Genomic DNA, 62,771 nt, shown 5'->3' on the forward strand with positions numbered 1-62,771 from the left:
TGCTTCCTGCTCTTCATTTGCTAAAGTTATTTCCAACACTCAATTCCATTTTGAAATGGAGACTAGAGAGGTTTCCTACTCTACTGCTCTCTCTGTCATAGAAGGTAAGGGTGACCCCCTGCACGTTCTACTTCATGGAATCCCTCTCCCCCTTTTAATCTAAATGAACCTCCAATGGATGCCTGACCTATTCATTTTGTAATTGCTGGTTTATTATTTGCTTGATGCCTGTGGATGACCTGTCCCCTTACCCCTATTGTGTCTTTTTATCTCCCCCCTATTCTTTTTTCTTTATCCCCATAATTTTACTTTTGCAAATATTCAATAAACATCTAATGATTAAAAGAAACAAAGCCTGTACAGATCATAGTGATCTGTGCAGTGCATTAAATCCACCACAGATTGACGGCAGATTTCCATATGACTTGCTATGAAATAAGGGGTTGAAATCCGAGGGGTATCTATGGCGGATGACAACTGACAGTCAAAAACAATGCATAATAAATACTGGTTCTTTAGACTGCAAACTGACGTTCATCCCCGGCGGTTTCAATTCAACTGCAAATATGACGTTTACTAAATTTACTCCTATATTTACTATCCCTTACCCTAGAACTTTGTAATTCATTAGAATATATTGCACCACATCCTATCTGTGTTTCTAATCTCGCTTATACTTTCAATTATTGGCTCTTACATTTCCTACTGAAATTACATTGCTCTTTCCTACTAACTTCCTTCATTAGAAATTCCCACCAAGACTCATACTAATATTACTTTAGAGCAGCTCCTGCACATTTTGAACTGTAAATGGCAAGAACTTGTGCACATTTTAGGAAGGAATTGCAGAGGTATTTCAGAAAGATGTTGTGGTGTTTAGTGAACTTATGAAATGTAGTAAGTATAGCGTAATGTGTTTATGAAACAACTACAGAATACAATGTTAAAAAACTATATTCGGCCAAAAGGCCTTGACATATAAAAAAATAGATTAAGCGAAGCCACTATTTTTATAACTCTTAGGAAAATGGGCACGCTGAATAGGGAACCTAAACTTTACTTGGCAGCGATACATGTTTACCTCAACCTCTAATCTGTATTTACCATTTAAAATTTGGCCATTTACCATTACAGCTGCTGAGGTTTCTCTAATGTTCTAGCTTTTTTTTTTCTCTTGAAATGTCAATAAAATAAGTTTCTGTGGGAGAAATCTCAGCTGCTGGTCATGGGTGAAACTAATGGATGGTCCAGGGGTGCACTGGACAACCCATTAGCTTGACTGCCAGAAGTTTAAACCAATTACCTTCCGCGGCCAGTCGGGTAAGGATCAGGAGGACTAACACTACTTGTAAGAACTTCCCGAACTCCAACTCCCCTGATGCCTCTGATCAATTCAACGGCCTTTCATGGTGTACTCACACGTTGTGACAATGTCACACCACGTGCGCTGTCTCGGAGTTCCTGAATGTGAAGGAGCGCAGAGGAGAGGACTGGGAGTTGCACTGCAGGAGGAGAAGCCGAGGAGCAAGCAGCAGGAAGTGTACTGGGCTGGTGACTGGGGAGACAGAGGATGCGAGACACAGGGAGAGTCTTGCTGATTGACACAGGGGGAGTCTTGCTGATTGACACATGGGGGTGGGAGGCCAGCTGACGGGTGCAGGCCAGCTGATTGACACATGGGGGGAGGCCGTCAGGTTGACACAGGGAGGGTGGCTGATTTACACATGGGGAGGCCAGCTGATTGACACACGGGGAGGCCGGCTGATTGACACACGAGGCCGGGCTGATGGGGACAGGGGGAGCCCCGCAGGGTGATACACAGGGGCGGCCTGCAGGGTGATACACAGGGGCGGCCTGCAGGGTGACACACGGGGGGGGGGGAGGCCGGCTGATTGACACACGGGGAGGCTGGCTGATTGGCACACAGGAGGAGGCTGGCTGATTGGCACACAGGGGAGGCTATGGGAAACAGGTGTTAAGGGGGAGGCTGAGGGACAGGGGAGGGATTGAGGCTGGGAGACACAGGAGGCTGGAAAGGCAGAAGGCTGGAGTGATGGTGCAGGAAGAAGCTGGAGAGACGGGGCATCAGGCTGTAAAGAGAGACACAAGGGGCAGGAGGCTGGAGGGGATACAGGAGGGAGTAGGTGACATGGGGCACGAGTCTGGTTGAACCTCTGTTGTATGATGATGACATTGGTTATATTCCTGCACAAACAGGCATCTTATGGACAATGTGATCTCCTACATGAATACCAATTGAAGACACAGTCTGCCCAGGGAGGATCAGTTTCTTCAGAGGTTCCATGTTGCAGAGAAACCACCGTATAGGTAAAGTGTATTTGGAAAGGAATGTAGAGGAATGCTCACATAGTGATAAGAAATGGGTGGAGTGTCATGATGACACTCCCCCATTTTGAGTGACCACGCCTATTTTTGAGACGCATGCCAAAGGTGCGCACACACAGTATCTCTAACTATTTTTTTTTACTTGCACCAATGAAAGTAACAAATTCCAGCGAGGGGTTGGAACTGGGATCACCATTATTAAAGGTCTAGTTTCACCTATGCTGCTGGTTATTACTCTACATTAGACCATAACAAATGAGGTCTGTGCACTGCATAAACATGACTGTGGGACACACTCATTGTCTGCAGTAAAGTGGGGAAATATGGAAACAAAAATACTTTCAGTGTCCCACTGGTAATCAGTACCAATAGGAGGAGGCTGAATAGTGACATCATCGTGCCAGTGCGCAATGACCTCACTGAGCGTGCTCCACTGCACCACAGAAAAAGTTTTTCTATAATGTAGGGGAGGGGGCAGAAAGTTCTCTATCTTTCCCATTCTGTTACTTACAAAGCTCAGGACACCCTTGTTTGAAAGAAGGGAGTCCCCTATTTCAAACTAAATGTTATTGGCTGGTGATCAGTGTGATCTCCAGACAATAACCCCCTGAGAAATCTATGGAAGTCCTAATGATATTGGGCCATTAGTAGTTATTCTCTGGGGATCACCAAGCAATATCACCCTGCACTATGGTAAAGCTAAGTTTTCCATAGATGGGAGGAGAACACTATATCCCCCATACTAGCACACATGGTAGTGGCATAGTCAAATGTTTGGGTAAAAAATAAAGCACTGGTATGAGCTGCACGCAATACTGATGTTCACGCAGTTAAGCGTTTTGTTTTTTTCAACTCCGCAGAAACTTCGGAAAGCCCTTACTGTGCATGCGTTACACAGAGTGTACGCGGAAAGGTGCTGTTGCGATTGATTCACACGGTGAAGGTTAGAGTGGTTCCGCATCATATCAGAGTAGGAAAAAACGTAGACAGAAAAACCAACAATATCAAAATATCAACCTCCTCAGAGGCATAGGTAATATTATGTGGGGTTGGTGGTGCACCCCAGGGTCAGTAGAAGGCTTTTGTGCTGCATAGGAGGCTGCAAGGGCTAATTTATGCACATCCATGTAACGGCGTTTAAACGGTCAGACACACCTGCGTTTTATTAACCACCCACCGTTACCTCCCCCAAATGCTGACTACCTGTCACTCACTATGCACGTGGATCCTCTATGCGTGCGTAATCGCAAAACAAATGCAAGTGCAGCTTATACGCATGCGCACTGGCAATCACTCGATCTGCGTAAAAATTGCCATTGCGATATAATCTAATAATAAATATGCACATAAACACAAAACAGTAAGAGAAAAATTCAGTCTGATGGTTCAAAAACAGATGTAGCAGATTATCTAGTGAACATCTTAATCATTCCATTCAGATGTATGCATGTGTTTAAGACTTCTAAATAGAGCTTGCATATAGAGTGCAGTAGGATGGATAATATGGGGGAACAGATGTATATGCTCTAGGTAAGAGAGACAAATGTTATAAACCTCTCAATCAGACCAATTTAAGAGCAGATGTTGAACCATACAATTCATGTAATACCCGCAAGCTCAAAACAATGTATGATTTGTCCGTGGACGTCTGACTGTACAGTTCCATGGACATGTGACCGGGAGTGACCAATGAACAAAATACATGCACTTTACCGAAAATAATTTCTGCAAGCTCAATTATATCCACAAATATCCAGCAGCCACAGTCTCTCTAAACATATAGGCAGGAATAACTGATGCAGAAGCACACTGCAAATGTGTACCCCTGTAGTCAAATAGCAATATATTAGAAGTTATAACAGTTTTATAAATGCATTACCCCCCCCCCCCCCATGCCCAGGTCCCTGGCAGGTACAAGCCAGTCATTTGACAGTCTTCCTTAACTACAGTATATGTAGTTTCTCTGCAATGAGGAACCTCTGAAGGAATTGTTCCGCCCTGGGTAGATGGTGACTTCAGTCGGTATTCACATTAGAGATCACGTGGTCCAGTAGATGTATGTTTATGTATGAATATAACCAATGTCATTGTCCTAAAGCAGTATCTCCAGCCCCCAGTGTGTCTCTCCAGTCCTTAGTGTCTCTCAAACCCCCAGTGTCTCTCCAGGTCCCAGTCTCTCTCTATAAAACCCATCTCTCTCCAGCCCCCAGTGTCTTTCCAGCCCCCAGTCACTCTCCAACCCCCACAGTCACTCCCCAGCCCACACAGTCACTCCTCAGCCCACAGACTTACCTTCTTCAGGCAACCCGTCACAGCTCCTCTGTTCTGTTTCTGCAGTGCAGCGCTGCGTCTAAATAAACAAAAAAACTTTATTGCACCACCTTCCGCCGGTGCAGTAAAGCAGCTACACAGGCTACAGCAGCACTGAGTCCCCGGACAGATCCCGTTGCCAGCGCCCTGCTGATCACTGAAGAAGCGCAGGCAACGGTTCCATCTAGTTAATCTGTGGGGCTCTGGGGCCCCCAGGGATGGCTTTGCCCTTAGACCCCTGTCACTGTGTCATCATACAGGGCTGCAGACAGCTCCACTGGGCCCCAGTAATGGGCGAGGGCATACACACAAAAAGCACAAACACACGAAACGTGCACCATATAACATATGCAAGCAGTTTCGTCCATGAAAATGCCCTAATAAGTGTCAATAGAATTTCTAAATCCATAGGGGCCTATATATCAAGCCATTTTTTACATAAAATAATGCAAATACTGTAGTTGCTGCTAAATTTATGCATCGATCCTATGTACTAATAGCACAATGCAGAAGATTTCACAGAACTCTCTTGCAAAGTGCTAATTAGCACTTTAGATCGCAGTCCCTATTATTATCAATGGGGACTACGATCTGACCCGTGTACTAAACTTCAAAAAGCTAAGCTTTTCGGAGTTTAGCACCGGTAGTTTAGCACCGGTAGTTTACACCATCTTAAGATGGTGTAAACTATTGTTTGTCTATGGGGTCTCTTGGGGCAGGAGAGAGCTTCCACCAGGGAAGTCTTTCACTTCAGTGATAGACTTCTCCGAAATGCCGGGGATATAACTCGCGGGGCCAGCGGTTACCGCAACCACTGTCCCTACGAGTTCCCGGTAATACATAGCTGGGGTATTTTCATTATAAATTAAAATATTCCCGGCGAGTTGGAACGTTAATAATCGTGGCAGTACCACGATTATTAATACACAGGCCGCATAGTCTTCTGATCTACCTTTAACATTACCCAATATGTATATAGTTAAACTGTTTTTTTTTTCTCTTAATTTAGCTAAAAGCTGCTTAACACATGGTTACCCTTTTTTACCAGTAACCGTGTCCTCATTTGAAGCTTCTGTATGCCACATGTGACATACACGAATACACACCATACTTGCCTGCTTTGAAAAAGCTTTTCAGGGAGATTGTGAAAGCACCATCTATGAGCACGGCGGTAAAGTGGACGTGTACTGCTACATCTGAGAGGCGTGTCATAAACCTGACTTATATCCAAATGTAAATGAGCCCCAAAGCAGTTCGTAAGATCTACTTGTTGATGAAAACACACTGATACTTCTCAGAAAATGCATGTAGCCATAGGGATCATTGTGCGTTATAACCAATGCAGGGAAATGACACTAATGATCCCATTTGAATGTATATATCTCTGTATTTTTTATATATAACAGCTTCACAATGGGGGTAAGGTGGACTCAGGGAGATTGCTATATTCTTCAGGGAGTCAAGGAGATTGATACTATTTCAGGGAGTGTCCCTGACAATGAGGGAGAGTTGGCAAATATGATACACACACCACAACTAACATTAATCAAATATCCCAAAAAAATAAATACCTGTCAGTGTTACCTAACTGGAGATAGTTTGACAGGCTGGGCCCTACAGGAAAGTCTTTATCAGAGGACGGAGGCTGCAGCACAGGACAGGACCTTGTATGCTGTGATATCTGCACTCACTTAGCCAGATAAGAAACAAAGGATAGTCATCAAGTGTTATTGGATGACCTCAAAATGTTGCAGAAACATCTGGCTGGGAACTCTTCCTTCAGAGACAGCTCAAAATGGCTGCCAGCAGCTGGACCTCCTTTATATAGGGCTTTTACCGGCATTGTGACATCACAATGCATACAGCAGCAGTTAGAGATGGTTGCAGCTTAGATCAGCTCTGGGCCCTCCCTGCCACATTTATAACATCAGTAAATGTTTATGAAGGCTGGTGCTTTCTTGGTGACTGTCGTTGTTGCTGCTCATGAGATACATAAATCCTAGTTCTGTATCCCACAACCAGTACAGGATGGACACTCAGTTATTATAAACGCAGAAGACATTTATGATTATTTAAAGGTTTTTACAAGTCCTGGTTCTTGTATTATGTCTCATCGTGTCACCCATGTTGCACCATTGGTAGCTGCTCAGATAAAACATTTACCAAGGATAAAGCTACTGCCTAATAACAACACGCTTTCATGTCCATCTGCTACCATTGTTATAAATAATAATAATTTGCTTCATTATGTATCAGGTGTTCTCCAAACCATTTAAGCTGTAAACTCATTGGGGGAGGACCCCCGGCAACACCCCCAATCTGTACTTCTTGTCAATCACTCTGTGTAGTCACAGTCCTGATCGCAGTGGAGTATTTGTGTACTGTAATGGATACGCATGCACAGAAAGCAACAATCGGCTGATTGCGTGCATAATCAGAATCGCTGCTGAATCAGGCCCATAGTCCTTACCTGTAGATGTTATTCAGAAACTTTTTTTCTGAAGATGTTGTTCAGGATCTTATTGGAAGATGTAATCCGAACTTCTTTTCAGTAATTGTTATCCAGAGTTGCTTAAATAAATCAGAAGCAGAGCCATAACTAGACATTCTGGTGTCCTGTGCCAGAAAGAGAATTGGTACCCCCGCCCAATATTGTAAACAGGGACAGTGGAAAAGGGAAAGGGCGTGGCACAGTAGTGCCCCATATTCACATTACACAATGTCCCTTATACACGTTATGCTACACAGTAGTAATGCCCCTTACACGTTATGACCACACAGTAGTAGTGTCCCTTATAGATTATGACCACACATTAGTACTGCCCCTTACACATAATGCCCACAGTAATAATGCCCCTTACACATTATGACCACACGGTAGTAGTGTCCCTTATAGATTATGACCACACATTAGTATTGTCCCTTACACATAATGCCCACAGTAGTAATGCCCCTTACACATTATGACCACACGGTAGTAATGCCCCTTACACATAATGCCCACAGTAGTAATGCCCCTTACACATTATGACCACACGGTAGTAATGCCCCTTACACATTATGACCACATGGTAGTAATGCCCCTTACAGCTTACGCCACGCAGTATTTTATTTATTTATTACCAGTTATTTATATAGCGCACACATATTCTGCAGTGCTTTACAGTGAATATTTGTCCATTCACCTCAGTCCCTGCCCCAGTGGAGCTTACAATCTATATTCCCTACCACATGCACACACACTAGGGTTCATTTTTTGTTGGAACCCAATTAACCTATAAGTATATTTTTGGAGTGTGGGAGGAAACCCATGCAAGCACAGGGAGAATATACAAACTCCACACAGGGATGCAGTAGTAATGCCCATTACACAGTATGACCACACAGTTGTAATGCCCCTTACAGATTACGCCACACAGTAATAATGCCCATTACACAGTATGACCACACGGTAGTAATGCCCATTACACATTATGACCACACAGCAGTAATGCTCCATACACATTATGCCCACAGTAGTAATGTCCATATACATTATGCCACACAGTACAAATCCCCACTCCCCCCGGGTTTCTCTGCTAAATGCTGAAAACAGCTCTTACAGTGACCTGCTGAGAAACTTTGTTATACAGGGAAGGGGAAGGTAGGGAAGGGGGGGAGCCACAGTCTCTGTATCCGCCAGTAGCAGGCTTGCAGCCCAATGCCAGAGGAATTGACCCTCAGCACAGGGCACTGTGGGACTGGACTGGGAGAGACGACGTGATGTCTCTCCCAGTCCCTCCCTGAAGACACTAGAGGAGACTGGGAGGGGGCGAACAACAGGTGCAGGCAGCTGCAGCGCTGCTTGGCCTGCTGTAATGTGTATTAGTAGTGGTGCGCCGGGCAGATGAGGAGTCGGGCACACCTCACACCTCTACTATTATACATTGTTGCGAGAGGTATTGGCCGTGATCGCTGGAGGAGGCAGCCGTTTCCGCTCTTTGCGGATGCATCACCCTAGCTACGGCCCAGAATGATAGGCCCAGACTTTTGGAAACAGAGAATGTCTCTTGCAATATCAAGCTCCAATTACCAGCTTGCTCTGGGGAGTAGCCCACAACTAAATTTAAAGTTTGTCCCAAGAAACAATATGTACAGAATGGAGGATGGATGCATTTAGTCAGCACATGTGTAAAGCAGGTCTAAAAAGCATCCGTCTTGGATACCCCGCCAGCTGGATGTCATTCAGATTCTACTTCTTTACGCTTCCTCCAGCACGTCTTGGGTTACAGCTCTCCAGCACATAACTTGTAGGGCATGAACAGGCAGTGGCGTTTTAAGAGAGGAGGAGGCCCATGTTTATTCCCCGTCCGGGGCCCCCTACTCTCTCAGCAGACTGATGAGTCTGACCACCGATTTCAGCATCAGTAGACTACAAAGTCTACTGTGCATGCGTACGTTGTCAGGGAAATTGCGGGGCCTCCATTTTCCCACGATTTCCTCACCACGCATGGGCAAAACGGCGGAAAAAATAGCCACCACGGCCATTTACCTGCATTTTGTGCAGGGCTGAGACACCCGGCGCAGGACCTCCGAGAGGTAAGTATTAGATAATATGGGTGCAGGGTGTGCGGTGCGGGCCCTCACTGGACCCAGGGGCCCGTGTGCACCGCATACCCTGTACGCCCCTGCGAACAGGGTTTCAACAAACTTCAAATAAGCAAACACACTTCTTTACCGGAGTATCCATGCCCTGCATCTCAGAGCTTGTATGCTCAGTACACTTGACATTATTCTCACAATGCAGCTCTCAGACTACAATATACCAAACAACAGTATTTGTCATATACAGAGGCATAGCATGGAGCCATGGCACCCAAAGCAAGTGCATGTTACAGCGCCCGCCCTGGTACTGAAGTGCACACAGGGAGGATGTGTAGACACAGCATGTGGGAGTTCACTGCCAACTCTCTCCTCTAATTTGTCACTACTGCAAGGTTGTTATAATGGTGGAGGGCCGAAATACACCTCACTGACAGGTGTTGTACGAAGCTGTACACTACACATACATCCTCTTTAACTCTCGAGAATTTCTACTTGTACAACGAAATTGGATCAACTTGTGTAACAGGTTCAATGGCCCTTAAAAATGAAAAAGATTTCAGCAAATGGTGATCTAAGTCTTACAAAAAAAAATCATGAATTTAATAAAAGTACAGAGCATGTTCTAAAAACACTTTACTGCCAGACAGTAATTATTCCAGAAAGACTGTACTGCCTAGGAGTTTACATATACTGCACTACTTGATACCACCCTGGGTTCCAGTCAATAGATAGACAGTAAAAAGGTTGACAATGTTTATATAGACAACAGATGTTAGACAGGCAATAGGTCACCAGGGACAAAAGGTCAACACAACAAGGTCAACATGGATGAAAATCAACAGGTAAATCCATTAAAAAAAAAAAAGTCTTACCTTTGCTGGAGACAATGTGGTCAAGTTGGATCCTTTTTCCATGTCTGGTGGATATGAGCTAATATCACCCGTTTCTGGTTAAAGGTCCAATCTCAATCCTCTCTAGTCCACCTTGATCCCCCTTGCCCCAGCCTCGTTGCTTCTGTGCCCACGGCCTGCCAGCTCTCTAAACACGAAAACAAATTCTGCATATTTCATGCGCTGCTAAATATCAGATCGCTGGATCTTGGAAGCAACCACATTCTCCGGCCGTCAGCAGCTCCTCAACCACGTTTGGTTTGTGGCCAAAATAGAGTATATAACAAGCCTCCAAAATAATATGGTGGATAAGTTTAATGCAGTATGGTCACCATGGTATAGGTCTCAAGGTGTGACCCTTCCCGGTCATTCCTGACCCCTCGTTCCCCGCTCTCACTACATTTTCTTTCTGATGTCCTTCCTCTTTCTTCCCTCTTTCACTTCTGGGACTTCTCTCGCTGTCTCCCCCAGCTCACTTCCCCTTTTCTAGCTTTCTATTTTTATATATTTTCTTCTTTCTATTTTTATTTTTGGTTTCTCCCCACCCCTTTTTCTCCCATTGTCTTTGATCCCACTCCTTCCACCCACATGGGCTTTCAGGATTACTTACAATAAATAATATGCAGTTGTGCACTGTGACCTTCTAATTATCTCTTTCTTTTATGCTTTTTTTTTTTTTTTTTCAGTTTACATCCCCTAAGAGTCCTATGTTATTCACAGCCTCCACCCCATCTTTTACCTATTTACTTTTCTTTTTGGGAAAATGTCTTATTGCTGAAAAGCTCCCACATGTTCTGTTTTATTATTTGGCATGTTGTTCTTTGTTTACATGCAGGATGTTTAAAATTAGCTTTGACACCTGGGGAGATGCACTAAGCCTTGGAGAGTGATAAAGTGGAAAGTGATAAAATACCAGCCAATCAGCTCCTGTTAGTTTTCAAACACAGCCTGTGAAATGACAGGAGCTGATTGGTTGGTAGTTTATCACTCTCCAAGACTTAAAGCGCACATCCACTTGCCGATTTCTATGAGCGACTGAACGATAACGTTATCGTTCAATCGCTCATGAATCGTGCAAGAATCAGACACATTAATGTCGGCGATGCGCGCTCCCGCTGGTAGTTTCCGACATCAATCATCGCCCGAGCATGCTGCATGTTAGGGGATGATTGATGTGCCTACACTGTACGACTGAAAGGTCAGTGTAGGCACAGCACAGACTGTGAAACGACTGCACTATTACAATGTCGTAATCGTGTAGTCGTTTTAAAGACTGCTTGTGGATGGGCACCATTAGTGCATCAGTGTGATTTATAATCTATCATGTATGTATGCATGTTTTTTTTCAGATTTTTCAATAAAATTTTTAGATGCAAAAAAAACAATAAAACGTATTAGTGCAGACATCATATTCAGTCTACAAGGTGTCCTTACACATCTTTGCTGCAGTCGTGCTAAAAAGCCCCTCTCAGCACGCCAGGTACTGCGAGACACTGCTAGTGCCGGGCGTCTTTTTTAGTGAAAATTTTGGAGAGTTTCAATGTGACTAGAATGCACCAGCAGACTGTGTTGGTTAACTTGATATGTGACATTTGTATATCTGTGTGCGACTGAGACTCTGAATCTGTGTACGAAGTGCTACAATGTAGCGGCTGCAGTTTTTTTAATTACAAGTTCTATTGTGCTTCATATACAGACTCAGGTGCACTCAGACATACAAGTGTCACATATCAGATTAATCGGCACAGTCTGCTGGAGCGTCCTAGTCACATTGCTACTTTTCGGCAAGTTGCCCGAAGTTAGCAAAGTAGCACGGAACCTGGCAGCTCACTCTCGCCAGGCAAGCCGCGCTGCGTGGCGTATTGAGGCTGGATGTATGAGGACACATCTGTATAATTTTTATTTTGCATGCTATCTCCATTAGCTTCATAAAATCTAGAAACATTTTTTTTTTAAATTACTAAAGCATCATTACAGTACATACAGTACAATATACTATATTAAGTCCTGGAGAAATAATAGCACATACAGTTCATACAAATTCACAAAAGTAATAGTGTTTTGGTGTCCAGTAGTTACTTGTACTTACTGGTTCTAATTTTAACACTTCTGCCCAGGGGCTGCTGACCTCTGCTGGATCTAATAGGTAATGCAAAGGAGCATTGCGAGCTGTTTGGTAAGACAAGTGCTTAGTTTCTAATGTACAGTATATTGTACATAAAATAGACAAGATTTCTCTAATTTTTTTAACCTGTGAACAGTAAATATTGAGTGCCTTGTACTGTGCATACATTTTTTTTTAGAAGTACACCCATAACTGAGAAAATATATACCAAAAACTGTCCCTCGTGCCCTCTTTGATCTGCCTCTGATATGCGGTTTATCTCCGCTCTATAACCACTTTGCATTCCCTCCTACAAAACTCCTTTGCCTAGTACCTATGGAATTCCCTATCACACCTGATCAGACTGTTCTCCCACCTTCAATTCTTTAAACACAGTATAGAGACCTGTGTTTGACAGTCTACAATATTCCCAGCTATGATCTCTCGCTGCTTTCCCAGTCACCACTCTTAGGTGTCCATTCATTATCACTTAATGGCTGGTTACACATGCAAGTTTTCAGAGTTTTCCTGCGAGAACAAATTCCATTTTCAGATGGCGTTTGTTCTCGGAGCCCCGTTTCTTCCTACGACCAACGGCTCTGCACATGTGTGACCACGGGGGAGATAAGTAACGCTGCTACTGAAGTAACAGTGTTACTGATCGCAGTGCTTTTCAGAGCAGCTGTCCCTGCACCGGAGCAATGCTGAATTGATCCGGTGATAAGTGTCCCCCATGGCGAGGTGGATATTTAACCATCAGGAGCTGTCCGGCCACTGATGATGACACAGCCCCCATTATGAATAGTGTAAACTGTCTCCACTATGACTACTCTTTGTTTTTACCTCTGCATTTATAGCAGTAGTTTATGTATGTCATGTCATTCCCACTGTCCAGCTCTGTGGTGCACTGTGACACTATAAAAATGTACAATAACAAGAATAAAACCAAACCTCTTCTTATGAGTGTTTAAAATATATATCTCTTTGAATTTATTTTATTACTATTTACTAATATATGTACTACAGTGGTCTCGCAGCACTGGTGCCATGGATTCATCTGAGTGTAGTTTGTAAGCTCTCCCCCTGTACCATTATAGCATAATGATCTGCTTGGTGTTGGGGTGATTTCAGTAGGACCCCAGGATATATAAGAATGATGCTTGTGTGATCGCCTGAAGCCTGTGATACAAGCTATATGTACGTACAGTTGCTATGATACTGCAAATCCCAGTATGTCCTGCCACAGATTTAGTATGTACTAAAAGCAAACCTGTTGCAGTGCTTGTTGGGATGTGTAATTCCAAAGCAGCTGGAGTGTCACAGATTACCTACTCCTGGACTATGGGCCTGATTCATTATGGATCGCTATTGCGATTGCAGCTGCGATTACGCACGCAGTTCTGCTGCGAAATGTACTAATGTTTGCAACTGGTCAGCCAGCTGCTTTCTCACATCCGTAAGGCCTCACAATCCTACGTATACATCGGTAACATTGAGCAGCATCAGACCCTCACGCAGAAGAATTACAGCAGGTCTGACCTTACTCAGAAATTGCAAGTCTCGTCGCACGCAGTGAGTACTAAAGCTGCGAATGCCATCGCAGTGGCTAATTTATGTTCGCCCAGAAAATGACATTCAAACAGACAGGTACGCCTGGGTTTCTCCAACCACTCCCCCGTCCCACCCCCTATCGCTGAAGACCCGTCACTCATTCTGCAATGGCTTTCTGTCTGCGTGCGTGATTGCAGTGCTATTGCAATTCTGACCTGCGCACTGTGGCACATAAGCATGCACGGTACTCACCATCAGCCGATCGGCGTATGCTGTTGCAATCGCGATCCGTGATGAATCAGGTCCTATATGTTGTAGGTGCTTTTTTTTCCTTTAAAATCAAACCTCGAAGTTATCATTGTTGCATTACACACAGGATGAAAATCATGTAAAAAATGTCCTAAAGTCTATTATTATCTTTTATTTATAACATTGGGCATACACTTGCCGATAGACATCCAGCAGATATCACGGGCATACACTGAGATATCTCACAGTGTACGGCACCCTATATCTGCGCTCCTCCCCTGGGGTGGAGACATTTTCCCATTCCTTCCCTGAGAGGGAAACCTGCACATGTGCAGTACAGATCCTGTGCGTGCGCAGTTCTCTCATAATCGATGTTTGCGTACAATACTGAATCAGGCCCCTTTTTCACCATATCTGCACACTGCACTACTTGTCATATATGTCCGCATATCTCCAATCACAGAGTAATGGGATTCATGTCTCTTCCATAGAGTCTAGGGTGTATTCTTACTAAAGTGAGTTTTCAGAAGTGGAGATGTTGCCGATAGCAACCAATCAGATTGTACTTAACATTTAAACTAGCACCTTCTAGAAGATAATAACTAGAATCTGATTTGTTGCTATGGGCAACATATTAACTTCTAAAAACTTTCACTTTAGTAAATATAACCCTAGGACTATTACAGATATGTCCAGTTTTATGTAAGACCGTGCATATGTATTCTTCTTACAGTTTTTAAAATGGATATATATATTAGATCAGTGTTTCTGAAACCCCACGTGCTAAGCTTCAGAGGGGGGAAAATCTGCATTCTACATTTAACGCACAGGAAACTCAGATTCCATTACTTTGCACGGAATCTATGGGTTAGTGTACGTTAATCCATGGTTTACCGTGCAGGGAAAATGCTGATTAATTGAATAGCTATGGGCGTAAAACCCGCAGCTTAACCCAGTGCCTAATTGAATTCGGCCATTAGAGTCAAATTATTGAAAATTATATAGAAAAGATACCAATAACTGTTATGTGTGAACTTATATAAACAATTGGTTCCAATTAATACTACAAACATATCTTAATTCATCATATTAATACAAACGTGATATAAAAAAATATACAAGCTATTTATTCCATCTGTTGATACAGATTTTCATCATGTATTTCAAAGTTTTCCTTGATAAATCATGTTGGCTCAGTCATTACAGCACTCTATAAGAGAGTCTGGCTGACGTACAGCAGTTATTTAATGGGAAACTCCCCAATTAGCCCCATATGATCATCTGAGAAGTTAGCAGGAGAGCAATATTACTGCTGGAAGGATGTTACAATATATCCCGTGTATTTCAAGCCACTTGGACTGCCCTTAATTCTCTTTACGCATGCGCAAAAAGTCAAAGAGACCCCTACGGCGCACGCATATCATTTACTGTACACAGAGACCACTGTTGCGAACGGAGTCGGTTATAATAGTGCTAGCGACAAACAGCCATGGTTATTCCTGGGAGGTGGCCAGAAGTGAACGCAAAAAAAGGCCATCTCATGGGCGCATTATAGGAGTGTCACAGGCATGTCAGCGAACACGGCTGCATTCTCAAACACAGAGCTGCAGCTACAGAGGCCACGTTTAGAGAAAGTTCAGAATACATCACTGTACCAGTGTCGATGGTCATAGCAATGATGTGTCAATGGTGTGTGCGGGTACAGCGATGGATTGTCCACAGACATTAAAAGTGGCATCGCCGGTGCTCGCAATTACAGAAGGGGTAGGCTAAAACTACCATTTCCGAAAGAGCAAATCTGAAAGAAATGGAGGCCGGGCAGGCTTTAGTGTCCACCTCTGAATCAGGCCCAGAATGTTTATATTTAACTTATTCAAAAAGTTATATGACTATGATTTAAAGAACAGAAATTGTCTATACATACTCATGTTTTTCATTTGGAATGTATATTCAGTAATACCTGTAGGAATATAAGTTATTCACAGATGGAATAGGATAAGAAGATCATCATAGATAGATTAGGATATGATCATCACAGAGGGAATAGGATATGATCATCACAGATGGAATAGGATAAGATCATCACAGATGGAATAGGATATGATCATCACAGATGGAATAGGATATGATCATCACAGATGGAATAGGATAAGATCACCACAGATGGAATAGGATAAGATCATCGCAGATGGCATAGGATAAGATCATCACAGATTTAATAGGATATAATAATCACAGATGGAATAGGAGAAGATCATCACAGATGGAATAGGATATGATCATCACAGATGGAATAGGATAAGATCATCACAGATGGAATAGGATAAGATCATCACAGATGGAATAGGATAAGATCATCACAGATGGAATAGGATAAGATCATCACAGAGGGCATAGGATAAGATCATCACAGATGGACTAGGATAAGATCATCACAGATGGACTAGGATAAGATCATCACAGATGGAATAGGATAAGATCATCACAGAGGGAATAAGATATGATCATCACAGAGGGAATAGGATAAGATCACCACAGATGGAATAGGATAAGATCATCGCAGATGGCATAGGATAAGATCATCACAGATTTAATAGGATATAATAATCACAGATGAAATAGGAGAAGATCAGCACAGATGGAATAGGATATGATCATCACAGATGGAATAGGATAAGATCATCACAGATGGAATAGGATAAGATCATCACAGATGGAATAGGATAAGATCATCACAGATGGAATAGGATACGATCATCACAGATGGAATAGGATAAGATCATCACAGAGGGAATAAGATATGATCATCACAGAGGGAATAGGATAAGATCACCACAGAGGGAATAGGATAAGATCATCACAGATGGAATAGGATAAGATCATCACAGATGGAATAGGATAAGATCATCACAGATGGAATAGGATAAGATCATCACAGAGGGCATAGGATAAGATCATCACAGATGGAATAGGATAAGATCATCACAGATGGACTAGGATAAGATCATCACAGTTGGAATAGGATAAGATCATCACAGATGGAATAGGATAAGATCATCACAGACGGAATAGGATAAGATCATCACAGACGGAATAGGATAAGATCACCACAGATGGAATAGGATATGATCATCACAGAGGGCATAGGATATGATCATCACAGAGGGCATAGGATAAGATCATCACAGATGGCATAGCATAAGATCATCACAGATGGCATAGGATAAGATCATCACAGATGGCATAGGATAAGATCATCACAGATGGAATAGGATAAGATCATCACAGATGGCATAGGATAAGATCATCACAGATGGCATAGGATAAGATCATCACAGATGGAATAGGATAAGATCATCACAGATGGAATAGGAAGATCATCACAGATGGAATAGGATAAGATCATCACAGAAGGAATAGGATAAGATCATCACAGATGGAATCGGATAAGATCATCACAGATGGAATAGGATAAGATCATCACATAGGGCATAGGATAAGATCATCACAGATGGACTAGGATAAGATCATCACAGATGGAATAGGATAAGATCATCACAGATGGAATAGGATAAGATCATCACAGAGGGAATAAGATATGATCATCACAGAGGGAATAAGATAAGATCACCACAGATGGAATAGGATAAGATCATCACAGAGGGCATAGGATAAGATCATCACAGATGGAATAGGATAAGATCATCACAGATGGAATAGGATAAGATCATCACAGATGGAATAGGATAGAATAATCACAGATGGAATAGGAGATCATCACAGATGATTTCGGTTTTTTATCTAGAATCAATATGATTTTCAATAAACTTTGTGAACATATATCCTACGTGATCCTACGTTATATTTAATTTCATTAAATTTGTTTATTTTCTGTATTTTATGCTTAGATATTTTCTAGTTTTCATTATGTTTTTATTTATATAATCAATATATGAAAATGCATTTCTAGTATTATTTGGGACCAATGGGTGATATATAATCAGGCCTATAATGTAAAGGTTGTCACATTTTTCTATATACAGTAGTTGTCTATCATGTAATTTTGGTATCATTCAACTAAGAAACATAAACAGTTAATAAACACATGAGGCAAATGTAATAGGGTGAGAGTTTAGAAAATGTGAGAGTTTAGCAGTAAGCTCTCACATTTGTCGAGTTTTATCTTCAAAATGGGAAAATATCTGAATAAAGGCACACATCCACTAGACGATAAAAGTAAGCAATTGAACGATATTGTTATCGTTCATTTATCATTTACAAATCGTTCGTTGAAATGTCAAACGATGAATGATGCGCGCTCCCGTTCGTCATTTACTGCATCGTGCGTCGTGCTGGTTTTCCATCCAATTTATCGTTCTCGTGTCCAAATCGTTCACAAATCGTTTGCAAATCGTTCAGACTGAAAGATAAAATTTTAAGGGAAAATCGTTTAATATATTGGACAGAGGGCAGATCGTCTAGTGGATGTGTGCCTTAAGAGTTTAAATTGTGAGGGTTTTTTTGAGTCTATAAACATGTGTTTGCCTGTTCTCGAAATCTATTACATTGGCCGAGTTTAAAAAGTGTCAGAGCTTACAGCTAAACTCTCACATTCTCTAAACTCTCACCCTATTACATTTGGCCCATAGACTGTAAACTCCACCACTGTTCGCATGCCAAAAAGAGACATAGACAAAACGTACATTAAAAGAATACTTAGATTTTTTTTCCATTTAAGTAATATTATAAAACAAAACTATATTCTTTTAGCTGTATACAATGAGAATAAAATCTGTTTTGTGCATTTTAAATACTACAGATATATGTCAATAAATGGAAGCAGTCTCTGCCTTGCAGCCCCTGAGGTTGTAAACCAGTCAGTAACATTACGTCTTCCAGTTAGAACTGGTGGTCACTGTACATGTCTAAATACATCTGGCTTCAGCTGCGTCCACTTCTCCTTCAAGTTGTATTTGGTATTTTCAGGAGCAAAGATGTAATCGATGGCCTTGCTAGAAAGATCCCATATTTGAGGTTGAGTAAGGTTAAATGTCTTAGCAGCAATTTCATACTCCAGAGAAAGATCAGTAGCAAAGACGCCTTTATCATCAGTCTACAAAAAAAACAGGAAAAAATGTTGCTAAAAGCTAACAAACCTGTGTACAGAAGAAATGTGCAAATCAAAAGAGTCTTAGGGCTCTATTTACTACAATCCGCATTTGTAATGCAGATTGTAGTGTGATATTATCGACTGAATTTGCATTGCGAATTCAGGCAATATCACAGGGATTTACTACAAATCCCTTGCAGGGACAGAGCTTGCAACCCCCCCCCCCCCTCCCTTAATTACACTTATTACCTGCAGTTATCGGGCCTCCGGTGATGTCCTCTGTCGCTCTGGTCAGCTGACATCCCATACTGCACTGGGACCCGGTCAGGTGACGACCGGGCCCCAGTGCAGCATGGGAGACAAGCTGACCGGAGGGAGGACATCACCGGAGCCCCGAACTCCGGTCCCTGGACTCAGGTAAGTTTGGTTTTTTTACTTTTTTTTTTTTAAAGTGAATCAGCGTGTGGTCTGTTTAGACCACACAGCTGATCACTGGGGCCGGCTCCGGGCTCTGCTCTGCACGTTAGAGTGGAGCAGGAGTCCGGTAACTGGGGGAGACCCTGGATAACGCCACCTCCAGGTGGCGTTATTATCACAGGGCTTTCCCCGGTATTTTTTCACATTTTACTTTTAGTAACTTTGGTCAGATCACATTTCCCATTACAATTATGGGAAATGTGATCTGCTTACTAAAAATAAGCGATACTTAGGGGTTGGAGTAGAATTTTACGAATTCTACTCCAATTGCCCTTTAGTAACTGTAGCTGATACTAAAATAATGTGAAAAACACACTTTTTCACATTATTTTTGTAAAAATAATGTTAAGAAATAGAGCCCTTAATGTGAAAGGTTGCCAAATAAAGTGCTGAAGGAAAGTAATGATATGAATAATTATAATAGAAAGCCAGCTCACTATGATAATAGCATGCTGGCCAGCAGTCTGTCTCTCCCCCATTAGTGCTTCTGACTAACGTTAACCACTAACATGGGAATGGGTGGACAGCAGTGGCAAGCATGCTGGATGGCTGATTTGCATAATAGATGGGTTGATTTGCATGCTAAGCAGTATGTTTAGCATGCTAATAGCCTCAGTGAGCTTTTATTGGGGAAATGCAGGTTATACAAAACCTGTACTTAAAAAAAGAAGAGATGACCTGTCTTTAAAAAAAAAAAAATGTAAAAAAGGATTTTATTTATTAGGAAACAGAATTTCTTTGTGATATATGAAGAAATTCAACAATTTTCTTATCAACATCACTATTCAAGGGTTGTCGCAGATACATAGACCGGAAATGTGTTTTGAGTGGGAGATGGGAAAAATGCAATTAACTACATAAGAAGATTCAATTAGCGTCCAGGTTCCGTCGGAACATTCTGTGCAAATATAAAGCAGGTTATTAAGAAGGAAAGCCTCACCCGTTTGCTTACATCCTAGAGATGCAAGTAAAAATGTGCAAGGTTTTCCTACAGTAACATTATAACCTGCCAAGCAATGTTAATGGTTCATTTATAGGCTACATTCTCATAAATATTAGTTAATAGAACAATGGTTGCCTCCACTATGTATAGACAACAGGTATACTTTAATAAAAAGTAAACCATATTTTCTAGGCTACATCAGTAAGTTATGCACATTGGCCAACAATGTGATGTGATATTTCCTTCACTAAACATATAATTCAATATATAGATTAATGTATAGGACCCATTGATTTTTTTTTTTAATAAAGAGGAAAGTAACTGAAAGTAATGTGTGAGCTACAGTTTAGTACATGATCAAATACATACCTGTATTAGGATCTGAACTTGAACAAACATAACATTATGGGATCAATTCAACTAGCCATGTAGGGAGCAAGTTGCAGTAGAAATGGTGTGGAAATTTTGCCAACAGCGCAGCCAACTCACCCCCCCTAGTGACATAATCTTGCTGATTTTTGCATGTAGCCCTATATAGCTGCAAACAAAAATCAGCGGGTCCGGAGGTACAGTAATTGCTGTATACAACCGCACTTGTGCCACGAGCTGACTCACCACTAACTGAATCGGCCCTTATTTGTCTCTTCATGATATACCTTTTATATCCCAATTAGTTAACCTATAACTTAATCAGTACACTCACTACTCATTGTTACCCATAAATATTTAGTTTGGATTCCTTAGAAGATGGTAGAGCAGTATCAGATGCTTACACATAGCACAGATGGATGACCAAGGTTGTACCAGAATCCAAAATGATGCTTGTCAAATGAGGGGACAGTCTGTCCTTTGACATTTGAAGTCAAGCAGAGCTCTAAATAGAGTAGAGATCACATAAATCATTATTGAACATACAGTACAACGTATTTAAAAACATCTGTAATCTGCATTGTTAGTCTCCTCATTAATTTACACTTATGTAGTAACAAGGACTTGACTTTTATCACTGCTAAGAGCTCCAAATAAAATTATATACAATTAGTCACTGTTGTGTGTGACAGACCTATTTGCATGCAACATTTCAGTCATTCGTTAAGACCCCAGGATAAAAGAAGGACAAATCAACCTTCATCATAACCATGTATATAGAGTATAAACAATGTAAAGCGCTGAGCCATAGAATTACATCAGGCCAACCGAAGTATGGCTGATTTGTAGACCATGGTCCAGTATAAGATGCACTAATTGGCACACTACAAGGATGCACTCATTAGCTGCCCCCCATAAATGACCTGCATCTCTACATTATCTTACTTTGTGGCCTGTTCATTTGTTCATCTGGAGGTTTGCCCCTTGACAACAATGAGCTAGTATCCCGATTACCAGCGCTGAAACAAGGTAAAGCAAAAAAAATTAACTTAGCTTACAGAGGGCAGATTTTTCGGTGTCTGCCACAGATTCTTTACAGTTGTCCCCAACTCTTAGCAGAATGGACACCAGACAGCTCGAAAAGGCAGCGGTCTGCCTGCCCCAATAACTCCTCTTTAGATTAAATAGTTTATAACAGGAGAAAAAAAAAGAATTCCGGTCATGTCCAACGACAGCAAGAATAACTCAGGAGGCTGAATTAATGTCACCTGGAATCAGTCCATCTCTTCATCTACTGCAAAGTACCTGTTAGAGATGTCTGCTCAGGTGAAAAAAAACATCTCTTTCCCAGGCATTGCCCATAGCTGGAATGGTCCGTACCACACCACCTTCTCCTGCCCATGACCGTCTGACAACAGACTGGCAATCCTCATAGGTCCGATCCCTTAATTGGTCCAGCAAGTAGCGTTCGCTGCCACTCTCACATCACTATAATGTAGTTATCTCTATTCTCTAGGAGAAGTAAATACTGTGAACTGTAAATGGCCAGAGAGGCATTAGCAGGTAGAATGCCACCTAAAAAATGGTATTCCTCATAAAAGGGCATTAAGCCAGTGCACAGAGGTTTATCAATTTGCCTAATTAGCATTTAGTACTGCTCTCATTTAAGAGGATGAGATGTCTCTACATAATCATACCGGTATACCGGACATGCCTGCCCTGTTTGCTCCGGACATTGATTTGGCCTCTTTGTTCACTGGTTGGGAATAATGCCCCCAGTGACCAGATTGATAGATTACTTATTTTAATTTAATCGGATGCAGCGGACATATTTTATTTGTGCTGGACAAGGCTGAGAAAGACGGAGAGAGTCTAGCAGCTCCTTAGATTCCTTAATAGCAACCAAGTTTGCTCTCCTAAAAGCTGTAAGTAGAGCCACTTTGATGATCTGCTAGAATGCTGTTTTCATATCTATCTTGAAATGCATAGACCTGGCTTGCTAGAGCAGGTCTAAGTTACCTAGCTCCCGAGCCTGTAGAGTTCCTAAATCTGACCGATACTGATCTTTTTGGACCAGATTTTACTGACAAAGTCGAAATATGTTGAAAGGCCCGCAAGTCTTTCTCTGACCTCAGAGGCAACCAGCCCCCGAAAAAGCCCTTTCCTCAGGATGGTCAAGCTGCAATAGTCGGTGGTTCGTCCTGAGACCACAGATGTGCAGAAGAGAGGAGGTTTCTTCAGGACATGGTTCCCCCGGGAACCCCTGCAGGAGAGACATATGATAAAATAAGTTCAATGAAGGCACCTTTCCAGCTTGGCCTTCCAACCCCAATAGAATCCTGGATGCAAATTACCACAGACATGTGCAAGATAGAAAACGGTTTGACATTCTCACTACTCCATTTACCACACCAGTTTCCCCTGTTCATAAGTTGCAGCCCTCTACTGTACATGGTATTATCCCTTGCACTGTGCCAGGGCAAAACAGAATTGCCAGATTCTACCAAGGAAGATTGAACCAATCACCTCTTTGCAGTAAGGAAGCAGGAAGGCCCATACAGGCCTGTCCTAAATATCAAATCTGCATATAAAAGAAAAAAAGAGAAAACTCAGAATGGAGGGTCTGGCAGAGGTCCCTTTCCTTCTCACCCAACACAATTATTGCCTCAAGATAGACCTCAAAGAGGCTTTTTACTCGATTCAGGTCTTTCAGAATCACAGGATTCTTCTGAGAATCTTCTTAAAAGACATCCTTTTTCAATGGACAGTTATGGTTTGTGGCCTTTCCAATGACCATTACACATTTACTCAGTGTATGAAAGCAATAGTAGCCCACCTTCGACAGAAGGGAATCCACTGTTTACTATACTATACCATTTACTGATTACTATATCTATATGATGTATTAGTGGTTTACTCAACATTACTCTCTAATCAAGAGCTGATAATATCTTTAGGCCCAGGTTTCCTACAATTTTCCCTTCTATACAGGCAATCTCAGACCCTATTGGGGTCGTTCATCCAAAGTGGTTATTCAAACAGAATCCAGTACGTCAGGAGAAAATGAATTGGACTTCACACCCATTGGCATTCTATCCATCTTAATTTCTTCAGATGCTTCTCTGACAGGATGGAGGGCATTCACACAAGACAGAGCAGTAAGAAGAGTATGAACCACCCAGGAATCCAGATGCATACCAGTCTCTTAGTTCTGGGGACAGCCCTCCTATCTATTGATCCCAGTCTGGGCTATTTCATCTGTCCGGACAACAAGACAGCAGTCTCATACCTGAACATAATGGGAGGCACCTGATCTCTCCGTCAAGAAGATATAGAAATTTGGAATTTGGCAGTCCAAAGATCAATTCTCCTGTTGGTGCATAAATCCCAGGAGAGCTAAATGAGCTTGCCGATTCCTTATCGCAGACAGATTGACCTTGAAAGCAGAAGTCTTACTCTATTGTCAAGACCTTCAACCTCCTCGGACTGAATCTTTTACAATCCCGTCCAGCACCCAAGTCCCAAACTTCGTGTCTAGGATTTAACCTAAGGAGCACAGACAGGTCTCCATCTATGCCTTTCCTCCTCCAGCCAAGTTGTTGACAGTACTTCACAAGGTCAGAATATACAAAAACCCTATATGGACCTCCAGAATCTGGTTTCTTTTGATCAGCCAATTACACAAGTGACCCAAATTCCATAAAGCTTGTCCTGGAACTGCTTTGAAGGCACTAAAGACCTAATCCAAACATTGCCAAGTTGTTGACTACCCCTAACCTATCAGCATCTTCCAACACTTTAATGCCTAGTTGAGATCAAGGACAGGGTCTAGATACTGTGCTGTAATCTAAACAAATGTAGTATCTGAAGGGATACATACACGGATTCTAGTACATATTCTAATTCTCTTAATTTGGCATTAGATTTCCTAACAGTTAAATTCAAGGCAGGTTTGGCAGACTTACGGAGGATAAGCTTTACCTTTGAATACTTAAGGGAGCTTCTGTATCCAGACCTTGTTGCCCATGTTACTCTAGCATCTGGGGCATTGTTCCTTTTTTGTGTTAATTGGCTACCATGTTTTCCAACTCTTGCCATCTTGTTATCAAGAAAGCTGGCTTCCTTTTTAGCCTTAGCTGCTAGAGACGCCAAGCTCAGTCTTACAGACATATCAAACCCTTGGATGACCCAAACACCAGTTGGTTTCCATATCATCCTCAGATGGTAAACAAATATCTGTTCCCTTGATAACCCCTAGTGGAGTTTATATCCTGATCTTTGCACCATTGAATGACTGTCTTCCTACCTCTATTTCATAACATTGCTTATAGGAGAGATTTCTCATTTCTTTACAACCTGCTGTAAACCTTTCCATTCTGCCAGACCTTCTTCAATCAGGGCCTGGATAGTTACAGCCAGGAGAGATTCCAGTATAGATATTTCCCTTTTTTAAGGTTCACTTACTATGCTGCTGCTACTACTGCAGCTGCAAAAGTGTTACTGTTACAATACATAAGGCAGGATGCCCGTTGGCCTTCCAGACATACCTTTGTCAACCACTATTGGAGACCTATCGTGCTTCAAAAGATTGATTTTCTTTGAGCAACTACCCAGTATGTGGTAGTTTGCCCACCAGCTGTTGCTAGGTGATAAGCCTCCCGACGAACAAATTGTAGTTTGCAGGAATGACCTGCAAACTTTTTTTTCATAGGGAATAGCATTGCCATCTTGCCACAGCACCCACCTTGTACATTTTTGCTAGGTCTGTTGTTTGCATTGTTTTAGAACTGCTTGCACTAATGTCTGGTTTTCTTATAGGTGCTCTAAAGAATCATAAGAAACCATAACTCATAGTCCTTCAAGTCATTTTGCCACTACGTTGGTGAGTTGATATTGTCCTTCTCTGTTCATAGTTTCCTGAACCACCTTGATTGCTAGAGATTGATATCTTCGCTTTCCTCAGTTCTTGTCAGTACTACATTTGGATGAAATTGTTGTAGTTATAATTAAACATTTGTCATGTTAAATTTGACAGTGCTTTTTCTTCATGTTTTACTGCACAGTGCTTTCCTTTACAACTTTTGTGCTATGATTGGATCGTCATCAGTAGGCTTCCGATGGAAGGACTCAATCTATCACATACTCAGCCCTGCCAACCTATATAGGAACAAGCCAAGTCAAGTTTTTCCACTTTATCTTGTTTCTGCGGTAATCAGGATGCTGGCTCATCACCAACCAGCAGTTGCTAGGTGACAATACTGTCCCCTAGAACAAAGAAAGTTTGTAGGTCCTAGATTCCTGCAAACTATGTTTTTTTAATTTAAATAATTAAAATACAACATAATCGGTAAACTACTCATTTATAAGTTTGTTCGGTGCATAAAGGGCTACTCATGTTTGGGTGTCACATAAAAATATTGAAAAAAAAAGTTGTTAATTTGCAGTGGTACTGGATTGTCCTGGGAAACTGTGGAAACATAAAATTCCCAATTGAATTGCCCTAGCAAACAACTACTCAGTTCACTTACCACTATCTTTAAATATTTCCTTTTAAATATAACATAGGGGTATATTTACTAAAGTGCAGGTTTTTAAAAGTGGAGATGTTGCCTATAGCAACCAATCAAATTGTAGCTATCATCCTCTATAAGATGCTAGATAAATGTTAAGTAGAATCTGATTGGTTGCTATGGGCAACATCTCCACTTCTAACAACCTGCACTTTAATAAATATACCCCTTAGTGTCTACTCTCTACCTGAATGCTTTCAACCTGTCTAACTCATTGTTACCAGAACTAGCCTCCAATATCCAATACTTCATGGAACCATCCAGGGATTCACTGCTTCAATAGAACTATTAAAAGACCTCTGAATTACAGAGCTTTTACATTAAGCTTGGTCCATGGTCTATTTTACGTATAATGTTTTCACAAGAAATGCATTTCACTCACAATGCCCATGTCAGCATGTGAAACAAAACAAGTATATATTGGATATAGTTAAAGGTATGTCCTATATACAGATAATAGATTCCATACCTATAGGTAGATTTTTTTGTTTCACTTCCTCCACAATGTCTGGAGAATTACACAGAAAGGTTCCATGCCCAATTCTGTCAGGCGGAATTCCAAGCAGAAGTCTAGTCTCCTCTTCCTGACTCGGCACCTGTAAAAAGTAGGTGTAATAGGTAGTTGACCACAAATCAGCAGAAGACCACGTCACTCTCCCTTCCAAGTCATGCTAACGGTACCACAATCCAAGGACACACTATACAGCCGTTATACTCTCTGATTTTAAAACAGCTTTCTTCTCTAAACCTCAACAAATCTGAGCAACCATTCTCACATCTGAATACAGTATCACCTGCAATAGCTGTGGGACATAGGATCACTGAGTAATTTTTGCCCAAACACTTGACCGCATAATGATCTGAACCACGATGATCAGATGATCATCAAGCGCTCATTTTGAGGGATAAATGTGCTGTGATATTTCCACCAATTGGCCAATATCGCTTCATGTATAGCCACCTTTACAGTCATTTTACTGTTCCAAACTAAAATCATTTATTTTACAATACAAATAAACACCTGGGGGTAAATTTACTAAAGTAAGAGTTTTTAGAAGTGAGTTTTAGAAGAGATGTTGCCCATAGTAACCAATCGGATTCTAGCTATTATCTTCTAGAACAGGCATGTCAAACTGAAAATACCAACTGGGCCGAATATTCAAAGTCTATGAGTGTGGGGGCTGCAAAAAAAAAAAAAAAGTCTTATATGCAATTTGAAAGGTTTATTATAAAAAAAAAACCAATGCAGTGCCCCTTATGCAATGCCCCTCTGTATTAGAGCCCCTTTTGCAATGCCCCCTGAATTTGCGCCCATTATGAAATGTCCCTTATGCAGTGCCCCAGTAATGCCCCTTATGCAGAGCCCTTTATGCAGCGCCAAATTACTGTCTTGCCCGGGTGACAAAAACCCTGGGTTCGGCCCTGGATTAAGCGTCCGCAACCACTCCTGCAACACACCCATAACACGCCTATAAGATGGAACATCTCCCTATCTCTAAATAGCCACCTCCCAGACACTGCCCAGGAACGCCTAATACAGTCCCAATACATCCAGGAGTCCGTGCAGCTTAATCCAGTGACTAGAGATTAATACACATGCGTAGCCGAAAACGCTGTCAACTTGCGTAAACATCGGCATTGCATCCAACTCAGAATCAGGCCCTATATGTGCAACAGTAGTGTAAGATGAGTATTCGGTAGTAGTAACATTTATCTTATTAGGGGCCTCATTTACTAACGAGTTTTATCACCAAAACGAGTGATAAATTTCACTTTGTATGATAAATGGTGCTCCAGCCAATCAGCTCCCAACTGTCATGTTTCTAACAGTTGACAGTTGGGAGCTGATTGGCTGGAGCACCATTTATCATACAAAGTGAAATTTATCACTCGTTTTGGTGCTAAAACTCATTAGTAAATGGGGGCCATATATACTGCCTTGCAAAAGTATTCACCCCCCATTGGCTTTTTACCTTTTTTGTTAAATTACAACCTGTAATTTATTTATTTTTTTTAATCTGAATTTTATGTGATGGATCTGCACAAAATAGTCTAATTTGGTGAAGTGAAATGAGAAAAATATATATAAAAATGATCTTTATAAATAAAATTCTGAAAATTGGCATGTGTATATATAATCACCCCCTTTGCTATGAAGTCCCTCAAAAGTTCTGGTGCAACCAATTACCCTCAGAAGTTACATAATTAGTGAAATGAAGTCCACCTGTGTGAAATCTAAGTGTCACATGATCTGTCAGTATAAACACACCTTTTCTGAAAGGCCCCAGAGGCTGCAACACCACTAAGAAAGTGGCATCACACCATGAAGACCAAGGAGCTCTCCAAACAAGTCAGGGACAAAGTTGTTGAGAAGTACAATTCTGGGTTGGGTTATAAAAAAATATCCAAATCTTTGATGATCCCCCGGAGCACCATCAAATCCATCATCATCAAATGGAAACAACATGGTACCACAACAAACCTTCCAAGAAAGGGCCCCCCACCAAAACTCACAGACCGGGCAAGGAGGGCATTAATCAGAGAGGCAGCACAGAGACCAAAGGTAACCCTGAAGGAGCTGCAGAGTTCCACAGCAGAGACTGGTGTATCTGTGCATGTGACCACAATAAGCAGTACTCTCCCTAGAGCTGGGCTTTATGGAAGAGTGGCCAGTAAAAAGCCATTACTTAGTGATAAAAATAAGAAGACCCAATTTGAGTTTGCCAAAATGCATGTGGGCGACTCTCCAAATGTATGGAGGAAGGTGCTCTGGTCAGATGAGACTAAAATTTTACTTTTCAGCCACCAAGGAAAATGCTATGTCTGGCACAAACCCAACACATCCCAACACCCCAAAAACACCAACTCCACAGTGAAACATGGTGGTGGAAGCATCATGCTGTGGGGATGTTTTTCAGCAGCAGGGACAAACTGATTCGAGTTGAGGAAAAGATGGATGGTGTTAAATACAGGGATATTCTTGAGCAAAACCTGTTTCAGCCTGCCTGTGATTAGAGACTGGGACGGAGGTTCACCTTTCAGCAGGACAATGACCCGAAGCATACTGCTAAAGCAACACTCGAGTAGTTTAAGGGGAAACATTTAAATGTGTTGGAATGGCCTAGTCAAAGCCCAGATCTCATTCCAATTGAGAATCTGTGGTCAGACTTGAAGATTGCTGTTCACAAGCGGAAACCATGCAACATGAAGGAGCTGGAGCAGTTTTGCCTTGAGGAATGGGCAAGAATCGGAGGGGCAAGATGTGGCAAGCTCATATAGACTTATCCAAAGCGACTTGCAGCTGTAATTGCTGCAAAAGGTGGCTCGACAAAGTACTGACTTTAGGGGGGTGAATAGTATGTATGCTGAAGTTTTCTGTTATGTTGTCCTAAATGTTGTTTGATTCACAATATAAAAAAACACAACTTCACAGTTGTAGGCATGTTCTGTGCATGACATGATGCACACCTTCAAACAATTCATCTTAATTCCAGGTTGTGAGGCAACAAAACATGAAAAATGCAAAGGGGGTGAATACTTTTGCAAGGCACTGTATATCTCTTCTGAAAATATCATATTGATATGTGAGCAAATTAGGCATGTCCTCTGATTATCTATATTAGGGGCGAATCCTCCCGCCCAACCCTTCTAGGATTTCTAAGGAGCCCTCGACACCTCAGCCGGACTCCATAGGTAATAAATAGTTTGTGCGGCAGCACAGCCCAACAACACCACAGCTGGGTTGTGTCTGACCCTTTCTATAGCTTTATTAGTCACACATTATCTTATAACATTTCTGTAACAGGTTTCGAATATTAGATTGGAGTTTAACGTTTTTAGACAAATTACATGACTGCTTGTCGGCACGTCCGTGTACCAGTTGTCAATTGCCCCAGCTGCCTAATGCTGCTAAATATTAGCTTTTGAGGCTGATTTAGAGTTAAGGGGCACATCCACTAGCAGACCAAAAAACGACTGCACGATTACGACATTGTAATCGTGCAGTCGTTTCACAGTCTGTGCTGTGCTTACACTGAACACTCAGTCGTTCAGTGTAGGCACATCAATCATCCCCTACCATGCTCAACCTGACATTATCGTCAGGTTGTACAGCATGTTCGGCCAATGATTGATGTCGGAAACGACCAGCGGCAGCAAGCATCGCTGGTCGTTTCCGACATTAATGTGCCCGATTCATGTGCGATTGAACGAAAATATTGTTATTGTTCAATCGCACATAGAAATCTGCAAGTGGATGTGCACCTTTACAGTATGTGCAAATTTTGCAGACAATCATCAAACCAGGGTGCACTGTAAGGGATACAAATGCAAAGTATTTTTCATGCAGAGCAAATACTGCATGCCCTTGTATGCTGCACACATATATGGTACTCTGCATTTCAGAGTCGGCTTAGGAACTGCTTACATCTGTAAATCAAGTTGTGCATGTTACATTCCCTGGCTTAAACAACCCTTCTTCTTCTCCCGGAGCACAAACTGAATTTTCCAGGTGTCGATACCAGATTTTGTTCCTGACTCTAAATCAGCACCTTAGTGAGTGGGTGGGGCAAATATGGAGCATTTAGAGCATTTGCAAGTGGCACCAATAGCACCCGACTGCTGTACTCACAAATATATACAACTGAGTGGGAAGGGTTAGTGTGGCACAAATCCATCGTGTCCTTCTTACTATGACAGGCACATTTTGTTCCAAAGAAGTCTTATTCCATCTATAAGTGTTACAACTTTCAAATAGGTGAATTATTTATACACAAATTTATCCTATTAGAGTTTGCAGCCAGACAGGGAACAAGTACATTTTCTAGGAAACCTGGTGCCTAAAATGTACATATTTACACCAGGTTAAATACTAATACTTAATTCTAATACTCACTTTACTTATCCAGTAGCTAAATACAAGTCAGAAATACATCACCGGTGTAGTTACTCCGTACCTCTGACAAATGAAGAGCCAGTTTCAGGCCAGACCTTTTGGCCTCACTGAGAGAATCCATAAAGTCCTTTCCATGTCCCACCTTGAATCATTAAAGACATGAGATCATCATCTTATTACAGCTATCATATAAAAATGAATGCAATTACAAAAGGTATATAACAATTGGCCAGTTCCAGGTTCCAAGCTCCGTTCCTTCTAGTGACTTGTTCCTAGTGTTTTCCAGGGTGTGTGTACTCGTCTCCTGAGTATAATCTGTTAGAGTCATCTCCTGTGCTTACTCCGCGGCTGAATCCTTAGCGTGTGTACTTAGTACCATCTCGTGATACCAATCTCCAGTGTCAGTGTTGCATCTGATGCCACAGTGTGTGTACTTAGGGCCTGATTCAGCTTGGATCGCACGGCTGCGTTTGCACGCAGCCAGTTGATGTTTGTGCTCTGCACATGCATCACAGTGCGTGTTCGCGAACCAGCTGCTGCGATCGTGAGCACGCAGTCCAACCACATAGTGATTGACATGAAGTGACCGTTTGAGGGTGGAGAGAGGGGGCTGGTCGCCTGTGCGTTTGAACACCGTTACAGGGTGTGCATAATTAAGCCCCTGCAACTGTATATGCTGGCAGAGGTCTAGATGGCGACAGGAAGTTTAGCAGTTTGTGAGGTAGCGTCAGGTAAACCACATCTGTGCGAATGGTTCCGATGTTACTCAATGTTTTTGTTGACTTGCGGATGGGAAGTGGGCGGCTTTATACAGTGATGGGTGTCTTGGTATAGTGCTGCTATTGCCGTGCAATTGCATTCATTAGCATATTTTCAAAGCTACCGGGTGCGTGCCAACACAGCCGTGCGATCCAAGCTGAATCAGGCCCTTAGTACATCATCTAAGTACCAGTTCAGAATACCAGTCCCCTGTGCCAGTTCTACGTCTGAAGCCACAGTGTGCGTACTTAGTACATCTTCCAAGTACCATCTACTAATATCATTCTCCAGTGCCAGCTCTGCGTCTGAGGTCATCGAGTGTGTACTCAGGACATTATCCAAGTACTATCTCCTAGTGCTAATCTCCCGTGCCAGCATTGCGACTGGAACCACTAAGTGTGTACTCAATACACCACTTCAGTACAAACCTCCAATATCTTTCTCCTGTGCTTTCCCTGTGATAGTGTTCTTCCAGTTTCCCACTTGTGCCGGATACCTGACCAAAGAGCCGCGACCTGCTTACTGGGTGCAGCTTAAACCCAAATCCCGCTTGGAGGGGTCACTGGTGAACACCTCCCAGTAAGTTAGACTCTGCGCCCTTGGTCAGGTCTCGCCAACATCTGGTACTGGTGGATGAGGAAGTCACTAATCCAGGCCCTTCGCCTCCTGTTCCCTCCTCAACCTGGGTCCACGTCTTCTAATCCAGTGGCAGAGAATCACCTTAGCCAGATCGTGACATCAACATTCTCACTGTCAATATGTTACATTTTGCCAATATTGTGTGTATTGACATTCTGAACGTAGATATGTTATACATCAACCCTTTTGTTATCATATGTAAGAAGGAGCCCAAATTAAAATCTGAAAGTAGCTGTTGTTCCAATTCAAAATGGGCTGATACATTTTGGAAGAATAACCAATCCTTAATATAGCGTCAAATAGTCGACTGATTATAAAGAAAAATATGAGGCTAATTTCCGACTTCTGCTTTTTGCAAAATTGTAAATCTAATTTTTGCTTCATTGCCATTCCAAATGAAACAAAGAAAAACCTAATTGATAGCTTGTTTGCTTTTATGTGACAAAAGAAGGGGCAGAAATTTTTACGGGTATAAGACTTTCGGAAAGGATGCCAATTTTATCAGACTCACTTGCTCCCCAAAAAGGAAAGCTCTATGGCCCTCATTCAGAGCCACTCGCTATTTGATTTGCGGTCGTTCGTTCTAAAACAAGGGGTGGCTATTCAAATGAACCGTTCGCTGTTTGCGGTCTGTTCATGCCTCTATGTCTGAACGAGCGAGCAAAACATACGCTCTTTTACTTCTTAAAAACGCCCCCTGGCCGCTCGCACCATACGTCATGTCCGCTATTTATTAGATTAATCGAGTACATCGAACAGGATATGAACTGCTCGCTATTCATGTGGTTGTTTTTTTCAACCGCTATTTTGCGAGCAGTTCTGAGTTAAAAAAAAAACAAATGACGTGGTCATTGACGCTGCTATATTAATTATGCACACCCATAAAACACCCGTTTTGACCTTTAAGCACGCCTGCGTTCTGATCTCCACTCCCCGTTTTCAAGCACCTTCCCCTGTTACCACCCACATACGCCTCATTCTGTCACTCAAAATAGCAGGCACTCGCTATATTGCGTACAAACGATTTTCGGCCGCACTGACTGGTTCGCGCATGCGTACTAAAAACCGTACGCATGCGCAGATGTGCGAACATCGCTCGGAACGAGCGTACTGCCGCTAGCGAGTGGCTCTGAATGAGGGCCTATATTTTGCCAATGTTTGAGCTCAGCCGATATCTTATTGATTATTTTAGTTACAGGTTGAGTCTCCCATATCCAAATATTCAGGAAAACTGATTTTTTTTTGATAGTGAAACCTTTGCTTTTTGATGGTTCAATGTACACAAACGTTGTTTAATGCACAAAATTATAAAAATATTAAAGTATTAAATTACCTTGAGGCTGTGTGTACAAAGTGTATATGAAACATAAATGAATTTCATGTATGTAGACAAACTTTGTTTGAGCCACAAAAATTATTGAAAATATTATATAAAATTACCTGTAGGCTGTGTGTATAAGGTGTATATAACACATAAATGCATTCTGTGTTTATATTTGGTTCCCATTCCCAAGATATCTCATTATGGCATGCAAATATTCCAATATCCAAAATACCCTGGTCCCAAGCATTTTGGATATGGGAGACTGTAGTCAGTTTGTACAACATATGAATGTTTTTGGGGAGTTGGATAACAAGACAAGGAAAACTTGTAGGGGCCCAGCACAAAGTCAGAGATCTAGCCTATACAGACAGGTTAGAGGAGACAATGCTAATGCTGCAGATTTTTTTGATGTTTACAGTGAATCACAATATTCAGAAAAAAATTTAAATTTTATCCATAACTACAGTTGAGTGGTCTTTAGGGTTAGAAATAAAAAGGAGATTATTAGCGAAGACCAGGGCTATTGTTCAGCAGGAACTCAATTTCTGAACCTCTCATCAACTATGAGGCAATGTTTTGGGCCAAAATGTATTTTCCATAATATAAGTTGTATTTTAAAGTTCCTTTTGAGTGCCCTCTTCTCTAAATACTATATATATATATATATATATATATATATATATATATATATGATTGTTTTTCTATAGCCCCAGCCCCACCCACAGTTCCTGAACCTATTTTTCCCATAAAATAGCCCTGGCGAAGACTAATAGTTTCATAGCAACACTCCCAATAGGAATGTCTTGAAATTCAGCAAGCGACTCCAGCGGACTAAGAGCTAGGTTTACTTAAAAAGGGAATAATGGGCAGCCTTGTCTACTGAATATAGACATCCAAACGAATCATTTATAATGGGACAGGGAGCAGGATCACTATAAAATAATTGTATTAAATGAGCAAATGGTATCCAAAGTCTCTTTCTATAAAAAAATATGTTGTAAATGTGTTCAGTAGATTTTGTTGACTGCCCTTTCGGCATCAAGGTTCAGCAATATATTTTTTACAAGAATTAGAATTATTAGCTGCAATGGCAGATCTAATCCCTAATGCTGGATATGCACTTCTCAATATATATAGTTTATTCGATCTATATATAGCTACTGCATCAGCGAATGTGTACACCCGATATGTCTGTATGATGATGTTGCTCACAGACATATCAGGTTAGCCCTGTAGCACAGCCGATGCCTCTGGCCTTGTGTAGGGGTGACCCATCTCCCATACACTTTCTGCAGGGACCGCAGACACTGACATCTCAACTGGGTGGGAAAATGTAACTGCTGCTTATTTAAATGTTGCTTACCAGTATAGCCTACTCTGACAGCAGGTCGGTCTGCTGACCGATCAGTTGTCAAAGTGTGTGCCCAGTATAAGACTGAATGCCGTCCAATAGTAAAACAAAGCTGATGGTGGGTCAAGAGGGAAGGCATCAAGGACTGAAGAAGGGAGGACAGAAGTTTGGAGCCCTGGCTTAAAAGAGTAATTTAATGATATGAAACAACTAATTTACAGTCCTTGTTGGGTTTAGGGATCAAAATTGTATAAACCTCATTAAATGCAAGGTAGGAAACATCTGCCTTGAACAATTTTTGATAGAAATTAGTAAGGGTGGGAGCAAAGTCATCTATCAAAAGCCTGTAGTATTCTCCCACTGATACCATCAGGGCCCAGTGATTTATTTTAAAGATTTTATTCCTAGCCAAACTTTCTCTTCCTCAATATCAGCATCAAGGAGATCTCACTTCTCAACTTCGGAAGCCTGGCCTCAGAGAATAGTTAATAGAAGCAATACATCATCAGGGATCTAAAAAACATATTTTTGGTAAAAAAAAAAAACAACCTTCCTTTGAGCGCCCTGCAAAAGTAAGGCCACAAGGAACGGTTTATGAGTTGTATAAATAGACTTATTTGACTCCATAGGATCATTTAGATAAGTACAAAAGTCATCTTAGAGCCTACTATGTAAAACATGCAACCAGGGGTTAAAGTGGGCTGGAACGGGGCGGAACTGCGTTCCGTCATTTCTATTTTGAGACAGAACCAGTTCAGCCTCCTCCAGCCCACCTAACACCAGCCTGTCAGCCCGGCGCCGCATGGAGATGCCAGGCATCCGCTAAGATTTTGTTACCAGCGGGCGCCCAGCTCCTTCCCCAAAGCGGCAGCCGAAGGCTGGAGTTCACTCCTGAGCTCCAGCCTCCGGCTCCCTCCTCCCCCCACGGGTACTACGGGAGAGACATCTTGACGTCTCTCCCATAGTTTCGATGAGCGGGCGGCCAGACAGATGGCAGCGGACGAAGGAGCAGGGCTTCAGGTAAGTATTGTGGGGTTTTTTGTGTGTAAGGAGCACTACTAATGTGGGCACTACCACTGGCATCACTACTACTGGGGCATTACTACTACTAAGGGCACTACTACTAGGGGCATTACACTTGGGGCATCACTACTAGGGGCATTACCACTGGAGTCACTACTACTGGGGGCACTGCAAAAGGGACACTACTCCTGGGGGCACTACTCCTGGGGGCTCTGCATAAGGGGCACTACCACTGTGGGCATAAGGGGCCATACTGCTGTGGGCATTATGTGTAATGGGCACTACTGCTGTGGGCATTGTATAAGGGGCACTACTACTGTGCGCACTATGTGTATTAAGGGCACTGCTACTGTGGGCATTGTGTAAAAGGGGCACTACTGTGTGTCATAACATGAATAAGGGATACTACTATGTGGTGTAATGTGAATCAGGGGTGTAATGTGAATTCGATTGTGCTAATGCGTGAGTGCCGAGCATCTTTTCGTGCAACTTTTCCCTAAAAATGCATCAAAGTGAAGCGGCTATGACACTGTAACATAGCATTTTGCATGCAGATACAGCCGCAGTCGCACATAGAATATTAGGCATGCCGCATATCATTTTACTCCGCCTCCCATTAGAATCACTTTTCAAATAAGATGCATTTTTTAGGGAAAATGTTGCACGAAAAGACGGTCGGGGGTACTGATTCGCGCAATGGTAAGGCACAATTAGAAGGGCTGTTTAAAGCGCAAGTAGGTTAGATGTATGTGGACACATCTGTATATGCAATAACGGCAAACAATGCCTCTGTCAAATCATAGGATAACAATTGTTTAAATAATTTTTCAGTTTAAAGTCAATTTTAAAAAACACGCACAGAACAATTTGTTGACTTTCAATCAAACATTGCAATTTAAATGCAATGTTATGATTGCACAATCTGTACACACACGGAATTACCTAACTATTTACAATTTTGATGATTCAATCTACACATCAAACAAATTGATACCAATGTATTAGCTGGGTATAGAGGATCTCAGAAGATACAGTGCAAGTAGAGGAGTTATACAATGTGTGTATATTTTATATATTAATGTTCATTGGTGCTACAATATGTGTGAGTATTGTGGTTTTATGTATAAAATTATCTTTAACATGAGTTTATTTCACAGCAATAATTAAATTTCTACTATTTAACAAAACATTTCAGATTAAACTGATGAGCTGTCTCTCATCCTAAAAGAAATATAAAATCTTTGATTTAAATAAATACTATAAAAACTTATTTGGGATGATTGCTGTATACGAATTATACCGGACTGTACATTGTTTTGTGTGACTTTTGTGTTCTTTTTTCTTTAACATAACGTCTTCTAGAAAATAATTACCCCCACATTGATTGCTGCATGTTTAGCAGCTCACACAACGCCCATGTCGTACTCCCAGTCAGAAACAACAGCTACCGAGTGCTCTGGGTTACATGAACCAAGAAAGAATATTGATGTTTGTTCCTTCACATTATCTCACTAATCCTGTATTCCAGATACAGATGGTATATGTGAGATAAGTCCCATTTTTGTCATGTAACTCTACAAGCAAGCAACATCTCAGAGGCCTCTTCAAGGTTACAACCTTTGAAGACTTCAAGATAACATTCTATGTTTATTGAAAAGTAGACAAAACATTTTTATGCATGGTTACTACCAAAGTAAAATGTAATTGCATTTCATACAGATCATATTTTGTATCATTTCTTTAAAAAAAAAAAAAAAATCAAGTTTCTCTCCTAGTTTTAACGTGCTGCGAGAACCTGATTAGGGAATATATTAAGATTACTTAGATACAATGCTCAAAGTTTGTCAATACTACAATTTAGAGGTTGACAATTATTAATGCAATTATTTAAGCGGATAATTAGAGTAAAAAGAGGAACTCACTGTTGGGTCTCCACTGAGGTCCAGACCTAGAACCAGGTCATTGGTAGAGTGGAAAAAATCTTCTGCAAGTTTAACAGTTTCTTTTGCAACTGTTGGTCCCCCTCTTCTATCAATGGCCAGTAAGAATCTGGAAAATAGCGCATGTGTGTCATGCCTATAGATATTGTTCCTTTTACATTGCAGTGTGTCATGTAAAATGAGCAAAGTGACCAACTTTAACTACCCAACAGACATTGCCACAAAGCTAAGCAGCTTATCCAGTCGTACCTAACGTCAATGTCTACGTCTTCAGCCTTACACTGCCTGATGCCTTCTAGCACAGTCTCCACATATGATCTCTTTGTCATCCCTGCAAGGAAATATAGTGATGATTTAAAAGTCACATGAGCATTCATGTACTTGCAATCACATGACAATATCATGCTAATGGACCGCACATATGAAAGAAAGATCTGTTGACATGACATCAAAATAAGATTAGACATAACAGCATTCCATACACCATACACTCAGATCCGTTACAAGGGCAGGTTTATGATGGAAAACAGGTTTTAAGATGATAATTTGTACCTGTTGATGACTCCCTAGGTGTGCTTCTTAGCTCTAGATATTTGACCCCATCCTCGGCAAATTCCTTTATAACATCTTTTGTCACCTGTAAGTAAACAAGTCAAGGCAACTATTATTCTGTAATGTTATTAATATTTAAAATATAAAAATAATTAAGGGCTTGATTCAGAGTTGTACGCTAATGCCGCTGTTGCTGCGTATGTGTATGCATAGGATATGCGAAAATATGCTAATGTCACAGTTTCTGGGATTTGCACTGAGACGCCCACAGGCGTAATCACAAATCAAAGCAACTCCGTACGCAGCCGCATACGCAGATCCTTTGATAATAGGCCTCCCAAGTGACTCCATTGTTGCGCAGAATGGCCGCCTTAACTAATTGTACAGGATCGCAGACGCAGGCAGCAATAAGTTTGTGTTTTTGGCGGCACACCCTTTACCTCCCCCAAACGACCCTTAACGGTCATCAGGGCCGGATTAAGGCCCACATGGGCCTGGAGCTGAAAATGTTCAAAGGCCTATACTGAGAAGGGGAAGAGCTGTGATCGGTACTGTGTTGGTGTGGACAAAGTCAACTTGATGTGTACCCCCCTACACTATGAGACACAATGTCTCCCTAACTACATAGTTATAGAAAAATTGCATAATTTTTTTGGGAGGGAAAACTAGAAAAATGATTTAAATACTTAAAATGTATGGCCAGTTAGGCACCTGGTAATCATGCTGTCATATTGATGGGCCTTTTTTATGTGGGGGCCTGGTTCGCCCCATTGTTAATCTGGCCCTGACGGTCATCATACTGTGAATAAAAAGTCGCTGCTTGCAAAAACGGTAATGGACTTTGATGCATGTGCAGTGCAACTTAGACACATGCGCAGATGACTGACAATCGCTCAACTGTGAAAACATAGGCATAGCGTACAGCCCATACAGATAGGTTAAATGGCATTCTCATTTTAGTATCCTGAGTTCTAGTGTTCAATTCTTATTTTCAGGACAGTTAGTCTACTGAAGGTGGGAAATATGGAAGAGGTTTAGCAATTCTTGGAGAGAGATAAAGTGGAACAGTTGATCAACCTGTAAAATGACCATTAGAAGCTGATCGGTTGCTAAGGGCAACTTCTCCACTTTATCTTTCTCCAAGATTTGATAAATCTCCCATTATGTGTGTATGGTCCAAGTCAGGTCTATCTTATTTGTGGCTGCCATTTGTCCTGTGGAAACACAAGCAAATATTTCTGCTTCTCTGGATCCAAGATTATACTGGTCATAGTGAAAAATATTTTAATGGCATACAATTATTTTCTGCTTGCAATATAGAGAATAGAGATAACTGCCTCAAATTGTTAAAGTACAAAAAAAACAGGGATTACAAATATAATTACATTTATAAAAAAATACAGTGTGTGTGCGTGTGTGTGTATATATATATATATATATATATATGTATATAATAATAATATTGTCAGGGAGAAATATAAAAGACAAATTATAAAGAGTGAACGTGTATCGATGTCTGTGGCTCTTCAGAAACACAGTAGGTTAATTGGCTTCAGACTTATCTAGTCCTAGTGTGGAGCTTTCCACCTAACTCACACACGTATATTTTATGTATATATACATAAACAAACACATACATAATGGTCTTACATCATAAAAGTAGTCGACATTACTGGCGACTGAAATGTCGACTACTTTTATGATGTAAGACCATTAGAGAATTACTTTTTAAACTTGTGGAAAGCCCGGGGATAGTCCCTCATTACTTTTCCTTTATATTGGACCTCTGCTTGAGCCCGTACTTGTGGGAAGACACCCCAGTTGTTGCTGAGGACTATCTTTGGATGTGAGTGCTGCCTATGTACAGCACATACAATCAAATTATATATATATATATATATATATATATATTATATATATATATATATATATATACACACATATATATATATATATATATATACACACACGTACCAAAAAATATACAATGAAATATCAAAGCAAGTTCCTTATTATTATAGTATAATAATAGAAGTGTCATATTATTGTTTTATTTATATTTTAAGATTAGCGTCTCTATTGATGGAAGGGGGCCATTGTACACACATTTATTTGCCTTAAATTAAAATCTATACATCTTGGTTGATCTTAAGTCCCAAACTGTGTGCAGGAAGGGTCAGTATATATTGACATTATAGAAATAGACATTAGTATCTTGCAAGCTACAAAAAAGCAAAACAACAAGGCATACAATCACATATATTAAGTACCAAATACAGAATACATTTACCAGCAATATATCGTCAGCTGTATCGGTTATCTGGTGAATGATCCTAAATATATGAAAGCATCTGCAAAGCAAATAATAACAAAAGCTGAAAAAACTAACATTTTGACTTCTACTAACTTTTATATCAATCCTACTTTAATTATAAAGTGTTATTTAATGAGAGCTAAATAAAAGAGAGCAGTCAGACTGTCACCATACTTAAGAAGCAGATCATGGAGCTCATCCCTAGATAAGAACAATATAATAGCATTACTTATTTTTAGCAGTACTATTCTGCTCTGATCCTTATGACACACATTACATATAGTAGAATGCAAAGTTTTGAAATGCCCTATATAAAAGTTTAAAATTCTCATAAACAACCAAATTATTGTCTAGCATATCTAATATTGAGTCTGGTGTATATTGCATCACAGAAATATAAATGCACAGTTCAAATTCCTCATTTGAGTACTAGACAGCGGTGATATTTCTAATGGTATTCCTACTGAAGTAGAATTAGGTTTTATAAGCACTGGTATTTAGAGGCCCTCTAATCTCAAAACTTGTATTTACATAATGGTTTTGTCTATTTGGAAAAATATTTACTTTCACAAATGCGCTACAAATACTAAAAACCCTCAGCAACCAAGTCCCAACAGGTAATTTAAAACTGGGCAATCTAAAACTACGTAAGTAATGCGGCCGCAGATTGGACAAGAGCAGCAGCCATCCCAGTAAGGTGTTGTATTAGTTACATACCTCCGTAATGACCTGTGAATCTACCTTTGGCCGCTACTTAGCTCAAATCAATAGTCATCATGTTTATTCTCTATAGCACAAGATTGTAAAATGGTCAGTAAAAATATTTTAGAAATGCTGCCACAGAAGATACACCAATACGTTTTAAGTAGAGGCATTGGAATCATGAGTATAGTAAGTACAAATAAGATGAATTGCGGAACCTACTCTTCTAGAGTTCTCTTTTGTCCTTTGTCTATCATTGTCATTCCATTGTGAATTTGAAGTTGTGGTTTTTGGCCAATCAGCTTCTTCATGGTAGCAGTACTTATTGACCCATTCAGATGGGCATGGAGCTCCTACAAAAATAAGTGGCATGCAATGAAAATGTTTACATTAACAAGTTTTGTCACTATGAAACATAATCAATGTACAGGTTATTAATATGAGAGCTGCCTGATATAGGTGCTTTGTCTTAGCCATAACAGTTAGGTATTCCAGTGTAGAATATTTTCACACAGTGCTTGTTATTTTGTTTATACAAATAGAGTATATCTACCAGCGATCCTTACACTTCACACACTAATCAAGGTCATATTTTTATTTAGACAAAACTTCTACAGCTAGTTTAATAGTAAAGATTTGTTTTATATAAACAAAGCAACGACTTGCTTATATAACCAAAACAATAACATGTGAAATTTGGGATGCAGTCATAATGTCAATAGTTATGATGTTAAACATGTGCAGAATGTCAACATCTGAAATGTCGACATTTGTGCAAAGACCAGAGAGGGAGGGTTAGGTACTAGGGAGTGACTGGATCTGCCGGAAATCATCACCTGACCGCCAGACCCTCCATACCAGGTTAAGTCACCACTACACTACCACCGTTTTGTTGACATTCTAATCATGTCAAAATTTCATCAGTGTCTACTTGATTATTGTCAACATACAAAGCGTGTCGACATAGTGAATGTCAACAAAATATATCACACCCTGAAATTTTGTTGCTAACTAAAAAAGACTTATGGATGACCTATAGGGATTTTTCAGATGGGAAGTTTAGAACATTTTAACAATGTTAAGAGACAACAGTCAGAATTTAACCGCACTCACACACAGACACACACAGTTGTCAGACAACTTCTAACCACATTTTCCAATATGCATTATGATTAAATTGTTTTGTTTTTTTTGGCTAAGTTATAATAAGGCTCATTTTATGACGAACTTCCCAATGTTACAATATACTGTATGTCATTTTAGACATAATTAGCTGCAAATTACAGCAAGTGGGCAAATGCACTTTCACATATTTATCAGGACTTGTGCAAATGACAATGACTGCTGCTGTGTCTCACAGTCTGAATGCTTATTGCTAGACTATGCTAATTTTATAAATGGGATTTACCTATTTAGATATGTGAGATTTGCCCACATACATGTGGATAAATTGGACATAAACATGCTAGTGCATAGGCTCATTTTGACATACGCAACTATAAAACCTATTGGGAACAGTCGGCCAGTGATAGCCACCTATCAATATAGCCCCTAGTCTGTGGAACACACTCCTTCGTTCCAATAGACATACCCCCAACATCCATTGTTTCAAGTGCTGCCTTAAAACCCACTTTTTCATTTACATGTCTAAACCCAGTCTAATTGGACGTGACATTCGCAATAAAAACAAATGAATATCGCACTTTGATCACAGTTTTTAAATACAGGTCATGGAATGTCAAGGCTAATTTGCAGTGGGGGAAACAATTTAGTAAGGTGCGTACACACACAACGATGTAAGTAATGAACAATTTTTAATGAACAATTTTCGTTCAGTTTTTCCCTTGAAAAAGTGAACGAAAATTGTTTTACAAAGTAGTTGGTTTTACTTTACATAATAAACGATTTTCTGTGTGTTGAAGGAAAAATGTTGCAATTGAAAATCGTTCAGTTGGCCAGTCTGACTGAACTACAAACTTCGATAAACGTGAACGTGCATGAATGATAATCGTTCATTTATCGTTTTACACTGAACGATTTTTTGAACGATAACGAAGTCGTTATAGTTAAATCGTTCAAAAAATCGTTGTGTGTGTATACAGCTTTACAATTCACAATTTAGTTGCAACAGGTGATCATCATTTAGGCATCTTAGCTTCTTTGACAGTTGTACATTCCGTCACAGAACATGTCACTGGTGTCATGTTGGGTGTGTGTGTGTATGAGTTATTTTGGTGGGGGTGGGTTGGGATTTTTTGGTAGAGGTTTGTCTCATGCATTACTTTTACTGTATGAATCACCATCACAATAATTGCTGGGAGACTTTTATTAATAAAATAAACATATTCTTTATGTTTTCCATCACTGTTTCTCCTTAAAATTACAAAGTGTGATGCTTACTTCTAGTGAAATTTCCTTTAATAAATGTAAAATACTGCTTTCCTGAATTCTGTTAATACTTTTAATATAGTTGAATGTTTCTATCGGACAGCACACTCCCCTCTAAGCTGTTCAGCTCTGCAAGTCTCTCCTGCTAAGTTTTCCCAGTGGCCTATGAAGGGGCTGCATAACCTTTCACTTCCTGCAGGGTTTAATTGTTGGTATTCCGACGGTCAGGATCTCGGTGCTCGGAATGCCGGAATCCCGTCAATAGTCAGATCCCGGTTCCAGGATTCCGACTGTAAGTATTAGGGTCAGATTTAGGGATAGGCACTAGGTGGAGGGTTAGTGTTAGGCACTAGGGGGAGGGTTAGGGGTAGGGTTAGGGTACTTACCTACAGATGTCGGTATTACAAACCAGTCAGGGTTCCGGCGTTGGAATTCTTATCTCCAGTATTGTTTGCTCCGGGATCCCGTATCTAACCCCTTCCTGCTACTAGTACTTCCTCCCTGCTTTTCCTACTGCTTGCTTCATTACTTACTTATGGTCATTTCATCTGAAGCTATAATCTAGAATTGGCTCCTTGTGTTAAATAAAAGTAAAAAATGATTACTAATTATTTTCACGGTAACAACAGATGTTAAGTGATAAACGTACAGTATGTCTTGTACAGCTCCATACACTGACATTTTCAAACCTGCAAGTCTCATTTCAAGCGTCCATGTAATTTCCTTTATATTTTTTAAAAAATACATTTTTAAATTATAGTTCAATCACATTAGCGATTTCCACTAAAATCATTCACAATACTGTAGAATAATTTTTATAGCCGGCATGAATGACAAATAAATGTTGCCTCATATAAAGACAACATGCTCACTGATTTGAAAAATCTGCATTGATGTGTTTCTAGTACAAGTTTAGCAAAATTAAGGATGTGATACAAAAACATTGTAACAAATTAGACCTTACATATTTGCATTTTACACAAAGGTAACCAACCAATCAGCTCCTAAATGACAGGAGCTGATTGGTTAGTACTTTATCACTCTCCAAGGCTTAGTGCATCTCCCTACCAGTCTCCTCAATCACAGACACAACATTGGCACAGTGCTACCACGCAGCTTCTGGAACACATGCCGCCAATTGTGCATCGCTGTACAGACAAGTTATCCAACCAGCCTTTGGAGAGGAGAGCAGTTACCCACATGCTGCCGGGACTTGTAGTTCGGCATAGGTTTAGGAGTTATTGCTACTGCGCACTGAGCGTTGCACTAGGACTACAGAGACCATCATGCAATACGAAGCCAACTGCTTTTCTAACTTTATTAAACCAGACAAATCAATGAAAGGCAGTCTAATAATAAAACCTGTGTGTTATTTCCATCCCTGCATCAAAGCTGAATTTGGGCTCGAGGTGAGATTCTAGTTTGGGGCCCCCTCCCCTCCAATTCGTCTCTGCAAAAAAAATTCCAAACAAATGAAAAACCCCGCTCCTAATTTAAACCCAAGTAAAATGCAGCCATGTGCTGGGTAATGATTGAGCATGGGCAGGCCATATAATGCACGGTGCAGTCTATGTCCACCTATATACCCTCCACACTCCCCTCTCTGCAGCAATCAGCATCACACAATCAGCCATAGACCAAACACAGTGGGCAAATGCGAGTTTGCTTCATTTAACTCACAGACATTGCATGGATTTGTACCCAAGAAATATGAGATCCAATTAGAAATGCTAATTTGTGGTACTCGCGGCAGGGTGTGCGACTTTTCTACAAAAATGCGACTTGGAAAAGTGTATAAATAAGTGGGAAAAATTTCCTGGACCCCAAAAAAGACAGCAGGACCATATAGAAGACTATTACTGGCCATAAGGATAGTACTGGAGGTTTGTATCAACTGGCTGATTTTTGTATTTTTTTATTAATGGTTGAAAAATGATAGTGAGCCAGTGTTTTTCAGCAAATTAAAGTCTTTCCAGCATTCTGGGGTTCAGAAAAATGTCTGTATAGTAATTTTACAGTGTTTTATACAAGTCTGTAAAAAGTTGGAACCAACACTTTTACCTCTCATATACAAGTTCAAAAATCCCTCTACTATCAATACAACACACCCACAAACCTGTCCCTCATCATTTACACCTCCACATACCTGTCCCACATCATTTACACCTCCACATACCTGTCCTACATCATTTACATTTCACCATACTGTACCTGTCCCACATCATTTACACCTCCACATACATGTCCCACATCCACATACCTGTCCTACATCATTTACATTTCACCATACTGTACCTGTCCTACATCATTTACACATCCACATACCTGTCCCACATCATTTACACATCCACATACCTGTCCTACATCATTTACACCTCCACATACATGTCCCACATCATTTACACATCCACATACCTGTCCTACATCATTTACATCTCCACATACATGTCCCACATCATTTACACCTCCACATACCTGTCCTACATCATTTACATTTCACCATACTGTACCTGTCCTACATCATTTACACCTCCACATACCTGTCCTACATCATTTTCACCTCCACATACCTGTCCTACATCATTTACATTTCACCATACTGTACCTGTCCTACATCATTTACACCTCCACATACCTGTCCTACATCATTTTCACCTCCACATACCTGTCCTACATAATTTACATTTCACCATACTGTACCTGTCCCACATCATTTACACCTCCACATACCTGTCCCACATCATACCTGGCCGGCATATGAAGATCCCGACTGAGCTGAGTAAGACCCCTAACCCCCTCCCCGCACCCTAAACGTAACCCTCCCAGGGGGGAGGGGTGCCTAAACCTAACCTCCCCCTGGTGGTGCCTGACGCTAATCCCCCCTTCCCCTAGCCTAAGCCTAACCCTCCCGGGGGGGTGCCTGACCCTAAGTCCCCCCCTGGAGTCCATAAACCTAACCTCATCCCCCAGCGGCTATCAGCTCCTGACGCCCGGCTTACCTACGTTCGGTATACCGGGCGTTGGGATTTCGGCTTGGGGCTTATGACAGGCATTGGTATTTAGACACCTATCATTAGTCCCACGCCGGGATTTCACTGTCGGGAAGCCGTCTTCCTGACTACATTCCCTCACGCAGACCCAACAGCAGCAAGCATTGCCTCACTCAAATGCATCCCTCCAGTGAGGCTAGGAATGGCCATCGACTATTAATAATTAACAACTATCGATGGTTAACTGCAGATGGGCGATGGTTTTGCCATCGATGGCAGAGAGCCAATGGTTGATCTAGAACTGTGAAAACGTCCCACATTAATTATAACTGCAATGTTAAAGTATACAGCTTTTAGCGGCAGGAGATATTTCATTAACTACCAGACTGTAACTGGCTTACCCATGCCTTTTCTTAAGTTGGGGGTAGAAGTTTTCCTGTTTTCCTTTGGACTACTAAAGAATGCTGGGACTAGGTAAGTAATGAAAGATGTTTTAGAAGTAAACCGTGTCTATGATTTTATTCATTACAGTGTAGTTTTCTTAAACTGTCTCTGTACATTTTTCTTTGGTTAACTACAGGTCCCAGCTTGCCCTGTGCCAGAGCAAGCTGGCAAGCGTGATTCTTCCAATCCCAGCGTACTGTGGCAGCCATGATTAAACCATGATGGGACTTTTTATTGTACTCCCATAACCTCTGTTCTAGGCATACCTGCCTATTCTTTCAAGAAAGTCTGGGAAACTTCTGAATCTTGGATGGCTCTTCCGGATGCCCAGAAAAGTGGGCAGCTCTCCTGGAGGCCACTTGTGGCCTCTCACTTCCTGAGTGAAGTGGAGCGGTATGGTTGGCTTGCTAACACGATTCACACTGCCCTCTGCTTTACAATGCCGGCAATTGTGATATTATATATTGGGGTGGGGCCATTATGAAGTGAGCGTGGCGTTACACCCCCGCACCGTAACTTGGCTGTGTCACGCCCCCGGCTTCGCCACAGTTGCTGAAAACTCTGGCAATAGCATATAAGAAAAAGCCCTGGTCTTATTGGTATCAGGGCTGATAATATCCAGGAGCAGGCCTGCATGCATTTTTGCAGACCCAACTCACCTAGGGAGACCACAACAACTGGCCTGGGTCTGGTTGGAATCATTGTGGGGGGGACCCCAATACTGCGGATACCCCTCTATGATTTACCAGGCAGGCAAAGCCCAGTGCTGGTTATACTGAAAGTGACAGTGCTGGTTATTCTTTTGTAACATGCACACCTAAAAAAGTGGTCTCAAGGGTCCAGGGAGATTGGATGTCTGTGACTTGCTGTGTGAAATATATTCACAAGATTAAAATAGAATAGAAATGAAGACTAGAAGACACCACCGGGAACATTACAAAATTTGTAGACTTGAAATCCCTCATCTACAAGGGCATAGGGCATGTTACGTCTAATGAAAGTTGTGCAGGGGATGTTATGTCACGTTGTGAATGTGTTGCTAGCTGAGCCATTGGCAAAGTGTTAGCTGGGGAGTGGCCATGACAACTTGGGGCAGCAACTGCACCTTTAAAGCTGGGTACACACCATACGATAGAGCAACCCAGCGACAATGCGATGTAACAATACACTGTACGTGCAGTACACACTGCACCAGGCGGTGCACGACGAAGCGATGTGACGGTACATGCTGCACGTAACAACACCACGTCATTCATTGCATCATCCCATCTGCCATGCAGAACAGCAGACGCGACAATGCGATGAAATACCGCCGTGAACAATGGATCGGGCGTACACACTATACGATGTCTATGATATATTGTTCCGATCTGCGTGGGCCTAATTCAGAATTGTGCACAATGCCAAAGTTTTCGCAAAGTTTGCGATTTTTTGACACTGCGCATGTGTTGAGTTAGGTTATCATAGTCGCACGCTGCAATTCTTTATTCGCAGTGTGACTGACAAGCAGGGAGCGTTTGGGGGAGGTAACGGGGACTGTCAGCTAAAAACGCAGGAATGACTTACCGTTTTGGGGGCGTCTGCGATCCTGTATGCTGAAAACATGGCTCAGTTATGGTTGCCATTCTGAGTGACTTAGACTGACTCAAGCAGTAAGTCTATAGTCACTGACTCTGCTGGGCATCTCAGTGCAAGTCCCGGTGGCTGTTTAGTAGCATAATTTTGCACATCCTTAGTTGAAAAAAATTGCATCTGCGGTAACAATAGTGTTGAACTCTGAATCATGCCCTATTTATCATAAAATACATTGTATAGTGTGTATCCAACTTAATGCAGCAGGGGCCCCAGAACAGCCCATGTGTTTTAAAACCACCCCTCCTCGGTGTACCTGATTATCCAAATTATAGAGACAAACATTTCTGCAATATAGTAAAATAACAAAGTCTACTTCTGTGCTGAAAATCGTTCAGCTGGTGGGAAAGTTTCCAACTTTCCATCTACATTGGAACAAGAATTGGCTTGTTCAGTTGGTTAACCCAAATACAGATGTGCCCACATACATCTATCCTCCGTGCGCTACAAGTTGCATGCATCGTTGTGCAAATAAGACACATTTGAAAGGTAAAAAGATGCACAAAAAGATGCTCGACGCAACTAGAAGGGCTGTTTAACGTGCCAGGAGGCTAGATGTATGTGGACCCATCTGTATGTCTTATTAAATCAGTAGAAACAACAGTTTTCTACCTTTTCAGAAAATTATCGTTCAGAACCATCCAGGTTACGTAGCGGTCTCGAAAAGGGGGTAGATTTTGTTGAATCCGCACAGGAAAAAATAAATAAATTTACTATTATACCCAGCCTATTATAAATATATTCATTGTCTAATCACAGACTTTATACTTAATTACCTTGTGGCTGGTGGTGCACCACGGGAAAAAAAATCAATATACAGCTATATTGTGTGTGGAATCATAAGGTGATTCCAAGGCAAAGAATTTACCCTTTTAGGTGTACTCATTATTTGACAAAAAATTGTCTAAAACGTAACTTTTAATAAATACTTGCAAAAATATAAATATAATACTTAATGGACTCACTAATACAAACATAGAACATATATATTATACAAAACACAAACAAGTTCCCGCAGCCCACTTGAATTTATTGCTTCGGTATTCGTCATAATAGAGACATTATTCAAGGCATACATAATTTGCTTATATACACGTTTGCATAATATAAACAACAGAGGTTATTTATGTGTTAAAGTTCTACCAATAATTGTTTCACTTCTGGTAGATGAACCTCCTCTTTGATACAATGTATATATCTGCAAATATGTTAATTGTGTGTACTATACAAGATACATAATAGCCTTCAATAGAGGCACTTCAGGAAAGAAGGTGCTTATATGTGATTGGTGATTTTTTTTGTATATATAAGTTTTTTTGTGTATGGAATTTTCTAACAGAATTGGTGGAGGATGTACCATGACTTTGATTACCTAATTAGGTTTAGACTTGAACAACATGGGTGAACGATTCGAGTTGTTATAATGCAGCAAAATAACCTATCCCTAATTACATATGTGATATTGAGACAGAGAATGTATAATGTTTAATATTTCTGTCCTAATTATAGGAAGATAACAAGCTCAATATTTGGGGTATTGGATTTATAATATTTCACTTTTTTGCTAATGTATACCTTCAATAAATAAGCAAATTATATATGCCTTGAATAATGAGGCATTTATACATAAATGGAACTAGGTATTTTGCCAATTGACAGGTATATTCACATAACAGAGTACTTTTTATTTGAATATAGAGGACAAATATAGTTAAATTGTCTCTATTATGACGAATACCGCAGCAATAAATTCAAGTGGGCTGCGGGAACTTGTTTGTGTTTTGTATAATATATATGTTCTATGTTTGTATTAGTGAGTCCATTAAGTATTATATTTATATTTTTGCAAGTATTTATTAAAAGTTACGTTTTAGACAATTTTTTGTCAAATAATGAGTGCACCTAAAAGGGTAAATTCTTTGCCTTGGAATCACCTTATGATTCCACACACAATATATAAGTAATTGTTTCGTTAGGCTGTTTTAGCGTGGCGCCGTGCCCTATCCGATTTTAAAAGGGCAAAATGCACCCTGTCCATTTGGTGGTGCACCACTAAAACAACATTCCGGGTATCTTCTCCATAGGTAGAAAATATAGCGGTACAGCGATCACCGCCGATGAATAGACGGCGTGCGCAGGGAGAGCTTGAGGACAGGAACACCCACAAGAGTGATGAAAAGGGGGACGCGTCTTAAAGACACGCCCCCTTTTCTCATAACCATATCCCCTTTTCGGACGAGCGCGTGCGCTAGAATGCCCTCTCTACGGTCTGGCGCCCTGCCCCGCCCCGGACCTAGAGTGAAGGACTATTAAGGTAGATATTCAACCAAAACCAGTATTCTATATCCCAACTGTATTGATGATGTATTGATGATGATGTAAATGTTAATCAATGTTAATTAATATTAATGGTAAAATGTGTACAGTATACATTTTGTCTATTAATAAATATACTATGCAAGAAGCAACAGAGCTACTGTTTATGACTCAATTTTAAATGGCATAAGTGCCTCCTTCTTGCAATCAGCATTGTTCTAAACTCGCGTTATGTTGTTGCATTCAATGCCAATTTATAAAAGAAATGCTTATGTAGTGTGTTAATTCTAGAGGGGTACGGGGGCAGGGAGCCTGGCTGTAAAAAAAAAGGGCACTTTCCCATTCCCGAAAAGAGGGGATGGTCACTCGAAAAGATGTGCCCCCTTTACTTCACTGTGGGTTCGCGCCAAGCACTCATGGAGATGCTGGACTGTCCCCAAGCTGAAACAACAGTGAGTTTGGTCAGCTGCACTGGGTGTTGGTGACAGCACTGAGCCCTGGAGACAGCAGTGAGTTTTGCAGGCAGCACTGAGTTTTGGTGACAGCGCTGGGAGCTGGAGAGAGAGAGAGAGATGAATTCTGCAGGCAGTGCTGGGGACATCGCTGGGAGCTGGTGACAGACGTAAGTTTCGCAGGCTGACTGTTGATTGTAAGATTTTAGAGCTCACCCCCAACACTTTATTCAACAGGCTATCATCAATATTCTCATTCTTCTGCTTGAATTGGTGACAGCGATGAGTTTTGCAGGAAGCGCTTAAGGGTTGGTGACAGCACTGGGAGCTTGTGAAAGAGAAGAATTTTGCAGACAGCACCGGGTGTTGGCGACGGATTCAGTATGATTGCATGGCCGGCGGTTCAAATCCCGGCAGCGGCATCCCGGCAGCAGTGAAAATACTGATCGTCCCAAGGTAAGTATTTCCTACCCCCTAACCCTCCCTTAGGGGTGTCTAACCCTAACCTCCCCCCAAGTGCCTAACCTTAATCCCCCCTTCCTCACCGCCTAAGCCTAAATCCCCCGGGGGGGGTGCCTAACCCTTCCCCTAGCCTAACCCTAAACTCCTGAGGGGGTGCCTAACCCTAAGTCTCCCCCAGGAACCCTAAACCTAACCCTCCCCAAGCAGCTGTCCGTGCCCGGCTTACCTTCAATCGGTAAGGCGGGTGTCGGGCTCCCGGCATAGGTAAAATGACAGGCGTCGGGACTTCGACGCCTGTTATTTAACCCCTTGCCGGGAATAGACAGTCGGGAAGCCGATTCCGTCTGTCGGTTGGGATTCCGTCCGTCGGCTTCCCGCTGGCGACAGCGCTGGGAGCGGGAGATGAGTTTTGCAGGCAGTGCTGGGTGTTGGTGACAGTGCTGGGACCTGGTGACAGCAGTGAGTTTTGCAGGCTGACAATGTAAGATTTGGAGCTTGCCTCCAACACTCTATGCAACAGGCACTATGACACTGTTACGCCTGCGAAACACATTTATCACCGATGTTCTGAGTCTTCTGATTATGTGCCGCCACCAAAAGCGCAGTGTCTCTTCCCAGAATCGCTCATTAATGTTTCCCATCCGCTCCTGCGGTTCTTTTAATTTTGCTTTTTTATTTCAGCTTTTAAGTATTTTTTAATGCTGTTCTGGCTCTTCTACTGTATCCTCATTGGGAGCAGATTGTATGGTTTCCTCTTGCTTGTCATGGGTCTCTGCAACCAGTCTACCGTTGTCACTGTTCCTGTTGTCTTCCCCCAGGTCACCTACAGGTTCCTCTAAGCCACTGGTATCACTTTGCAGCATTTCATTGTGTGTCCATATTGAAGCGTACTCCATCTGCATTTTCCTCCAGCCTTTATAAGGGTTCCCACGATTGTAGATTGTTTCACCAAACATTGCTATTTCTACTGTATCATTTGGTCACCATCAGAAATTTGTCCTCATCTGCTGGATCTGTCAGCGCTCTTAAACAATATTGGTAATCTATAGTTTGTTGTTCTCCTACACATTGGGTCATAAATTCCTCTATGGTTCCATTATTAGCAGGTTGTTGTTCCTCTAGCTCTACAGCCTGCAACTCTACTTGTTGTTCTTCCACAATTTGGGAAGCCAATTCCTCTGTGATATCGCTATCAGAGCCATCCATGCGATCATAAACTTGCACTTCCTCTAGATCAGCAGCATGGAATTCAGGATGTTGTTCTTCCACACTTTCAATAATAGATTCCTCTATAAAGTTTTCAGTGGAGTCCATTTCAGTTTTTCTATAACTTGATGTGATTCAAGACCGAACACCAAGAAAAAGCTGCTTAACTGTCAGGTGAGTCTACAGCAAGATAGGTGTCTTATAGTTGGCAGTGCTTTAGATAATTTCTGTAACATTATATATATATATATATATATATATATATATAACCCTGCTCCTCACCTCTAAGGAGGGTATTAAAGTGTGTTGCATGCCGGCATTCTATTGTTGCTCCGTTCGGGCACGCACAGCCGCCGGCGCTGACATTTAGACTCCCAGCCCCCCCGAGCTCCCGACCAGAAATGACCGAAGTGACCCCTTTCAAACAAGACTTTTCACGGGTGCGACAATGTTCCGTCAGTTTGACGGGCTGCAAACTAGTTATGACACAATGCTGACAACCTGTCTCTGTTTGTATTTGTTCTTGTTAGTTTATATTGTTATACTGTGATCGCTCCCCCCCAGAGGCATAGGAGACTGCTGCAGTTGCCGCCCAGCAGCAGCGATCAGTCTCCCACTGCAGTCCAGCACACAGCATGTGCTCGGCTGCTGTGTGGTAAGAGGAAGGGGGGAACCAGCATCGGTGCCAGGCCCCTTCAGCAAGCCTGGGGCCGGGTAATTAGTACCCTCTCGGCACCCCTTGTTGTGCTTCTATTTGTCCACGCATTTTATAATATGCAGTCCCCAGCACTGGTTTTCCCTATCACACTGACCATAAATAATTAGATTTGGTCCTGGACCACCTACATGTGGCACCCCTGCAAGTGCCCCATGGCACCCAGTTTGGGAACCACTGCCCTAACAAAAACCTCACCTAATATGTTCTACGGTATGCATTCAGCACTAAGGAGGGAGGGTTAGGTTTAAGATGCAGTGAGGGGGAGGTTAGGTTTAGGCACTGGGGGTGGGGGGTTAGGTTCAGACATCAGAGAGGGAGGGTTAGCATATCGACCACCAAGTGTCGGTATGTTGACCCTGTCGGGATCCAGGTGGCGGGATTCTGACCGCCTGGATCCCGTCTGACGGTATTACATACCGATTCCTGTTCTACATATATTGCTTTTCACTGATTCGTAGTATTCATATTTCTTTTTATTTCAGAAAGGAACTTTGGAAAATTACACAAAAATGATTCGTAGTATTCGTGAAGTGGATTACCGTGGAAAAGTTCATAACTTCTCCAGTAGCAGCCCTGCTCCATGGCTGGATCGCTTACTCACACACTAGTATGGGGAAAGCAATTCACAGAAGAACGGAAAGCACAGATTTCCGTTCCTTTGCAGTGTACAGATTCGCCATCTGTAGCGTAATCTGTGCTGCAAAACAAAAATAACAGGGAAGATGAATACTTCCCTGCCCTCTGCCGGTAATGGCTCCCTCCACTGTAATCCAGAGTCATTCTGCTCTCAGACGCCAGCACATGCGCAGTGGGAAGCAGACATATCAGACTCCCAATATGTTTGTCTTCTCACTGCTTTCAGGGATCGCGGAGGTGCCAGTTACCGGAGAAAGACGCCGGACAGGTAAATTTACATGAATGGCTACAAAATATCACTATATATCACACTGATGCGATGCAATATATAGTGATATTTTTCGGTAGCCAGTTCATGATGTACATGAATAGACCCCTAGTACCCCTTTCACACAGAAAAGCAAATTGCCGGGTCAAGCACTTGGACCAAGTAATTTGCGGATCAACGGGGGTCCTTTTTCTGTATGAAAGGGTCAACCAAAGTCAAAATTCCCAGGACTTCAACCCTGGTTTTTAATAGGGTTGAAGTCTCGGGAATTGCGACCCGGGTTGACCCTTTCACACAGAAGAGATACCCGGGTTGATCAGCAAATTATCAGGTCCTAATTCTTGACCCGGCAATTTGCTTTTCTGTGTGAAGAAGGGTAACAGGCTGGGAGCGGCAAAAAAAATCTGTGCATCAAATGCCAGGTAAAAGCCGGGTTTTTCACGTTTTTCTGTGTGAAAGTGGTATTAGTCTCTAACAAAAAAAGCCTGCCCTGCAATGTGCATAGGTAAAATCTGCAGTCAGCCTCCAAACCCCAACCCCATATATAATGAGAGAATACTGTATTACCATATGTTGTGGACCTTCTTCCCTGTAGATGGCAGCCCTCCTGCAAACTACCTTTGTATTATTCTTCAATAACACAAGTTATAGAAAGCAGGGGAACAGTGATAAAGTAGGTGATGTTACAGTACCTCTAAACGCTAATCAGAATAGTTCTGCATACGTCTAATTACAGTGGAAACCAGTGCAGACTGTGCAGGGTCTCCTAGGCTACATCTTCTCAGTGCATGCATACAAATACTGCGGCATTAAAGGCTTAACCTGCTCCAGCTGCAGAGCAATATAGCTCAGAGCAGCGGGACACATACAGTTGTTCAGTGTAGTGAATGACACAGATGCATTAGAGACTATAATAAATTATAGTTATTAGTGTAGTGTAATCTTTCCCGTCCGGATGACACTAGTGTACATGTAATATAGTAGTACTCAGGTGTACATATGTAATAAAGTCATGTATTAGTAGCCGGGTGTGTATGGGGGAAAAGGAGGGCTCTCACCACTTTAGGGAGGTCTCTGTAGAAGCGCTGCAGCAGCGTGTCTCCGGCCATAGCGCCGCTCTGCTGTGTGTGCAGCGTATACACCGGAATCCGCAGCTCAGTGCGACACCCGCCGGCTTCTTCCTAGTGTCATCTAGAGGAAAGAAAACACCATCCCATTGGCCTCTCCTATCGCCTTTCTTATAGGCTGCTGCCACCGTCTCACCCGGCCTCCTCCTGCTGCACTCATCAGTAAGGAGTCAGGCTGTTACATGCATGTAAGGGGAGAACCTGTGTGTGAGCTCAGCTAGTCATTGTCATCTGGAAACACATCATGATAATATATTACATATAGAGAAATCACAAGAAAGGGGCAGACAGCGCTCACAGAAGAGGGATATGTGTTACCACTAGCTGCTCACTCTGGAAGTGTCCCAAACTTCCCTAATAGCAAAAATACAAGTAAAGAGAGGAAAGCGCTCTGTGGTATATAGATATATGGATGTGTGAACAAAAGGAATTAATTAATTAAATGTATATATAATCAATTCCTAAGGTTTCAATGCTGTATATGAACCTACAGACCAGCAGACATTCCTACAGGTAAGTAGGTTCATAGGTTCGTAGGCATTCTAGTGTCTCAAGACATCCTGATACTGCGTTTCCTTATTTCTGAGGTGGAGTGTGGTTATAACGAATGTGGCACCTACAACATACGGCTTTAAGCACGATACAAGGCGTTTACCCCCGCATCTTGATTGTACAACATCCAGCCTACAGTTATTGCCCACGTGTCTTAGCCGGATATTAACCAAATACATTAGCAATATTTGACCTGTTACGACTTTCTTCCTACAGGAACACTCCCTGCACCCATATTTGGATTAACTTTACATTGACGCTGTTTCACCAATACCCAGCCTCAAGTTATTGCCCACCTGTCGCCAATTATTTTTCTCCTATAGGAGTTCTTGTCTACTATAAACATTTCTATATCCTATGCATATACAGCATTGAAACCTTAGGAATTGATTATATATACATTTAATTAATTCCTTTTGTCCACACATCCATATATCTATATACCACAGAGCGCTTTCCTCTCTTTTCTTGTATTTTTTTATAATATATTACATATGACATTAAAATCAATAGTACTGAAGAAAGCAAAAGTATAGTCCCCGAGGCTGTGTTTTGTTTGTTTGCATGCCCATGTGGTACATTATTGTTCCATCTATCCTTGCGGTCAATAATTGCAAGGAGACCATTTATATGTTATCAGGTTACCTTTGCATATGCAAAATTATTTGCACCTAAGACTAAAACTATTATTTATTCCAGAATTAACCCTGCCACTTCAGAACATTTGCTTAAAAGTAATGCTCATTAGTAAACATTTCTGATACTAGATGTGGCCTACATGTACTTTTTTCTACTACACCTAACCTCAAATTCATATTGGTTCAATATGAAGAGACATTTTTAAAAACTTTAAAATGTCTGTATAGGCTTAGTTGACAACTGTCCCTGACTTTCAGAGACAATCTCAGACATTAAAGATATTTCCATGAAAATATCCCTAATTTCCAAAATTAATTTCTGTTATGCCTGTTAAATGCTGTTTTTAGCCTACTCCTTATTGTTTAGGTAAGTTTTCGAACAGTGTTTAAAATGAAAAAAAAAAACCCAGTATATTAGACTTAAATCCAGCAAACATGACAAAGGATATGGTTGCAAACGTCGGCACCCCAACTATATCCCCTAACCAATACTGTTTAGAAACTTGTTTCTCACCTCACTGCAACCTATTACTGCCTGTAATCAGGTGTGGCAGAATTTCACCAGCGGTCTCCCCCCCCCCCCCCCCCCCCCGGAGTTGAAGTGCAGGATGGGACGCAGTGTAAATGGCCACACATGGCCCACACTACAAGGCCACACACACCCCATAGGCTGTGGATACCTGTGGTGCCCAGAGGCAAATGCTTCCATGAGTTATGATATTGGTCATTAAGGCACAGATACATTCGTAATAGTACCTTATAAGCAATCATATGTCACATGCAATCTGCAGAATAGTAAAAAGCCACAGATCCCTTACTAGAACTGCCTACGCAACAGGACAAGAATGAGACAACCCAATCAGGGAGTTAATGAAGGGTGTGATGAGGTATATTGCAAGATCCCTCTTATATAATTATTTTATTAACCTGCATCTGAGTTTTGTTTTTTCCCAAGATTTATGAAAATGTAGTCTCCCACAGCTGATTCACCCAATACAGGGCCGTACTTTAAATTAGGTGTATTGTTTATCATTAAGAGTGATTGGGGGTCGTAAGTGTTCGAGCCATTTAGCTAAACTTTTAAGATCCTGTAAATTATTATTAGTTTATAGGTGTTTCCAGGGGATGTAGTCGTCATCCCAGCATGCAGGATCCCGGCACCAGTATCCCGACCGTTGGCATCCCGAAGGTAAGTATTGGGGTGTTAGGGCGATGTTAGGGTTAGGTAGCGGGCTTAGGCATTAGGGGGTGGGTTAGGCACCGGTTAGGGAGTGTTAGGAATAGGGTGCAGGGAGGGGAGGTTAGGTTTAGGCACTGGGGGGGGGGGGGCGGGGGGGGAGGTTACAGTCAGGTACCAGGGAGGGTAGGTAGGGGTTAGAAAAATACTTCTCATTACTTCCTATGGCTGTTGGGATGCCGCTGTCTGTATTCTGACCAGCAGCATCCCGACAGCCGGGATTTCATACCCAACCCATTTTGCAGTTACCTTTTCACTGGGGGCGATTGTATTCAGCGGGATGTTTACTCCGACGGTAAGCAGTTAAGTCAGAGAATGCTGGTTCTCACGACTTAACCTGGGTGTTTAGTTGCAAGAACCGTCATTTTCCAACTAAAGTGCCGGCTGCAGGCTGTTAGCACTGAGCTAAGCCGGAAAACAGCCTCACGGCAGGCGCATTAGTTGGATTTCTCCTCGCACACTCAGGAGGGTGCGAGGAGAAATCATTGGTCGGATAACAGCACGCTGAATTGAATAGCTCTGGGGGCTTCCTCCAAATGCTATTCAATTCCCACTGAATTGAATCGCCCCCACCGTTAATAAATACTGCAGCCTAAACATCTGCTACATGTTATCAGTGTCATATTTTCAGTTATGATTTTGGTTACAAAATTGGGCTGAGATGCTTTCCTACAATCCCATGGAACAATTAGCCAGCAGAATACATGACATTGTGGGCTGCGGCCCGTTTGCTGACAGTGTATATGTTTAGAAAGCCTGGTAAACATTACATAAGAGAGTACCCCCTGCTTTGTGGAATAACTACAAAAATATTAGTCTTCATACAAAATTCTGAAACAATTCTAAAATAAGGGTTTTGTTCCTATGGGAGTTCTGGCCAGTAAACCTACAGGACATTACAGGAAGGATTATCACATGAACTAGCACTTAAAGAACATAGCAAGAGAACATAATCAGACCTCTTTATAAGACAGTGAGAAATGTTCATATTTGCCCCTAGCAGCAATAGGAGATACAGAAATGTCATGTTTGCACATAAAGCCTAATCTAAATATGCTTTGGCTAAAAATTTAGTGTCCTTATTTTTAAATTCCCAATGTTAACAAATTCACTATTTGTAACATGTGCACTACAATTTTTCTGACTTGAGAAATATGGTATGTACGATATATCCATAAACTATTTTTAGACCCTTAAGAATTGTTAGCATTATTTACAATTCATTGACATAGAATACGAGAGACTGCAAACAGATTGCTTTTTACACAGGCTTATTATTCCGTCTATACTTACCCCAGGCTACAGGATTATTATTGCAATGCTTCTGCAGGAAAGCTTTATTCTAGTAATATTCTATTTATTCTATTTAGTGAAGTACAGTAATAAAATATCAATGAAAAACAAATACCAAATTATTTTTCAAATAGAAGTAAAAATCAGGAAAAAAGAAGGGGAAAATAAATCTAGTGCATGCTTATTTCATGCACATCCGTTAACACGTGTGTTTACCATCAGAACAATCAGCATATTGATTAAGACAGCATTATTTTAAGTTGTTTGTGTTACATTTATTTTCAGAGGTACCTGATTAGTGACTTTGTAACATGTCTCTAACTACATAACATGATAACATATCCAGTGTGTGGGGGGAGGGGGAAAGGAACAATTATCTTGACGTGACGGACTGTTTACACAAATGAGACTACGTCATGTGCTAAAGACAAATACATACAACGTTCACACATTTGGCTACATTGTGCCACTGCAATTCAAATTTTAGTTTCAGTAACAACACTGCAATGACTGTACCAACTGTTGACAGATGATTGCACAGCAAGTTACCACACTGTTTCAATCAAATTAATAACCTCTTGTTACATAATTATATACATTTACTTTTTTTTTTTTAAAAGCCTGTGTATGACGACCCTAATGGAGTAGTTTCTGAGGTAAAAGCCTGAAATTACATAGACTGCAGTGAACATTTTTGATGCAGCTAATTGGCTGGCTATCTAGGCTCACCCAATCAGCTACACTGATAAGTACAGCTTATGTACCATCAATGTTCTGCACACTGTTATGCTGTAAACAGCAGAGGTCAGAGGCACATTACACCCACATATCTACTAGGTAGGAAGGAAAAAGGCTTAATGACAATTTTGAGGGTCTTTTATAGAAAGAAAAAAAAAATGAGAAAATTATTTTATTTGGGAATGGGATTTTTTGAAAGTTACCTATGTGATGTTAAAAGTATAGACTATTTTTTCATTTATAAGCAGGGACATCACTTATATATTTAAAAACAGGAGCAAAGACATAACATATTTTCTCATATTGGATAATGTAGTCCTTATGTTGCATTATTAGGTATATTATGAAGTTTCATATATTTCTATAACCACTCATTTTTATTTAACAGTATGCACATCTTATGGCTATACACTGAAGTGCCAAAAGTCATGGGATAGCAGTATGTAAAGGTAATGGTCGGTTTTGTCATGGGACTGTGACGTCTTGGAAATGTCCAGACCTGCAGTAAGGAGTTGTAATCCGACATCTAGTGAGTCAGTTTGAATACAGGCTAGGCTGGTCATGGCAAGGCGACGTGATTTATCGGAGTTCGAACAGGGCATAATAGTGGGTGTTTGACGGATGGGATATTCCATTTCCGAAGTTGTGCAGACATTCAACATTCCTCAATCTGTGGTGTCAAGGAAGGCACTACCACCCACTGTGGACAGCGCAGTGGCCGACAACTGGTGCTTAACGATCGTGACTAGAGGCATACGGCCAGAATTGTCCATAGTAACAGACAAGATACTGTCTCAAATCACATACACATTTAATGCAGGAGGCACCAGATACATATCAAGCAGGTCTGTGCAGTATTCTTTAGCTTCCATGGGATATGGGAGCAGAAGACCCACCGGAGTGCCCCTGTTAACACTACAACATCGGACGAATGCCTCACCTGGGCTCGTGAAGTTGCTAATTAGACCCTGGAGGACTGGCAATGTGGTGTGGTCCGATGAGTCACAGTTCCAGTTTCGGGCTGATGGTAGGGTTCAGGTGTGGTGCAGACCCCATAAGGCTATGGACCCCAGTTGTCAACAAGGCACCGTGCAGGCTGGTGGTAGTTCCATAATGGTGTGGGTTGTGTTCACATGGCATGGGTTGGGTCCGCTTGTGCCCCTGAACACATCATTGACCGGTAACTGGTACGTTGCATTGTTGGATGACCATTTGCAGCCCTTCATGGACTTCATGTACCCCCACAACAATGGAATATTCCAGCAGGTTAATGCACAGTGTCATCGGTCTTAAGTTGTCCAGAATTTGTTCAAGGTGCATTCTGCAGAGTTCTGGCAAATGGTGTGGCAACTATGTTCGCCCGACATGAACGCAATCGATCATTTATCAGACGTGGTGGACAGACCCATTCACACCCAAGTTCCTACACCTACAAATATCAGGGAGCTGTGGGAAGCTATCCAGAAGGCATGGGTCAACATCTCTACAGAGGTCTTCCATCCACTTGTGGAACCTATGCCACATTGAGTTGCTGCACTTCGTTGGGCTAGAGGGGGTCCTGCCCGATACTAGGCATTTATCCCATGACTTTTGGCACTGCAGTGTACATCATACTCACTGTATTGTTTATTCTAATTCCAATATTGTTGAGATGTTTTACGATCATAACGAAG

General features: G+C 41.5%; 1 protein-coding gene across 1 annotated transcript; it reads right to left on the reverse strand.

The window, feature by feature from the left end:
• Nucleotides 1-18,734: 18,734 nt before the first annotated feature.
• Nucleotides 18,735-56,771, reverse strand: MAPDA (N6-Methyl-AMP deaminase). The gene is made up of 10 exons (XM_088445419.1): nucleotides 56,572-56,771; nucleotides 42,224-42,354; nucleotides 41,276-41,336; nucleotides 38,986-39,070; nucleotides 38,683-38,764; nucleotides 38,416-38,542; nucleotides 31,459-31,539; nucleotides 26,973-27,099; nucleotides 21,338-21,438; nucleotides 18,735-19,147 (listed from the first exon to the last, which is right to left on the reverse strand). Exons 1-10 carry the CDS (start codon nucleotides 56,620-56,622, stop codon nucleotides 18,947-18,949), a joined length of 1,047 nt encoding a protein of 348 aa, XP_088301545.1. The 5' UTR covers nucleotides 56,623-56,771; the 3' UTR covers nucleotides 18,735-18,946.
• Between the last annotated feature and the right edge of the window lie 6,000 nt (nucleotides 56,772-62,771).

This window comes from Taudactylus pleione, unplaced genomic scaffold (assembly GCF_031769625.1).
Source record: "Taudactylus pleione unplaced genomic scaffold, aTauple2 ptg000019l, whole genome shotgun sequence".
NCBI lineage: Eukaryota > Metazoa > Chordata > Amphibia > Anura > Myobatrachidae > Taudactylus > Taudactylus pleione.

What these genes read in the sequence shown, in the direction of transcription:
- MAPDA (XM_088445419.1), bottom strand. Translation starts at nt 56,622, where the DNA reads ATGGCCGGAGACACGCTGCTGCAGCGCTTCTACAGAGACCTCCCTAAA. An exon ending in ACAGAGACCTCCCTAAAGTG is followed by an intron (nt 42,355 to 56,571) that starts GTGAGAGCCCTC and finishes TTATTTTTGTAG; the next exon opens with GAGCTCCATGCCCATCTGAA. An exon ending in CAGCTGACGATATATTGCTG is followed by an intron (nt 39,071 to 41,275) that starts GTAAATGTATTC and finishes GTTTACTTACAG; the next exon opens with GTGACAAAAGATGTTATAAA.